The following is a 72,089-nucleotide window of genomic DNA, read 5'->3' on the forward strand; positions in this document are numbered from 1 at the left end:
TGTTGCAAACTTTAAACTACACTTTTTATGGACATCTTTGAGAAATGGCTTTCTTCTTGCCACTCTTCCATAAAGGCCAGATTTGTGCAGTGTACGACTGATTGTTGTCCTATGGACAGACTGTCCCACCTCAGCTGTAGATCTCTGCAGTTCATCCAGAGTGATCATGGGCCTCTTGGCTGTATCTCTGATCTAGACACAAAATTGTTTTAGCACTTAAGGAAAAAATTATGAAAGAATTTTTTTTATATATAAATATAAAATATGTGTATAAAAAGAATAATACCTCAAAAAAGAGGAGGACCCTTGTGCTGACAATTAGATTTTGAGTGGAACCCACTCACATAACACACAAGTACCAACCACCAGAGTTTAAGACCAAAAACCAAGGAATTAAAAGGCAAGGATATAGATTTAAAATTACTTTATTAAAGCTGGTAATAACATATATTCATGTGCACATGTTGGAAAGAATTAAAAACAATAACAGAGATGACAAATATATAAATAACTTAGTCACCAATATATAAAAAATAAATAAGCCTCAGGTGTGCCACATAAGGAAAGATTAATAGCAATGCGCATTGTTTGGAGCCAGGTGACGCCATTTAGGATACAGGTACTGCCATATAATTCGGGACCATTGTATTATTTTGCACTCAGCACTTTATTCAGTTTCGTTCCCTTGCACATTTGCACGTAGCACTATTGCACATATTTACCATCCACGTATTCAGTTGTGGGAATTTTATTCTATTCTTATCGCACTGCCTATTTTATTGATTTTTTATCACGTGTTACACATTAATTCATTGTCCTATATATGAGTCCCGCTATTAATCTTTCCTTATGTGGCACACCTGAGGCTTATTTATTTTTTATATATTGGTGACTAAGTTATTTATATATTTGTCATCTCTGTTATTGTTTTTAATTCTTTCCAACATGTGCACATGAATATATGTTATTACCAGCTTTAATAAAGTAATTTTAAATCTATATCCTTGCCTTTTAATTCCTTGGTTTTTGGTCTTAAACTCTGGTGGTTGGTACTTGTGTGTATCTCTGATCTGTCTTCTCCTTGCTTGAGATGAAAGTTTAGTGACAGCCGGGTCTTGGTAGATTTGCAGTGGTATTAAACTCCTTCCATTTCAATATGATCGCTTGCACAGTGCTCCTTGGGATGTTTAAAGCCGGATTTGGATACAAAATGATTTCCAAAACTTTAAACTTCTCCACTACAGTATCACGGACTCGCTTGTTGTGTTCCTTGGTCTTCATGATGCTCTCTGTGCTTCAAACAGAACCCTGAGACACTCACAGAGCAGGTGCATTTATACGAAGACTTGATTACACACAGGTGGATTATATTTATCATCATTTGGCATTTAGGACAACATTGACTCATTCAGAGATCCACAATGAACTTCTGGATGAGTTTTCTGCACTGAAAGTAAAGAGGCTGAATAATATTGCACGCCCCACTTTTCAGATTTTGAATTTCCACAAAACTTTAAAAACCTTTAAATTTCGTTCAACTTCACAATTGTGTTCCACTTGTTGATTCTTCACCAAAAATTTACATTTGGTAGCTTTATGTTTGAAGCATGATAGGTGGGAAAAGATTGAAGAGTTCCAGGGAGCTGAATACTTTTGCAAGGCATTGTATAAGGATTATAAAAAGGTGGAAGGAGAAGACCATGTAGCTGCCTTACATATCTGGTCGATTGAGACCTCAGGGAGCGCAGAAGGACAAGTGCAGTTCTTTTTCAATGTTTTTCTGATGAGGCCCATGCATACCAGTACAGGGGCCAATCATACCAGGATGCTATTAAAGAAATGAATTCATTGCCCTCCACGCCCATGGGCATGGCATGTAGAGTGTATTTTTTTTCTCTTTAGCAGCAGGCACAGGCTTTAGCAGCAGCAGCCGGCTCCTGCCTCCTGAGACTCGCTGCTCCTCTCCCACCAGGAACATCTATAAAAAAAACAAAAAAAACAAAAAAAAAACGCACCCCCATTTCCCTCCACATTTTTGAAGAGGGGGAAAAAAAATAAAAAATAAAAAAAAAAATTATATACACACACACACAGTCATGGCCAAAAGTATTCACACCCCTGCAATTCTGTCTGATACACAGTTTCTTCCTGAAAGGGATTGCAAACACAAATTCTTTTGTGTTTTTTCATTTAAGACAAATTAAATGAAGATAATACCAAACAGAATGAAGCAGAAAGCAAAACATTGATCATTTCACACAAAACTCCAAAAATGGGCCAGACAAAAGTATTGGCACCCTCAGCCTAATACTTGGTTGCACAACCTTTAGCCAAAATAAACTGCAACCATGAGTTTCTTACAATGCTCTGCTGGAATTTTAGACCATTCTTTGGCAAACTGCTCCAGGTCCCTGATATTTGAAGGGTGCCTTCTCCAAACTGCCATTTTTAGATCTCTCCACAGGTGTTCTATGGGATTCAGGTCTGGATTCATTGCTGGCCACCTTAGAAGTCTCCCATGCTTTCTCTCAAACCATTTTCTAGTGCTCTTTGAAGTGTTTTGGGTCATTGTCCTGCTGGAAGACCCATGACCTCTGAGGGAGACCCAGCTTTCTCACACTGGGCCCTACATTATGCTGCAAAATTTGTTGGTAGTCTTCAGACTTCATAATGCCATGCACATGGTCAAGCAGTCCAGTGCCGGAGGCAGCAAAGCAACCCCAAAACATCAGGGAACCTCCGCCATGTTTGACTGTAGGGACCGTGTTCTTTTCTTTGAATGCCTCTTTTTTTCACCTGTAAACTCTATGTTGATGCCTTTGCCCAAAAAGCTCTACTTTTGTCTCATCTGACCAGAGAACATTCTCCCAAAACGTTTTAGGCTTTTTCAGGTAAGTTTTGGCAAACTCCAGCCTGGCTTTGTCTCGGGGTAAGAAGTGGGGTCTTCCTGGGTTTCCTACCATACAATCCCCTTTCATTCAGACGCCGACGGATAGTACGGGTTGACACTGTTGTACCCTCGGACTGCAGGGCAGCTTGAACTTGTTTGGATGTTAGTCGAGGTTCTTTATCCGACATCTGCACAATCTTGCGTTGAAATTTCTTGTCAATTTTTCTTTTCCATCCACATCTAGGGAGGTTAGCCACAGTGCCATGGGCTTTAAACTTCTTGATGACACTGCGCACGGTAGACACAGGAACATTCAGGTCTTTGGAGATGGACTTGTAGCCTTGAGATTGCTCATGCTTCCTCACAATTTGGTTTCTCAAGTCCTCAGACAGTTCTTTGGTCTTCTTTCTTTTCTCCGTGCTCAATGTGGTACACACAAGGACACAGGACAGAGGTTGAGTCAAGTTTAATCCATGTCAACTGGCTGCAAGTGTGATTTAGTTATTGCCAACACCTGTTAGGTGCCACAGGTAAGTTACAGGTACTGTTAATTACACAAATTAGAGAAGCATCACATGATTTTTTGAACAGTGCCAATACTTTTGTCCACCCCCTTTTTAATGTTTGGTGTGGAATTATATCCAATTTGGCTTTAGGACAATTCTTTTTGTGTTTTTTTCATTTAAGACAAATTAAATGAAGATAATAATACCAAAGAATTTGTCTTTGCAATCATTTTCAGGAGGAAACTGAGTATTATCTGACAGAATTGTAGGGGTGTAAATACTTTTGGCCATGAATATATATATTTTTTTATTTATTTATTAGGAGGAACAGTGGTGGTCAAGATAAGGTCTGGAAAATCAAAGCAAAATTTTAGTGAGCCGTTTGTAGGATTGCTAGAGAGGCAAATCCGAAATGCCGCTTGACTGCACAAGATTTAGATGACTCTTGAGTTGTGGTATACCTAGAAGCTCCCCCTAGAACAAACCATAAACTTTTGCATTGGCCCATTTCCCTTCTTTTGTAATTTTTAAAAATATTTAAGATATTTCCTTTGCAATTTTGGCAAAAGTGTGTCATCTTTAAACTTTAAGAAATTATGGATAGGATATTCAAGATTCCGACAATTCTGCGCTCCTCCAAAATCAGGCAAGGGAATCAATTTCCTTTAGACATACAGTGAGGCTATGTGCACACGCTGCGGGTCCGCAGCAGATTTGACGCTGCAGATCCGCAGCCGTTTTCCATGCGTTGTACAGTACCATGTAAACCTATGGAAAACAAAATCAGCAGTGCACATGCTGCAGAAAAAAAAAAAAACGCACGGAAACGCAGTTTATTTTCCGCAGAATGTCAATTCTTTGTGCGGATTCCGCAGCGGTTTACACCTGCTCCACAATAGAAATCTGCAGGTGTAAAACCGCAGGTGAAATCCACACAAAAAAATGCGGTAAATCCGCAGTTAGGTTTACCTGCGGATTTACCAAAAACAGTGCGAAAAATATGCACACCATTCCGCAGCGTGTGCACATAGCCTAATTCAGACAAATGTTTAAGTGGCTAAAACGTGAAAACAGTCTTCAACTAAAAAACACAATGAAAGATCACTAAAGGAAATAAAACACCAGATCTGATAGAGCTTTTGAGAGACTTTATTAAAAACAAAAATGTAATTAAGTTTACAAATGAGTTATAAACTACAGTAATTGTCACCTTTGTACAAAAGAATGGTTTTAAAATGTTTCCCATATTACACCAGGGTTTAAAAAAAAAATAAAAAAAAATCATAGAACATTACAAAGACATTAGCTTTTATTTATTGCCAGGGTTAGAATTTTAGGCACGGTTTCATACATTCCCAGAGGTTTTAGAAAAGTTAATGGCTTGAAGAATACTGCCCAAAATTGAAAGTAAGCAGCAAAGTAGACTTAAGAATACAGAAAAATTAGCAAAGTACAAGAAAAATAAAAATGACCGAAAAAGGAATACCACTATGAGTAATCAACTATGTACATTTACTGTAATCAGCTCATCTCACAGGAGTCACTAACTTATCTGTAGCAGAATTGTACCCGAACATCTTATTGAGTGATGACCATTGACTTATAATGGACTAAATCCTTGACTTTGTTTCTCAATTTAAATTACAGTACATGAATTCACATAATTCCTATGAAAAGCCATGGCAGCCAATTGCTGAACAAGTCAATCTTTGCTCTTCACCAATGGCAATACTACATGGAAGCCCTATTACATGTGAAGATCCATTGGGTTTTCAGGCAGCACAGCCTATAGAAGAGGACATTATGTGCAGACAAGATGTAGACCCATTTGTTCATCTTTTGAACAGGTTTCAGAAAACTGCAATGACCCTATTAAGGCTCCTCAGGTATTTTTCTGGTTTCAAGTTAGGACATGTTTACTCTGGCCGATGACAGCCTTTAAAGAGACCGCTGATCGGCTGTTTAATAGTTTGTTGAGATAGACCAACAGTTAATAGAATGGTTTTATGCTCACACAATCATCATTGTTCTCGGCAGCACCAAATAGGTTTACACAGGATGATGTGTTGCAAAGAATGAGCATTTTTAATGGAAGCTTTAAAATAGTTTCAAATGTACCCTTAGTCTTTATAAGACCTACCATCACTGGAGCTTGTGGAATAGGAACACAACTAGAAGCCATCTATCCAGCCAGCTTATAATAACTTACCGCTCAATAGTAGATTTACTTCACTGGACACATCCCAATACATTTCCTTTTCGGGGAACCATCTACGTATGAGTAAACAGCACCCATCACCTACATTGCGGCTTGTCCATCGAATAAAATACATTTTCCATTCAAGGTCACACAGGTCATCATGTCCCCCTTGCTCAAGAAATCATGCCCCTCTCCTCCATGTGCCCGATTGGGGACCACAGCACCGATCAATTCATTTTTTTTTTAATATTTTTATTTTATGGATGGGTCTCAAATGTATGTATGTATGTATGTATGTATGTATGTATGTATGTATGTATGTATGTATGTATGTATGTATGTATAAAAAGTTATGGGACTACCTAAGACTAAAGTCTTAGATTAGACTTAAGGAAATAGATGGGAATGGCAAAAACCTGGTGATAGAGCAGCATATTATAGGAGCAGATACAGAGAATCCAATGATGCATCACTTACTGGGCTATGTTCTGCAGTTTTGATAAAACCACGGTTTTCTTTGCTGCAGATCTAACAGCTCTCTGAATGCAGAGCCTGTTTAACTCCTGATCACACCACTGATTGGCAGCTTTCTTTGCACACTGCATAGGCAGAAAGCAGACAATGGTGGAGGCAGATTAACAGCTCATGAATATGGAGGACTACATGGCAGCATATTTAGTAGTTTTCTAGTGTTAATGCACTGCTGGTAAACCAAAGATATCAAAACTACAGCAAGCAGCTGAAAAAGTGACATCACTGGAATCAGGGTAGTAATATGTTGCTCTCAGATTAGGTGGTCAACATCTAGTAACAGATTCAAGTTAATGGTATCGTCCAACAATTAACTTATCACCGATACACAGATGAAAGCTAAGCACTGTATTTCCAACAGACCATGAATGGAGTGGCAATTCACATGTGATTGCCACTTCATTCAAACGTGGCACATTGGGACCCCAGAATTCATGAGTGGGCATCCAAAGCCTTTTCTTCTCCTGAGGATATAGGCTTACCAATGATGTTCCAAGGCTACAACTTCAGGAGTTATTTTCCAAGTTGAGCAGAGTTTGTCTGATCTATTTATACAAATGTAATGGCAGCCAGAGATTTATATTAGCCACTAGAGTTGAGCGAATTTGATTGGGTCTCTGCTTTTTCGGCAAGCGCTTTCCAAGTAAGCTGCAGAGGGAACCCGGGTACATGGAGCGCTCCGCCTGATCAGCTGTTTGGTGCTATGTGTTGTGGCTGTCACAGCAAATTCATGGAGAGCCCAACACACAGGCTCTCCATGCATTTACTGCGACGACACATGCAGCTGTGGAGCTGGACAGCTGATCAGCCGGAGCGCTCCATGTATGTGGGCTCCCCCTGCAGCTTATTTGGCAAGGGCTATATTTTGCCGAATAAGCAGGGACCCAATCTAATTCGCTCAACTTTATTAGCCCCGTCACGGGGGGGGGGGGGCTTGGGCGGAGTGAGGGGTGTACAGTGAGATTGAATAAATTGAACTTTCTGGAAATACATATGGAATTTTCCGGACTCCCATTTAATTGCAGGGTAATTTGATAAACAAAGCCTCTTTGACAGATGTAGAAAGTGGTAATTTACTTACAAGAAATAGTTATATGGAGGTCACAAGTCAATAAAGTAAAGAAAAACACGCCAAGGATCAGATACATTGAAAGAGGGGGCATTTTCTTCAAGACTTAAAAAAATAAAATGTTAAAATAATAGGGTGTGATATACAATAAGTGACAACAACTGACAATAATGCATAGCTTGAAACTAATCCAACTCTGTCTCCTTACATAGTAATCATTCATGGTCTAGCCACATAATGAGATCAGATTAAGGCACAGTCATTGAGAAAACAAGAAAAACTACATACATCTCCTCCAGCAGATGCCTCCAACCTGAACAGAAGCCCCCGTCTCATGAAACCAGACGTCCACGATGGACCAATTTCGTGTCTTACACCAAGACCTCATGAGATCAGCAAACCCCTACCTTAAATATCTCTAGAAGCAGAAGCCCTGTGGAGGGGGAGAAACCACTGTATAAAACTGCTTTGTTTACATGTTTGGATGTGGGTATAGCTTCACAAAAATATGTACATGGATGCCCCTAAAGTACAAGTTCCAAAAAAAAATAAAAAAAATAATGTTATGTACACAAGTCATTTCTTTAACAAAAAAAAAAAAAAAGTAAATAATACCCTCTATACTCCACTAACATTTTGCAAGGGCTCCAGAGCATGAGCAAACGGGATGTGGACATGCACAGAACGTATATACCATCATTGCGCCATTAAAAAAAACATTCAATGTCAAGATTTCTCTGCACATTCAGAGGTATCGCATCCAATTCACTGACAGCGACAATGACCAAGATCCTCCAGTCGGAGAAAGGGAAAAATAAACCTCCACAAGTTCTCTTATTGCAGCACAACCAATAAAAAGAAAGTGAACTGACCAACAAGTTCATTATTCCAGGGTGTTACAGTCCAGGGGATTCATATTGCTTCTGCCTGGACCATGCAATGCCAGCACATCCTAAAGTATGTGTTTAGCCTCCATATTCTATAAACACGCTGTTAGATAGAGGTGTCACATTTTTCATGCAACACACCAAAGACCTAGAGCAAAGGACTTCATTATAGAGAGTGCTTGTGACAACCATATAGCGGCATTATTTCTCCTGCACAATGGGAATGCGACAGTTCATGAAAAGCAAGAGAGTGGAAAAAAAATTATGTATACAGAATCCCAGGAAATGCCTGAAATCTAATGTTAATGACACTAATTGGGAAAGGAACACGTACTAACAAGATAAGGCTATGCAGAGTGACCAGAAAAATTTTGGTCTGAACACTTGTTATAATATATTTGGCATTTTTTTCTTTAAATTCCACATTTTAATATCCTCTATATATAGGTCTTGTTAAAAATGTATTGCTTTGACAATAATTATAAAGGTTAAACGTTTACAGGATGTACCTTAGGTTTCCTCTGTTTCTGAAAATATAAGAAAATAGAAATATTTTATATATATATTTATAATAAAAAAAGGAAGAATAGATAAGTCCTGGCAAACCTCTTCACAATCTTCACCCTAACAGTCAGGGGCTTTACAGTGGCGAGCTCTGGCTCTCCTTTGGGTGGTATTAAGCTCTGCCACAATCAAGGTTTAATAGCAAGAAGTTTTCCATTTATACATATACATGGTTACGTTCCTTCCAAACAGGAAGCCCTGTAGATATCGGTTTTTGTTAATTAATGTGAATGGAGGGGGAAGGAAAAACCCAAGAAAACTGCTACAGAACGTGAGTCTCCCCAAGCGGAGGCTGGGGAGATAAGTTGGCACAACCTTTCAGGTCACAGATGCTTGACACTTTCCATGTTTACGAATTTGGACCCATCATTCTTTCATAGCCCAAAACTCCAATATACATTTGCCAAATTTTTTACAGTCTGGCCTGAACAAGGCCCGTCAGAAGCCATTGCCGCTGAGGTTGATAGACTGCAGGTCTGCCACTTGCATGACGTTTATGCCGCTGCTGGCGAGTCGGGCAATGCCTTCAGGCGATATGGCTTCCATGGCTACCATGTTGGTGGTGATGAGGGCCTGTGGGGTGGGCGTGGAGGCAGCGCTTCCATCAGAGCCTGTCCCCGCTTCCAATGTAACTGTTGTCATGGCTACTGGTCCGGACGGCCCCTTCTTGTTTTGATGTGTTTTTATGTGCTTTGACAAGTGATCGCTTCTCATAAATCGCTTTGGACACTCAGGACACACAAACTTTTTCTCACCTATAGGGCAGATGGAGGAGAACGTTATATTAAACAGTCATTACGTTCAACGTCATATTAAACAGTCATTACGTTCAACGTCATGGAAAACATTACTGGCTTATATTATAGCCAGGTAGGTAAAGTATTAAATTATATTATAGTTTCTTATTTTTGCCCTGTGTCAGCTGGATGTGTTCGGATGCAGAGCTACCCGGGTCTACCAGCTGCATAGTGGCTGATTGGGAATAATGTACATCTGCCCCCTACAGATTCCATTAGGGGGCCATTATGTGCAGCACCCATCCATGGCCCCTATAACTTGTGCTGCTATGCACATGAGCATATCCAGTTGCCACAGACCGCTGCAACATACTGACCAGAAGGGGTCCCAGGTGTCGCACCCCCACGATCTGACACTGATGAGGTCCTATCCTTAGGACCCATCAATATGAATGTCCCAGACAACTTTAAAATTAGTTTTAGATTTTAAATGCATTTATAAAATTAAAAAAGTAAAAAAATAAAAATTTGCATTTCTTCATGGCATTTAACCTCCCTTTACCACCTTCTATGTATAGGTACATCTAAAGTGGCCTCCCAATGTTTGCTGCGGGCTCCAGCGATGAGCTCACAACTTTTCCAACACATGACAGCTGTTCAAATCAGCTGACATGTGCCCAAAATGGTATCAATAAGGGTGCTTTCACACTAGCGTCGTATGACGCACGTCGCAATGCGTCGTTTTGTAGAAAAAACGCATCCTGCAAAATTGCCCGCAGGATGCGTTTTCTCCATACACTTGCATTAGCGACGGATTGCCACACGTTGCATCCTGTGTTGTGGCAGACCGTCGGCACAAAAAAGTTACATACGTTGTGTCCGCTATTTCCGACCGCGCATGTGCGGCCAGAACTCCGCCCCCTCCTCCCCAGACATTACAATGGGGCAGCAGATGCGTTGTAAAACTGCATCCGCTGCCCCCGTTGTGGTTTTTTTTTTTCCCACAGTATGCGTCGGCCCGACGCTAGTGTGAAAGTAGCCTAAAAGCTTCAGCTCGGCACACAAAATAAGCCTGCAGCCAGCCCCAGATCACAAAAAATGGAGACGCTACAGGTCTCAAAATGGTGACTTTTTGGATTTATTTTCACCACTTAAAGAACCTATACACGTTTGGCATCTACAAACTTAGTGACCTGGAGAATCAAAGTGGCAGGTCTGTTTTAGCATTTAGTGAACATAGCAAAAAAGCAAAACAAAAAAACAAAACCACAACTGTGGAATTGCACTTTTTTGCAATTTCACTGCACTTTGAATTTTTAACCCGTTTTCCTGTACATATGGCAAAAACTAGTGGGATCGTGCAAAATTGCACCTCGTCCCGTAAAAAAACAAGCCCTCACATGGCCATATTGATGGAAAACAAAGCTACAGCTTGGGGAAGAAGGGGGAGCAGAAAAACCGGAAACTCAAACAGAAAAATTCAAGGTTGAGAAGGGGTTAAAGAATGAATATAAATTATCCATCTCTCTCCTGCAATGTTCACACTAGCTATTGAGGCTTAGTGGCCTTTGCACAACACTTCTGGACATCCTCATAACAGGGAAAGCTGCATTTACACCAAGATAATCACAAACTAGTGTTAAAACCGCTCAGTGAGTGAAGGGTTCCTTTTCACAGCACTAAAAATCGGTTATTGGTGGAGCATCACTGTAAAACAGGACTCCTACTGCACAGAACCGATCGCTCAGTGCGCATCATACTTTGGTCTGCTTGTATGTTGGTCCATATTAACGGACAAACATTTATACACTGCTGACGACACAGGATCCACAAATTACAATATGGCTTTCACACTTCCGTCTTCCAAATCTGCACAGGATCCATCAAGACTTTGAAATGACGGATCCTGTGCAGATTGTGGAAAACGTGTGCACTGGGCCCGTCTTTCTGACGGACCCGTCGAGGCTATGTGCACCTGTTGTGTATGCGTCTTCGCAGCAGTTTTCCGCTGCAAAAATGCATACACAACACAAACCAGTTTAAAATGTTTTTTTTTTTTAAAAAAAAAAACAAACAAAAAACCGCAATATTCTCACCTACCGACGTCCCGCACAGCATCACCGATGCTCCCGGTAGCTAGCGTTCATAGTAATGCATTGCGAAATCTTGTGAAAAGTCAGTCTCGCGAGACTGACTTCTCGCGACATTTCGCAATGTATTATGAACGCTAGCTGCCGGGAGCATCACTGCGTGGGACTCCGGTAGGAGAGAATATTGCAATTTATTTTTTTTTTTAAATTATTTTTAACATTATATCTTATTACTATTGATGCTGCATAGGCAGCATCAATAGTAAAAAAGAGAAAGAGCGGGCAAGAGAGAATTTCCCTGATGGGAAATTCTTCCACGCATGCTGCTTGAAAAGACAGGACCCGTCGCTGGATTCCTGCTTTTCACAGGCAGCGACGCATCCTGCGCCCATAGGCTTCCATTGTAGCCAGTGACAGGCAGCACAGGATCCGTCGCTGACCGATTTTCCGACATGCAGAAAAAACGTTCCTCTGAACATTCTCTGCCTGACAGACCGTTTTTTTATGCAGGATCCAGCGCACGACAAATGAAACGGATGGCCATCCGTCACTAATACAAGTCTATGAGAAAATGCAGGATCCTGCATTCTCAAAAATCAACGGATTGTGACGGGAGCTGAAAGACGAAGTGTGAAAGAGGCCTAAGTGGCATAGTAACAGTTATTAAAGGGAACCTGTCACCCCCCAGGCGTTAAACTAAAAGAGCCACGTTGTGCAGCAGTAATGCTGCATTCTGACAAGGTGGCTTTTAGTTCTGGGTGCTGTAAACGCAGAAATAATCAGTTTTGTAATTTGTCAGAAAATACCTTTCTTCAGTCCAGGAGGCAGGCCTTTCCCCCCCTGCTGCAGACGCCACACAGCCGTCACTCAAGTCTTCTTGGCGCCGCCTCCTCAGCGTGGTTTTGAAATGAGCCGGCGCCTGCGCTCTTTCCTCCTGCCTCGGGCAGTCGCAGTGAGTGCTGCCCGTCCTCATATGCAGTCTAGCTGACTGCGCCTGTGCAGCCGCCCTGCCTGTGAATCCCAGCCCCGCAATGTGAATAAATCAGAAGACACTGCGGGGCTGGGATTCACAGGCAGGGCGGCCGCACAGGCGCAGTCAGCTAGACAGCATATGAGGACGGGCAGTGCTCACTGCGCCTGCCCAAGGCAGGAGAAAAGAGCGCAGGCGCCGGCTCATTTCAAAACAGCGCTGAGGCGGCGCCAAGAAGACTTGAGTGACGGCTGTGTGGCGTCTGCAGCAGGGGGGGGGGGGGGGGTGATGGGAAGGCCTGCCTCCTTGACTGAAGGTATTTTTTGACAAATTACAAAACGGATTATTTCTGCAGTTACAGCACCCAGAACTAAAAGAGCCACCTTGTCAGAGTGCAGCATCAAGGTGGCTCTTTTAGTTTCAAACGCCTGGGGGGGGGGGGGGGGGGGTGACAGGTTCCCTTTAAGGTTGAAGACTACGTCCATCTAGTTCAAGCCATGGCCTAAGATAACATGCCCCAAGATGTTGATCCAGAGGAAGGCAAAAAAACCCATGTGGTAAAGAGTAAGCTCCACTTTGGGGGAAAAAATTCCTTCCCGAGTCAACATACAGCAATCAGACTAGTTCCCTGGATCAACGCCCTATCAAGGAATCTAGTGTATATACCCTGCAACATTATACTTTTCCAGAAAGGTATCCAGTCCCTCTTAAATTTAATTAATAAATCACTCATTACAACATCATACGGCAGAGAGTTCCATAGTCTCACTGCTCTTACAGAAAAGAATCCGCGTCTGTTATTATGCTTAAACCTTATTTCCTCCAGACAGAGGATGCCCCCTTGTCCCTGTCTCAGGTCTATGATTAAAAAGATCATCAGAAAGGTCTTTGTACTGTCCTCTCATATTTATACATTAAAATAAGATAAGATCACCCCTTAGCCTTCGTTTTTCTAAACTAAATAGCCCCCAAGTGTAATAACATATCTTGGTATTGCAGACCCCCCAGTCCTCTAATAACCTTGGTCGCTCTTCTCTGCACCCGCTCTAGTTCAGCTATGTCTTTCTTATACACCGGAGACCAGAACTGTACACAGTATTCTAAGTGTGGTCGAACTAGTGACTTGTATAGAGGTAAAATTATGTTCTCCTCATGAGCATCTATGCCTCTTTTAATGCATCCCATCATTTTATTTGCCTTTGTAGCAGCTGCCTGACACTGCCCACTGAATAGGAGTTTGTCATCCACCCATACTCCCAGGTCTTTTTCATTGACGGTTTTGCCCAGAGTATTAGAATTAAGCACATAGTTCTTCAACTTATTACTTCTACCCAAGTGCATGACCTTAGATTTATCCCCATTAAAGCTCATTTGCCATTTATCAGCCCAAGCTTCTAGGTTACATAAATCATCCTGTAATATAAAATTGTCCTCCTCTGTATTGATTACCCTGCAGAGTTTAGTGTCATCTGCAAACATTGAAATTCTGCTCTGAATGCCCCCTACAATGTCATTAATAAATATGTTAAAAAGAAGAGGGCCCAATACTGACCCCTGTGGTACCCCACTGCTAACCGCGACCCAGTCCGAGTGTGCTCCATTAATAACCACCCTTTGTTTCCTATCCCTGAGCCAGCTCTAATCCACTTACACATTTTCCCCATACCCATTATTCTCATTTTATGTATCAACCTTTTGTGTGGCACCGTATCAAAAGCTTTTGAAAAGTCCATATACACTACGTCCACTGGGTTCCTTTGGTCCAGTCCGGAGCTTACCTCTTCATGTCAGACTAATCTGATCAATTTCTATGAACGGTCCCTAGTAAACCCGTGCTGATACTGGGTCATGAGGTTATTCCTCTTCAGATACTCCAGTATAGCATCCCTTAGAATGCCCTCCAGGATTTTACCCACAGTAGAGGTTAAGCTTACTTGCCTATAATTACGGAGTTCAGTTTTTGTCCCCTTTTTGAATACTGGCACTACATTTGCTATACGCCAGTCCTGTGGTACAGACCCTGTTATTATGGAGTCTTTAAAGATTAAAAATAATGGTCTATCAATGACTGTACTTAATTCCTGCAGTACTCAGGGGTGTATCCCATCCGGGCCCGGAGATTTGTCAATTTTAGTGATTTTTAGACGTCGCCGTACTTCCTGCTGGGTTAAGCAGGTGACATTTAATGGGGAATTATTATCACTGATCATATTGTCTGCCATGGGATTTTCTTGTGTAAATACTGATGAAAAAAAGTCACTTAGCATATTGGCTTTTTCCTCATCCACCATTTCACCCAGACTATTTTTAAGGGGGCCAACACTCATTTTATAGTTGCTTACTATTTACGTAGTTAAAGAATATTTTGGGATTATTTTTACTCTCTCTGGCAATGAGCCTCTCTGCCTCAATCTTTGCTGCCTTGATTCGCTTTTTGCAGAATTTATTTAATTTTCTGTATCTAATGCCTCCTCACTACCTACTTCCTTTAATTCTCTAAATGCTTTCTTTTTGTCCCTTATTGCGCCCCTTACAGCTCTATTTAGCCATATTGGTTTCCTCCTATTTCTAGTATTTATTCCCATACGGTATATACTGTGCACAGGTCCTATCCAGGATGCTAATAAACGTCTCCCATTTTCTTTGTGTATTTTTATGTCTCAGGATATCGTCCCAGTTAATTGCACCAAGATCCGCTCTTCTCTCATCCGTTGGAAATTTGCCCTCCTGAAGTTTAGTGTCCTTGCAACCCCCCTACTAAACATCTTATTAAAGGATACATGAAAACTTATTATTTTGTGATCACTGTTCCCCAAGTGACCCCCAACCCTTATATTTGCTATGCGGTCTGGCCTGTTGGTTAATATTAGGTCTAGCAGTGCCCTCCTTGTTGGGTCCTGAACCAGTTGTGAAAGGTAATGGTCTCTCATAGTTGTCAAAAACCGATTACCTTTGCTGGAACTGCAGGTTTCTGTTCCCCATTTTATTTCAGGGTAGTTGAAGTCCCCCATAATAATGACTTCTCCTTGAGTCGCTGCTTCATCTATTTGCTTTACGAGGATATTCTCCATTGCTTCCATTATTTTTGGAGATTAATAACAAACCCCCATCAGTAATTTATTATTTTTTCCCCCTCCCCTTATCTCCACCCACAGGAACTCTTACATTTTCATTAGATTCACCTATATTATCACGCAGGATGGGTTTTAAGGATGATTTTACATATAGAGACACCCCTCCCCCTCACCTATCCATTCGGTCATTTCTGAACAGACTATAACCCTGCAAGTTAGGCTATGTTCACACTTTGAGGGTTTTACCGCGGATCCGCAGCGTTTCTGCAGCTGCGGGTCCGCAGCAGTTTCCATTGCGTTTACATTTACATGTAAACCCTATGGAAACCGCAATACGCTGTGCACATGCTGCGGGAAAAACCACGCAGCGGTTTACATTCCGCAGCATGTCACTTCTTTTGTGCAGAATCGCTGCGATTCTGCACACATAGGAATGCATTGATCTGCCAACATCCCGCATGGGGCTGTGCCCACGATGCGGGAAGTAAGCGGATAATGTGCAGATGGTACCCGGGGTGGAGGAGAGGAGACTCTCCTCCAGGCCCTGGGAACCATATTAGTGTAAAAAAGAAAAAAAAAAAAAGAATTAAAATAAAAAAAATGATATACTCACCTCTCAGCCCTGCACGCGGCCGTCCGGTATCCGGGTTGGTGTGTGAGCAGGACCTGCGGCGACGTTGCGGTCACATGACCGTGACGTCACGAAGGTCCTTCTCGCACAGCATCTTTGGAACCGGACCGCCGCGTGCAGCGCCGAGGAGATCGGGACGTCAGAGGGTGAGTATAACCATTTTTTATTATTTTTAACATTACTATTGATGCTGCATATTGCTGCATATGCAGCATCAATAGTGCAGGAGTACCCGCAGCGGAAACTGCAAGACAAACCGCGATAAATCTGCAGGGATAACTGCAGCGGTTTTGCCCTGCAGATTTATCAAATCCGCTGCGGGAGAACCCGCAGAGGACCCCGCAAAGTGTGCACATAGCCTTAACAGCCCAGTCATGGCTCTCATCCAGCCATGTTTCAGATGACGTCACATCTGACCCACTTGCTCTCCTTTCACAAACTTTTGCACAAACTCACTGGATGCTTTAATCCAAAATATAATGTCAGTCTATTGCTGCTAATGTACATGTCGATTCATGCAAGTAGATAAATAAATCCTGCTGCTACTATGGGAATCTCTCCAGACTACTTTTTTTGGCATTAATAGTGTTTAACCCCTTCATGACCCAGCCTATTTTGGCCTTAATGACCTTGCCGTTTTTTGCAATTCTGACCAGTGTCCCTTTATGAGGTAATAACTCAGGAACGCTTCAACGGATCCTAGCGATTCTGAGATTGTTTTTTCGTGACATATTGGGCTTCATGTTAGTGGTAAATTTAGGTCGATAATTTTTGAGTTTATTTGTGAAAAAAACGGAAATGTGGCAAAAAATTTGAAAATTTCGCAATTTTCACATTTTGAATTTTTATTCTGTTAAACCAGAGAGTTATGTGACACAAAATAGTTAATAAATAACGTTTCCCACATGTCTACTTTACATCAGCACAATTTTGGAAACAATTTTTTTTTTTGCTAGGAAGTTATAAGGGTTACAATTTGACCAGTGATTTCTCATTTTTACAACAAAATTTACAAAACCATTTTTTTTTAGGGACCACCTCACATTTGAAGTCATTTTGAGGGTTCTATATGGCTGAAAATACCCAAAAGTGACACCATTCTAAAAACTGCACCCCTCAAGGTGCTCAAAACCACATTCAAGAAGTTTATTAACCCTTCAGGTGTTTCACAGCAGCAGAAGCAACATGGAAGTAAAAAATGAACATTTAACTTTTTAGTCACAAAAATGATCTTTTAGCAACAATTTTTTTATTTTCCCAAGGGTAAAAGGAGAAACTGGACCAGGGACGTTGTTGTCCAATTTGTCCTGAGTACGCTGATACCTCATATGTGGGGGTAAACCACTGTTTGGGCGCACGGCAGGGCTCGGAAGGGAAGGAGCGCCATTTGACTTTTTTAATGAAAAATTGGCTCCAATCTTTAGCGGACACCATGTCGCGTTTGGAGAGCCCCCGTGTGCCTAAACATTGGAGCTCCCCCACAAGTGACCACATTTTGGAAACTAGACCCCCCAAGGAACTTATCTAGAAGCATAGTGAGCACTTTAAACCCCCAGGTGCTTCACAAATTGATCCGTAAAAATGAAAAAGTACTTTTTTTTCACAAAAAAATTATTTTAGCCTCAATTTTTTCATTTTCACATGGGCAACAGGATAAAATGGATCCTAAAATTTGTTGGGCAATTTCTCCTGAGTATGCCGATACCTCATATGTGGGGGTAAACCACTGTTTGGGTGCACGGCAAGGCTCGGAAGGGGAGGCGTGCCATTTGACTTTTTGAATGGAAAATTAGCTCCAATCGTTAGCAGACACCATGTCGCGTTTGGAGAGCCCCTGTGTGCCTAAACATTGGAGCTCCCCTACAAGTGACCCCATTTTGGAAACTAGACCCCCCAAGAAACTTATCTAGATGCATAGTGAGCACTTATAACCCCCAGGTGCTTCACAGAAGTTTATAACGCAGAGCCGTGAAAATAAAAAAATAATTTTTCTTTCCTCAAAAATGATTTTTAGCCCAGAATTTTTTATTTTCCCAAGGGTAATAGAACAAACTGGACAAAAACATTTGGGGTCCAATTTCTCCTGAGTACGATGATACCCCATATGTGGGGGTAAACCACTGTTTGGGCGCACGGCAGGGCTCGGAAGGGAAGGCACGCCATTTGGCTTTTTGAATGGAAAATTAGCTCCAATCATTAGCGGACACCATGTCGCGTTTGGAGAGCCCCTGTGTGCCTAAACATTGGAGCTCCCGCACAAGTGACCCCATTTTGGAAACTAGACCTCCCAAGGAACTAATCTAGATGTGTGGTGAGCACTTTCAACCCCCAAGTGCTTCACAGAAGTTTATAACGCAGAGCCATGAAAATAAAAAATAATTTTTCTTTTCTCAAAAATGATTTTTTAGCCCACAATTTTTTATTTTCCCAAGGGTAACAGGAGAAATTGGACCCCAAAAGTTGTTGTCCAGTTTCTCCTGAGTACGCTGATACCCCATATGTGGGGGTAAACCACTGTTTTGGCACACGTCAGGGTTCGGAAGGGAAGTAGTGACGTTTTGAAATGCAGACTTTGATGGAATGCTCTGCGGGCGTCAGGTTGCGTTTGCAGAGCCCCTGATGTGCCTAAACAGTAGGAACTCCCCACAATTGACTCCATTTTGGAAACTAGACCCCCAAGGGAACTTATCTAGATGTGTAGTGAGCACTTTGAACCCCCAAGTGCTTCACAGAAGTTTATAACGCAGAGCCGTGAAAATAAAAAATGTGTTTCCTTTCCTCAAAAATATTTTTTTAGCCCAGAATTTTTTTATTTTTGCAAGAGTAACAGGAGAAATTGGACCCCAAAAGTTGTTGTCCAGTTTCTCCTGAGTACGCTGATACCCCATATGTGGGGGTAAACCACTGTTTTGGCACACGTCGGGGTTCGGAAGGGAAGTAGTGACGTTTTGAAATGCAGACTTTGATGGAATGCTCTGCGGGCGTCAGGTTGCGTTTGCAGAGCCCCTGATATGCCTTAACAGTAGAAACCCCCCACAAGTGACCCCATTTTGGAAACTAGACCCCCCAAGGAACTTATCTAGATGTGTGGTGAGCACGTTCAACCCCCAAGTGCTTCACAGAAGTTTACAACGCAGAGCCGTGAAAATAAAAAAACATTTTTCTTTCCTCAAAAAAGATGTTTTAGCAAGCAATTTTTTATTTTCACAAGGGTAACAGGAGAATTTGGACCCCAATATTTGTTGCCCAGTTTGTTGTGAGTACGCTGATACCCCATATGTGGGGGTAAACCACTGTTTGGGCACACGTCAGGGCTCGGAAGGGAAGTAGTGACATTTGAAATGCAGACTTTGATGGAATGGTCTGCGGGCGTCACATTGCATTTGCAGAGCCCCTGATGTACCTAAACAGTAGAAACACCCCACAAGTGACCTCATTTTGGAAACTAGACCCCCGAAGGAACTTATCTAGATGTGTGGTGAGCACTTTCAACCCCCAAGTGCTTCACAGAAGTTTATAACGCAGAGCAGTGAAAATAAAAAATAATTGTTCTTTCCTCAAAAATTATGTTTTAGCAAGTAATTTTTTATTTTTGCAAGGGTAACAGGAGAAATTAGACCCCAGCAGTTGTTGCCCAGTTTGTCCTGAGTACGCTGGTACCCCAAATGTGGGGGTAAACCACTGGGCGCACGTCGGGGCTTGGAAGGGCGGGAGCACCATTTGACTTTTTGAACGCAAGATTGGCTGGAATCAATGGTGGCGCCATGTTGCGTTTGGAGACCCCTGATGTGCCTAAACAGTGGAAACCCCTCAATTCTAACTTCAACACTAACCCCAACACACCCCTAACCCTAATCCCAACTGTAGCCATAACCCTAATCACAACCTTAACCCCAACACACCCCTAACCACAACCCTAACCGCAACACACCCGTAACCCTAATTCCAACCCTAATCCTAACCCTAATCCCAACCGTAACCCTAATCCCAACCCTAACCACAACTGTAACCCCAACACACCCCTAACCCTATCCGTAACCCTAACCACAAGCCTAATCTTAACCCTATTTCAAACCCTAGCCCTAATTCCAACCCTAACTCTAATTCCAACCCTAACCCTAAGGCTATGTGCCCACGTTGCGGATTCGTGTGAGATTTTTCCTCATGATTTTTGAAAAATCTGCAGGTAAAAGGCACTGCGTTTTACCTGCGGATTTACAGCAGATTTCCAGTGTTTTTTTGTGCAGATTTCACCTGCGGATTCCTATTGAGGAACAGGTGTAAAACGCTGCGGAATCCGCACAAAGAATTGACATGCTGCGGAAAATACAACGCAGCGTTTCTGCACGGAATTTTCCGCACCATGGGCACAGCGGATTTGGTTTTCCTTAGGTGTACATGGTACTGTAAACCTGATGGAAAACTGCTTCGAATTCGCAGCGGCCAATCCGCTGCGGATCCGCGGCCAATCCGCTGCGGATCCGCGGCCAATCCGCTGCGGATCCGCGGCCAATCCGCTGCCGATCCGCGGCCAATCCGCTGCCGATCCGCGGGCAATCCGCTGCCGATCCGCTGCCGATCCGCGGCCAATCCGCGGCCGATCCGCTGCCGATCCGCTGCCGATCCGCTGCGGATCCGCGGCCGATCCGCTCTGTGTGCACATGCCATAACCCTACCCCTAACCCTACCCGTAACCCTAACCCTACCCCTAACCCTAACCCTAGTTCTAACCCTAGTTCTAACCCTAACCCTAGTGGAAAAAGAAAAAAAATATTTTCTTTATTTTATTATTGTCCCTACCTATGGGGGTGATAAAGGGGGGGGTTTATTTATTATTTTTTTATTTTGATCGCTGTGATAGAACCTACCACAGCGATCAAAATGTACCTCTAATGAATCTGCCGGCCGGCGGGCGCACTGAGCATGCGCCCGCCATTTTGGAAGATGGCGGCGCCCATGATGGAGGCGGACGGGGACCGGGAGCCTCGGTAAGTATAAGGGGGGGGGAGATCGGGGCACGGGGGGGGCGTCGGAGCACGGGGGGGTGACATAGGAGCAGGGGGGGAGCGGGCAGGAGGACGGGGGAGCGGACAGCAGGACGGGGGAGCGGACAGCAGGACGGGGGAGCCGGCAGTCGGACGGAGGGGACCGGACCCTATAACGGAGCACTGGGGGGGCGATCGGTGGGGTGGGGGGGGGATGGGTCACATTAGTGTTTCCAGCCATGGCCGATGATATTGCAGCATCGGCCATGGCTGGATTGTAATATTTCACCAGTTTTTTAGGTGAAATATTACAAATCGCTCTGATTGGCAGTTTCACTTTCAACAGCCAATCAGAGCGATCGTAGCCACGGGGGGGTGAAGCCACCCCCCCTGGGCTGAAGTACCACTCCCCCTCTCCCTGCAGATCGGGTAAAATAGGAGTTAACCCCTTCACCCGATCTGCAGGGACGCGATCATTCCATGACGCCACATAGGCGTCATGGGTCGGATTGGCACGGGTTTTCATGACGCCTATGTGGTGTCATGGGTCGGGAAGGGGTTAAAGGGTGTGGCCTGGACAGCATGTGAAGAAGAAGAGTTTTACACAGCTCCTGCTTTCCATCCTGAAAGATCCTCTTTAGACTCCTGCAGCCCAGAACTGACCAGTGTGTCTCCTCTAACTGCCGGCTGTGCTCCAGGGACATCGCTGAGGAGATAAATCATGACAGGCAGCAGGGAAGTGGGAGACAAGGAGACCAGGCTGAGGGAAGATGAATCCTCCAACATAAGGTACTCCAGCCCCAGACAGAGCAGCAGATGCTGCAAGACTAGAACATTTTGCAAGAGTGTGACCTTGAGGCACAATCGGGCCTGGAGAATGCTCACAATAGCACAGAGTGGGGATGGAAAAAAAAAAAAAAAAAAAAAGTGTCACATGGTGCAGACACACTCCGACCATGTGAGGAAAGATCACCACTGCAGACCAAAGGCAGCAGGTCTGTGCTATGTGCCCCCTCACAGGATGATGTCCCTGAACCAACTATGAGAGATGTATTTGCAGCAGCCACCTTGTCTAACAGTACTATAGCAATGATTGGTGAACAAATGGGCAGTATGAAGGAGGATATTCACTGTATTAAACAGGACCTCCACACAGTAAATGAAAGCACAGGGGAGCAGGTTGGATGTATGGAGGAGAACAATCTGAATTTTAAGAAAACTGCAGAACATCTCCCTACTGTTGGATAAAACAGACGATTTAGAAAACAGGATGCGCAGAAATCGTATAAGGCTGGTTAGGGTCTTTGAAAAATTGGAAATGATCCTGTGGGATTTTTTGAAAAGTGGCTATATAACACCATAGGAAAGGAGGTGCTCATTAGTTTTTTCAATTGAACGAGCGCCAGGGTGCCCAGCATACCCCTCCAACCAGGTGCTCCCCCATGTACAGTCATTATCCGCGTGGAAATAAAAAAAAAAAAAAAAAAGCCAGGAAACTTGTAGAGCTCTTTATTAATGAATTTAAAACTTCCATTTACCTGAACTTTTCTGCAGAAATACAAAAGAGCAAGCACATTTTTTTTATATTAAAAAAGGCAGCTTTGTCATGCCTTCCAGACATTAAGACTACTAAGCTGTATATCACTACAACATATGAGGGGCCTTATTTCCTCCATTTACAGGATATTACCCTTATATCTACATAAGCATCCAATGTTGATCAGGTCAAAATGGGAAGAGGATGTTGGCCCCATATCTGAAGAACAATGGAATGAAATACTAGAAAATTCCTATACTCTGAGTCGCAAATTTTCCATATCCACAGGGTATATTAAATAATATGTTGTTTAAAACTGGGACTCGGACTGAAGACTGTCTGAGATGCGGTATGAATGGGGCCCATCTGATGCATAAGCTATGGGAATGTGTTGATATAGGCCATTACTGGGTGGGGGTGACCTTCCTGATTAAGCGAGTATTCGGCATAGACATACAACTTGATCCTAGGGCGTGCATACTGGGCCTTCTAGGGGTGGGGGTAGATTTAAGATCCCCTGTGACGACCACCATTCTGAAAATTCTGGCCAGGAAATTGTTGACATTGCACTGGTTAGACCGGAACCCCCAGCATTGGAGGAATTTAAAAGCTAAAATTAATACCATATGCCAGAGAGGTACTTAAATTAAATAAGAACTCCATAAAAAAAAACGGTAATTAGTCTTACCGATAATTGTATTTCCAGGAATCCATCCTGACAGCACCATGGAGGACGTCCTTCTCATCCGCAGTGGGACAGGAAACCACGAGAGTTCAAAAGGACCCTCCCACCTCCACCCTTCAGTGATTTTTCAAAGTAACACGTCTGGATGGATGCAAACAAAACAAATTTATTTTGAACATAACAAGATTAGTACAAATGTTACTTCACATAAGTATAACAGATATTAGGGAGGGAACTATCCGTGCTGTCAGGATGGATTCCTGGAAATACAATTATCGGTAAGACTAATTACCGTTTTCCAGGTCACCACCTGACAGCACCATGGAGAAGTACCAAAGGAAACTTCCTGATCTAGGGTGGGACTACCGCTTGAAGCACCTTCCTGCCAAACGCTAATTGAGAAGAAACTACATCTAATTTGTAGTGTTTTGAAAAGGTGCTAATGTTAGCCCAAGATGCTGCTCTGCAAATCTGATCAATTGAAGCCCCACCTTTTTCTGCCCAGGAAGCGGCCATAGCCCTAGAAGAGTGAGCTTTCAGGACCTCTGGGGGGTTCTTTCCCTGCGCCTGATAGGCAACGCTAATGGCGGATCTAATCCATCTGGCTATGGTGGATTTTGAGGCCTTCTTCCCTTTATTAGGACCCCCGTAAAGGACGAATAGATTATTATCCTGCCTCCAGGCCCTAGTCATATCTAGATATTTTAGTACTGTTTCCCTGACATCTAGGTTATGAAAAAAGGACTCTTTCTGGTTCCTAGGAAACTGGCAGAAAGATGGAAGTACTACCTCCTGGTTTATATTGGAAACTGAGGCAACCTTGGGAAGGAACCCTGGGTCAAGTCTTAAAACTAGCCTATCCTCGAATACCTGAAGATAAGGGTTCTGGATGGACAGGGCTTGGAGTTCCCCTAATCTTTTGGCCGAAGTAACGGCTACCAAGAAAACAGTTTTAAGGGAGAGATTAGCAATATTAATGTCTTTCTTAATATCAAAAGGCTCCCTACATAACTCATTAAGGACTAGGTTAAGGTCCCAAGGAGGGACGGTGTTTCTGATTGGGGGCCTTAACCTTGTAACCGCCTTGGAAAACCGCGTGATCCAAGGATGAGCGGCCAGGGAAGTATCATAGAATACACTGAGGGCTGATATCTGGACTCTTAAGGTACTTGGTTTAAGACCTTTCCTGAATCCCTGCTGTAAAAAGTCCAGAATTTTAGGAATGTTAGGGCAATCAACATCGATTGTTGCATCTCCACAAAAGCTGCAGAATTTCTTCCAAATCTTAAGGTAAATTTTTGAGGTCACTGGTTTCCTACTTGCTAGTAGAATGGAAATTACTTCCTCAGATAGGCCTCTTGTTCTTAGGATCTGCCGCTCAGGATCCAAGCCGCTAACTGAAGATTTCCCGGGTTTTGGTGAAGAACCGGACCCTGAGAAAGTAAGTTCTTTAATTCTGGGAGATGGTACGGATCGTCTATTGCAAGTTTCCTTAGGAGAGGGAACCAGCTTCTCCCGGGCCAGAAGGGAACCACCACGATCACCAGAGCTTTGTCTTCGAATATCTTTCTGAGGACCCTCGGTACCAGAGCTAGAGGGGGAAAGGCATAAAGCAGACTCCTGCTCCATGACTGGGAGAGAGCATCCACTCCTGTCGGGTTTTCCTGAGGGTTCAGGGAATAGAAAGCATTTACCTTCGCATTCCTTCTGGTCGCAAAGAGATCCACTGTCGGAGTCCCCCAGCGTCGACATAGGGTATCGAAGACTCTGTTGTTCAATTCCCACTCTGTGGGTGACAGCTCTTCTCTGCTCAGGTAATCCGCAACCTGGTTTCTTGAGCCTTCTAAGTGAACCGCTGAGACCGAAAGTACTGACTTTTCTGCCCAGGTAAAAATTTGATCGGCCAGATGTTGTAGCTTCGGATGCCTTGGCCCCCCTTGGTGACGAAGAAAGGACACCGTCGTCATGTTGTCCGAAAAGATCTTCAGGTGCTTGTTTTTTAGCAACGATCGGGCTGAACTCAACACCTTCCAAACCGCATGTAGCTCTCTGTGGTTTGAGGAATTGCTGCCGTCTTCCAGATTCCATTGGCCCTGGAAGAATCTTCCGAGAACCTGGCCGCCCCAGCCTTGCTGACTTGCATCCGTTGTTACCGTGACTGCCGGGGCCTGGATCCAAGGGACACCCTTCCGGAGATTTTCTGACACCGTCCACCAGCGAAGGGACTGTTTGACCCGGTAAGACAGGAGAAACTTCCTGTCCAAAGAAGACTGTCTTCTGTCCCATGATGACAGAACCGCCTTTTGCAACTGGCGAGAGTGGAATTGACTCCAGCTGACACAAGGGATACAGGATGTCATGATGCCCAAGATCTTCATAGCATCTCTTATTGTCCCTCGATTTTTTGCAAACTGTCGAACCTTTTTTATCAGGTCGGACCGTTTTATGTCCGGAAGGAATGATTTTCTCAACTTCGAGTCCAGCACTATTCCTAGGAACTGTCTTCTTGATCTTGGCGTTAGGTGCGACTTTTCCCAGTTCAGGACCCATCCTAACTTCTGCAGTGTGGAGATCACCAACTGAGAATCGATCTTGAGTTGCTCTACCGAGTCTGCTACCAACAGGAAATCGTCGAGATATGGTACTATCGTGATATCTCGTTTCCTGAGGTAAGACACGATCTCTACGATGAGTTTTGTGAAAACTCTTGGAGCCGACGCTAGTCCAAATGGAAGGCAACGAAACTGATAATGGAATGTTTCTCCTTCCCTCTCTATTGCGAATCTCAGGTATCTCTGATGATGCGAATATATTGGTACGTGGTAATATGCACTTTTTAAGTCTAAAGTGCACATTACCACGTCTTTCCCTAGAAGGGGAATTGTGGAGCGGATGGATTCCATCTTGAACCTCTTGTATTTTAGCCATCTGTTTAGAGGCCTGAGATTTATGATGGTGCGAGATTCTCCTGAGGGTTTTTTTATAGAAAAAAGACCCGAGTAATGACCCGTTCCTATCTGGTGAGGAGGGACAGGAGATATCGCCCCCATCCGGAGGAGGTCCTGTACGTCCGACCACACTGGAGAGACTGAAGAGAGACGGGTGTTGGAAACAAAATATCTTTCTCGGGGAAGGGAGTTGAACTCTATCCTGTACCCCTGAGATATAACCTGAAGGACCCATGGGCTTGATGTAATTTTCTCCCACTCCTCTAGGTAGTTTAGCAACCGTCCCCCTATCCTGGTGGCGTCATTTTCTCCTGAACTCTGATCTAGGGTTTGAGGGACCCGGATCTCTGTTTCGGTTCCTATTCTCTCCTCCTTTCTGGTAGCTCCACCTACCTTGCTTCCCCTTACCCCTATAGTCTGATCTCTGACTGTAAAAGGGCCTACGAAAGGGCTGGTATTTTTTCTTTTTCTCCTCTGGAAACCCTTTCTTATCATCAGAAGCTTTTTCCAGTATGTCATCTAATATGGGACCAAAGACTCTGCCCCCTGAAAAGGGAATAGAACATAATTTGTTCTTCGAATGAACATCCCCCGACCAATTTTTTAACCAAATAGCCCTACGGGCAGCATTTGATAGGGACTGGCCTCTGGCAGTGAATCTCACAGATTCTGCCGTGGCGTCCGCGAGAAAACCTGTTGCAAGTTTTAACAAAGGGATAGCTTTAATAATAGATTCCCTCGAGGTCTTTGCCGACAACTGGTCCTTCAAGTCGTCGACCCATAAATGCAATGATCTCGCCACAGATGTCGCCGCGATATTTGTGCGGATCACTGCGGCAGAACTCTCCCACGCTCTTTTGAGGAGACCATCTGCCTTTCTGTCCATAGGCTCCTTCAAGTTTGAGGAGTCCTCAAATGGTATGGCAGTCCGCTTTGATACTTTTGCCAGTGGGATGTCAATCTTTGGTACATCCTCCCAATCTTTGACCTCTTCATGATCAAACGGGAGACGCAGTCTAAAGTCTTTTGGAATGGAGATTCTTTTTTCCGCCTCTTCCCATTCTTCCAAAATCATTGAACTGTGGGAATAGGTGATGAAGAGGTTAATGGCTGTTTACCGAGACAAGATTAGAGACTAGCCGGCTCGGACTCACCGAATATGGGCATTAACCGGGAAGACCATTGATGTTTGTGAACGTAAGCCCCCGAACATCTCGTCCTGGACGGATTTAGAGGTTGAGGGTTCCTCAACCTGCATGGTCTGTCTCACAGCTCCTAGTAGTTCTTCTATGTCATTAGAAGAGAACAAATATTTCTTTCCCCTCTGAGGAGGGTCTCTGCATACTTCCTCTTCCTCCATCTCAGAGTTTGAGGGACTGTCTTCAGATGACAGGTCAGACTCCCTCTGCCTTTTCCTGGACCTAGGAAGATCCTGGTAATCAGACTGGGACATCAGGGGAGTGGAAAGGCTAGATATAGAGGCCTGCACCTCTTCTCTAACCATAGTTCTCATGTTCGTTATTAAGGAGGCCTGCTCCTCCCCCACAATACGGGCAGTGCAGGGCTCACAGAGGGGTTTCAGCCAGGAGGCGCCAAGCTTTGAGGCACATAAGGGACATTTCTTATTTCTTCTTTTTTCTCCTGAAGACTGTCCCTAAAATAAACAAGAATCTCGCTACTGGATATTCTAACTGATGTAGAAACAACCCTCACCACTGGGTGCACTCACATGAGCCTGGGAAGCCGGCGCTTCAGCGCTCGCCGCAGCTATAGGATCTGGATTCTCCATAACCGACGCCGCGCCGCCGCTGCGCTATCTTACCTTATATACTTCTAGTCCCCTCCTCAACAGGAGCAACGAGGATGCCGCCATTGCTCCCGGCCGTGACCCGGAAGTGATGCACGGCGCGGTGAACCGGAAGTTACTCCGCCACGCTCTCAGCGTCCTAAGCACAGCGTACCGCCCGGCTTCGGATCGCATGCAGAGGGTGCGCCTCGCAGGAGCGATCAGGTACATCTGTGGTGGCATCCTCCGAGGTCGAGAGCCCCCGCCAGGGGGAAGCGACCTCTTACCAGGAGCAGCGCTGCACTGGTACAAGCTGAGGGACCCGATCACTTGGGTGTCAGCTAACAGAGTTCCCAGCGGGAAGGAAGAGGCCGAGCCCCCCCGATCCACACTCTCTGTAGGGACTAGGCGATCTCTCGTCGTTCCCATCCACAGTGGGACAGGAAAAAACACTGAAGGGTGGAGGTGGGAGGGTCCTTTTGAACTCTCGTGGTTTCCTGTCCCACTGCGGATGAGAAGGACGTCCTCCATGGTGCTGTCAGGTGGTGACCTGGAAAAAAAGTTTATAAATATATGGGAATGGTGGCTGGTCACCCCTGAGGTGGCATCTGTGGACCTACTCAGAATAACTACTAGCTCGGTAGGCCATTTCGGCTTTTTAACTATTGTATGTTGAGGACATATAGATACCAATTATTTTCTGTTCGTAAACTTACAACCAATACTACGTCTTGGTATAATCCCTGTATTTATTAACATGTCACCAGTCTGGGAAAATCTTGGACAAAATTGATAACTTTGGTGTGGAGTGCCCTGGCAGGTATAGGACTATATAAACTAAGGGTTTAACTAGTTTATTAAGTTTATAATATGATTTATGTAATGGTTTATAAAAATCACAATCAAAAATTATCTGACTTAAAAAGTGAACTTTAACAAATCCCTTTGTCTAACATTAGCATGACGGAAGCTGAGAACAAGGTGTGCCATGCCGTTCCCCTGCAACCCCCCGTACAGAGAAAATGCAGCAGTACAGAGTTCTCAATGAAATCATTGAATTCTCTAAATAATGTAGTACTGTCCAGTGACCTCTAGATGCTGGTAGGTATGGCGATGAGAACCCACAGTGGAAAAAAAAAAAAAAAAAATGCAATAGGCATTTACCAAAAACTGTATTGCAAAGATTCTTCTAAACGCCAACATACCTTATGGAAGCTTTAGATCTTAAGCTCCACTACACATTGCAAGTGCAGATTTTTCCCCCTCTTTAGCACAATTATTTAGCACCAGAATTAGGCAGCAAAGACTGCATAAGACAGAAGAAAGCATGCATTACTCACCAGTGTGGGTACGCTTGTGCCTCTGCAGTTCGTCACTTCGTGTAAAACGCTTTCCACAGAACACCCACGTGCAAACAAAAGGTCTTTCTCCTGTATGCCAACGCAAGTGAGCTCTCAGGTGTGAAGTCTTTCCATATACTTTGCCACAGCCCGGGATGTGACAGATGTGCTGTTTTTTCTTCCCTGGATCACTTGAACTCCTGAGAAGAGAGTTTGTTTGAAAATGAGAACTCCATGTTGTAGAATAAGCAATCGGGGGGGGGGGGGGGGTAGGATGATGATATTCACACAAGTCACATTAAAGATGCAAGGAATCTGTCAGTAGGTGAACAGCACTTCATGAGATTCAAGCTGCGATGTCATCCTTCACCATGACCAGAGTCTGCAGCTTCTACCTCACTCACAGGGAGAGAAATCAAATTTGTCAGAAAAACATGTCAAGACATCAAACAATGAACTGTGTCCCCCCCCCCCCCCCACACTTCACTACTATAGGTTACATACTTGTCGCAGACATATGTACCTAAAATGCCTCAAATAAAAAAGAAAACAAAAGAAAACCAACCACACAACATAAAAAAAAACGCCTTTTTAAGATGTGTCGCTCCCCCAAAGAGTTGTGGGGGAAAAAAAAAATAGATGTGCATTCACCAGACAACCTAGTGATTTCAAAGCATAACATTTCTCCTTTGCGAAAAAACAAAACAAACCAACAGGTCCATGTCAGGACTGCCACCCAGAACAGCATTCTCTGGATTATACAACCTCAATGTTTACATGGTGGTACCAGATAATTAAACATTCACAAGACGCATCACACTGTTCGTGGTGACCCTTACCTTCCCTCACTGTCTTTACAGTAAGGACAAGTACAAGCCTCTCTGCGCATTCTCCGTCCAGGTTGGGGTTGGGGATCTGGGCTAGTTTCACCCTCTTCCATGGCAGAATGATCCTCGTGTAACCCGTCAGCACCAGCAGCATGAATGCTTAAGTGGCCAGTTCCATCTCCTGTTTTGGGAAGAGGAAGGGTGGGAAATTATAACATTGTCCACTGCCTACTGGTTTGCACCTGAAATAAGCTTCAGTTTACAAAGATCTAGTTTGCTACATGACCCTGTCATAAGGAAACAATGATATCAAGAATATTAAGCTGAAAGCTTCAATGCAAACTGTCTATATGTATATCAAAAGAGCGGATGGATTGAGGGCGGACAGGCAGCAGTAAAGACTAATCTACAAGATCCTGGGATGACATCCTTGCAGCACAGTGCCCCCTGTGGTGGAGAATATAGAGCTGTAGGTACAGAGCTGTGCTCCAGCAGAAGCCCCCCATACAGAGAATACAATGGATCATATTTGTTGTGAATTCTTAACGAATAAAGACAAATAAATCTGTGCACACTCGTAGGCTTAATGTCAATACCGTAAGGCACCAAACACTACAAAGAAAGCCCAATTACAACCCCTGGCAAACATTATGGAATCACCGACCTTGGAGGATGTTCATTGAGTTTAATTTTGTAGAGGGGGGGAAAAAAAAAAAATAATAAAAAAAAAAAATAAAAGATCACAGACATGGCACAAAACTAAAGTCATTTCAAATGGCAACTTTCTGGCTTTAAGGAACACTAAAAGAAATAAAGAACAAAAAATGTTGTAGTCAGTAATGGTTACTTTTTAACCAAGCATAGGGGGAAAAATTATGGAATCACTCAATTGCGGAAAAAAAAATAAAAAATTATGGAATCACCCTGTGAATTTCCATACCCCAAAAACAGCACCTGCATCATTAGTCTGCAACTAAAAAGGAGTGATCACACCTTGGAGAGTTGTTGCACCAAATGGACTGACATGAATCATGGCTCCAACATGAAAGATGTCAATTGAAACCAAGGAAAGGATTATCAAACTCTTTAAAGAGGGAAAATCATCACACAATGTTGCAAAAGATCTTGGTGGTTCACAGTCAACTGTCTAAAATCTGGAGCAAATACAAACAACATGGGAAGGTTGTTAAAGGCAAACATACTGGTAGACCAAGGAAGACATCAAAGCGTCAAGACCGCAAACTTAAAGTAATATGTCTCCAAAACAGGAAATGCACAACAAAACAATTGAGGAACGGATGGGTGGAAACTGGAGTCAGTCTGACCGAACTGTAAGAAACCGCCTAAAGGAAATGGGATTTACATACAGAAAAGCTAAATGAAAGCCATCATTAACACCTAAACAGAAAAAAAAAAAACAAGGTTACGATGGGCTAAGGAAAAGCAATCGTGGACTGTGGATGAAAGTCATGTTCAGTGATGAATCACGAATCTGCATTGGGCAAGGTGATGATGCTGGAACTTTTGTTTGGTGCTGCTCCAATGAGATTTATAAAAGATGACTGCCTGAAGAGAACATGCAAATTTCCACAGTCAATGAGGATATGGGGCTGCATGTCAGGTAAAGACACTGAGGAGATGGCCGTCATTACATCTTCAATAAATGCACAAGTTTATGTTGATATTTTGGACACTTTTCTTACCCCATCAATTGAAAGGATGTTTGGGGATGATGAAGATGATAATTCATCCTGCCATAGAGCAAAAACTGTGCAAACATTCCTTGAAAAAAAAGACACAAGGTCAATGTCATGGCCTGAAAATAGTCCGGATCTCAATAAAATTGAAAATCTTTGGTGGAACTTGAAGAAAATGGTCCATGACAAGGCTCCAACCTGCAAAGCTGATCTGGCAACAGCAATCAGAGAAAGTTGAAGCCAGATTGATGAAGAGTACTGTTTGACACTCATTAAGTCCATGCCTCAGAGACTGCAAGCTGTTATAAAAGCCAGAGGTAGTGCAACAAAATACTAGTGATGTTTTGGAGTGTTTTTTTTTGTTTGAAAAAATTATGGAATCATGAAAAACAACCACCATCAGCCTCTGTCTTGCTCTCAACACTGATAAGTTACCCTCATGGTGTACAGACAACTTAGCTATAAGGGTCCTGACTACATAAAGATAAAATGTAACTTAACCTTTTAAAATTGGATCCGGACCATCCACATTCATGACACAAAATACCAAAATAAAAACAAACAAAGTGCTCGTGTTTAACAGTGCTCAAAAAAATGGTTTGGTCTCATCACATCTCTTCGTCCCGTATTGAATCCACCATGGACAGGAGCATATATAGCAATTTATGTTAGGGAAAGGGAAAATATCTAGTCTTCCCTGTCGTGCCCATGCATTGCTCCTGCCCTGACAAGGACAGTCCCCAAATGTTTCTATTTTATGGGGTACCCACCGTCACCTAAAATGTATGCAATCCCTACACGTTTCCTCCCCGATGCAAGGAATTCATCAGGGGAATCCAATCTAATATCAGGTATCCAAGAAAGTGGGAATTCTACCGTATGTATAAGATATATTCATAGGGGACTGCAGTGGCAAGTCTCTCCTATCCCGGCATGACCATTTGTGTCACCGGCCCTATTGCAAATGTGGCATAGCCAATATTAGATTGGATTCTAATATTATATATTTAGTAGATAGATAGATATTTTTATACTAGCTGAAGAGCCCGGCGTTGCCTGGGCATAGTAAATATCTGTGGTTAGTTATAGCACCTCACTTCTCTTATTTTCCCATCACGCCTCTCATTTTCCCCCTCATCTCATTTTCTCTCTTACACCTCTCGTTTTCCCTCACTCCTCTCATTCCCCCCCTAACACCTGTCATTTCGACCTCACATCTGTCATTTTCCGATCACTCCACTATTTTCCCTCACACCCCTCATTTTCACCTCACACCTCATTTTCCCCTCAGTATATACATGTTTGTCATCTCCCTTATATATAGTATACACCTGTATGTCATCTCCTGTATATAGTATATACCGGTATGTCATCTCCCCTGTAAATATATACCTGCTGCATGTCATCTCCTCCTGTATATTGTATATACACCTGTATGTCATCTCTTCTGTATATACTATATACCTGTATGTCATCTCCTGTATATACTATATACCTGTATGTCATCTCCTGTATATAGTATATACCTGTATGTCATCTCCCCTGTATATAGTATATACCTGCTGTATGTCATCTCCTCCTCTATATACCTATGTGTCATCTCCTCTTTTATATAGTATATACCTGTATGTCATCTCCTCCTGTTTATAGTATATACATGTGTGTCATCTCCTCCTGTGTATAGTATATACCTGTGTCATCTGCTCCTGTATATACCCGTGTCATCTGCTCCTGTATATAGTATATACCCGTGTCATCTGCTCCTGTATATAGTATGCATGTGTGTCATCTCCTTCTGTATATAGTATATACTTGTGTCATCTTCCGTGTATATAGTATATACCTGTGTGTCATCTCCCCTGTATTAGACCTCGTTCACACGTTATTTGCTCAGTATTTTTACCTCAGTATTTGTAAGCTAAATTGGCAGCCTGATAAAACCCCAGCCAACAGGAAGCCCTCCCCCCTGGCAGTATATATTAGCTCACACATACACATAATAGACAGGTCATGTGACTGACAGCTGCCGTATTTCCTATATGGTACATTTGTTGCTCTTGTAGTTTGTCTGCTTATTAATCAGATTTTTATTTTTGAAGGATAATACCAGACTTGTGTCTTAGGGCGAGTTTCATGTGTCAAGTTGTGCGTGTTGAGTTGCATGTGGCGACATGCATGTAGCGTCTTGTGAGTTGAGTTGTGTGGCGACATGCGTGTAGCAACTTTGTGTGTCGAGTTGCATGTGATAGGTTAGTGTAGCAAGTTTTGCGCGTGGTGCGTTTTGAGTATGTGCAAGTTGTGTGTGAGGCGACTTTTGCACGTGGCGAGGTTGGTGTATGTGTGCTGAGGGTGATGTGTTCAAGCACGTGGTAGCGTGTGGCGCATTTTGTGTGTGTTCATATCCCCGTGTGTGGCGAGTATCCCATGTCGGGGCCCCACCTTAGCAACTGTACAGTATATACTCTTTGGCGCCATCGCTCTCACTCTAAGTCCCCCTTGTTCACATCTGGCAGCTGTCAATTTGCCTCCAACACTTTTCCTTTCAATTTTTCCCCCCCATTATGTAGATAGGGGCAAAATTGTTTGGTGAATTGGAACGCACGGGGTTAAAATTTCTCCTCACAACATAGCCTGTGACGCACTCGGGGTCCATACGTGTGACTGTGCAAAATTTTGTGGCTGTAGCTGCGACGGTGCAGATGCCAATCCCGGACATACACACACACATTCAGCTTTATATATTAGATTGGATTCCCCTCATGAATCCCTTGCATCGGGGAGGAAACACGTAGGGATTGCATAAATTTTTTTAATGGACGGTGGGTACCCCATAAAATAGAAATATTTGGGGACTGTCCTTGTCAGGACAGGAGCAATGCATGGGCACGACAGGGAAGACTAGATATTTTCCCTTTCACTAACAAATTACTATATATGCTCCTGTCCATGGTGGATTCAATATGGAACGATGAGATGTGGTGAGACCAAACCATTATTATTATTTTTTTTTTTTTTTTTAGCACTGTTAACCCCTTATCGACCGCCGATACACCTTTTAATGGCGGCAGTTAAGGGTACTTAAGCCACAGCACCGTTAATTAACAGCGCTGTTGAAAAGTGAATAGCGCCCCCCAGAGTCGGATTTTCTCTGGGGTCTTGGTTACCAGGGGTAGCCGAGAGCCCAGAGAACATGATTCGGGGTTTATTTTTGTGATCACTGGTAATTAACTGTTTAACAGCGACCGCAAAAAAAAAAAAAAGCGATGTGTAATTCTGTCCTCTGATGTGATCGCACATCAGAGGACAGAAATAGGGGGATTCGGGGACCCTGTTATACTTACCGGTGTCCCTGGGTCCTCCTGTGTCCCCTCCTGGCCGCCGGCTTCTTCCTCCGGTAAGAAAATGGCGTGCGCATGCGCAGTGTGCCCGCCATGATCTGCCGGCCGGCAGCTAGAGGAGTTGGGGCTAAATTTAGGGTTAGGGTTGCGGCTAAAGTTAGGACTAGGGTTGGGATTAGGGTTAGGGTTTGGATTAGGGTTGGCATTAGGGTTAGGTTTGGGATTAGGGTTAAGGTTAGGAGTGTATTGGGATTAGGGTTAGGTTTGAGATTAGGATTAGGGGTGTGTTGGATTTAGGGTTATGGATGTTTTGGGGTTAGGGATGTGATTAGGATTATGGATCGGGGTTAGAATTGGGGGGGGGGGGTTTCCACTGTTTAGGTACATCAGGGGGTCTAAACGCCACAGCCAATTTTCCGCTTAAAGTCAAATGGTGCTCCCTCCCTTCTGAGCTCTGCCGTGCGCCCAAACAGTGGTTTACCCCCACATATGGGGCATCAGCGTACTCGGGATAAATTGGACAACAACTTTTGGGGTCCAATTTCTCCTGTTACCCTTGTGAAAATAATAACTTGGGGGCTAAAAAAAAATTGTGGAAAATTTTTTATTTTCACGACTCTGCATTATAAACTTCTGTGAAGCACTTGGGCATTCAAAGTTCTCACTACACATCTAGAGAAGTTCCTTGGGGGGTCTAGTTTCCAAAATTGGGTCACTTGTGGGAGGGGGGGGGGCGGGGTTCTACTGTTTAGGTACATCAGGAGCTCTGCAAACGCAACATAACGCCCGCAGACCATTCTATCAGTCTGCATTCCAAAACGGCGCTCCTTCCCTTCCGAGCTCTGCCATGCACCCAAACAGTGGTTTACCCCCACATATGGGGTATTAGCCTACTCAGCATAAATTGCACAATAAATTTTGGGATCCAATTTCTCCTGTTACCCTTGTGAAAGTAAAAATTTGGGGATGGAAAGATCATTTTTGTGGAAAAAAAAAAATGATTTTTTATTTTCATGGCTCTACATTATAAACTTCTGTGAAGCAGTTGGGGGTTCATAGTGCTCACCACACATCTAGATAAGCTCTTTGGGGGGGGGGTCTAGTTTCCAAAATGGAGTCACTTGTGGGGGGGTTTCTACTGTTTAGGTACATCAGGAGCTCTGCAAATGCAACATGACGCCCGCAGACCATCCCATCAAAGTGCGTTCCAAGCGGCGCCCCTTCCCTTCCGAGCCCTGATGGGTGCCCAAACAGTGCCCCCCCCCACATATGGGGTATCAGTGTACTCAGGACAAACTGGTCAGATTTTGAGGTCCAATGTCTCCTTTTACTCTTGAGAAAATAAAAAATTGCAGGCTAAAAAAATCATTTGAGGGAAAAAAAAAAAAAAAAAAAAAAGGATTTTTTATTTTCACAGCTCTACGTTATAAATTTCTGTGAAGCACTTGGGGGATTAAAGTGCTCACCACACATCTAGATAAGTTCTTTAAGGGGTCTAGTTTCCAAAATGGTGTCACTTGTGGAGCGTTTCCACTGTTTAGGCACATCAGGGGCTCTCTAAACGTGAGATGGCATCCGATCTCAATTCCAGCCAATTCTACATTGAATAAGTCAAACGGCGCTCCTTCTCTTCCAAGCTCTGCGGTGCGCCCAAACAGTGGTTTACCCCACACATATTGGGTATCGGCGTATTCAGGAGAAATTGCACAACAAAATTTATGGTTAAATTTCTGTTTTTACACTTGTGAAAAAAAAAAAATGGTTCTGAAGTAAAGTGTTTGCAAAAATGTTAAATGTTCATTTTTTCCTTCCACATTGTTTCAGTTTCTGTTAAGCACGTAAAGGGTTAATAAACTTCTTGAATGTGGTTTTGAGCACCTTGAGGGGGTGCAGTTTTTAGAATGGTGTCACACTTGGGTATTTTCTATCATATAGACCCCTCAAAATGACTTCAAATGTGATGTGGTCCCTAGAAAAAAAAAAAAAAAAAGGGTGTTGTAAAAATGAGAAATTGCTGGTCAACTTTTAACCCTTATAACTCCCTAACAAAAAAAAAAATGTTGTTTCCAAAATTGTGCTGATGTAAAGTAGACATGTGGGAAATTTTATTTATTAACTATTTTTTGTGACATCTCTCTCTAATTTAAGGGCATAAAAATACAAAGTTTGTAAATTGCAAAATGTTTAAAATTTTCACCATATTTCCGTTTTTTTTTCATAAATCATATCGAAGAAATGTTACCACTAAAATGAAGTACAATATGTCACGAAAAAAAAATCTCAGAATTAGTAGGATCTGTTAAAGCGTTCCAGAGTTATAGCCTCATAAAGTGACAGTGGTCAGAATTGTAAAAATTGGCTCGGTCATGAAGTACCAAATTGGCTCTGTCACTAAGGGGTTAAACACGAGCACTTTGTTTTTCTTTTGGTATTTTGTGTCATGAATGTGGATGGTCCGGATCCAATTTTAAAAGGTTATTAGCCAAGTTGTCCATAATTTTTCCCTCAGAATTGAGTGATTCCATTGTTTTTTCCCTATGCTTGGTTAAAAAAAAAATAACCATTACTGACTACCACATTTTTTTGTTCTTGATTTCTTTTAGTGTTTCTTAAAGCCAAAAAGTTGCCATTTGAAATGACTTTAGTTTTGTGCCATGTCTGATCTGCTTTTTTTCTACAAAATTAAACAACTGAATGAACATCCTCCAAGGCCGGTGCTTCCATAATTTTTGCCAGGGGATGTATAGCTGCATACAAAATTTAGTACCAATGTATCCCCTGTGTATGGAGACTCATTTAATTAAAAGCATCTAGGTTATCTCACAAGATGCACAACACATTTAATGCTGTTTTTTTGGTGGAGATCGTGAAGCGAAAGTAGGATAGTTACCAGAATGAACATACAAAACCCACACCAGTACATATGTTTTATACTGGTAGATAATGCCGTTATTTTATCAGCGATATGAGAGACTGGTACCTGCAAGCTCAACTTGTAAAACCAGTGTCGCTTACCAGAGATCAGTCACCGAGAGCAAGGAAACATATCGGCTGCGTCACTGCACCCGGGACAAGTCACTGGAAAGGAGGCTTATTGGGACTACTGGGGACACGCAGTCACAATCTACTTGTAAGTCCAGATCACATCTCATTCATATACACATTTTATTATTCTACACATACATTTTCAATTTTTTTTTTTAATGTTTTCCTTTTCTATTTTTTTAAATCAATTTGTAGTTTTGAAATAGAAAAAAAAATAAATATATAATTAGAAATCTTAAGCAATTTATTTTAACGATCCCCCTCCCCTCTATAAACATATGAGCCCATCGATGATGCATGCCTATGTGGCATACATTTGCAAAATCAGTATTGAAACCATCCTGAGATAGACCCCCAACATACACATTCTTCATGTTCTGTTAATTGTAGAGTTGTAAGGAGCTGCAAGATATCTTTGTGCTAAAAATGACTTAATGTGGCCTTTAGGACTTGTCAAGACCAGTTCCAGAAATGGTATCTTACTGTTAGGGTTGGGAAAGTCTCTGACTGCCCTGGCTACCTACCCATCAATAGCATTTCTATCAGCATTATACAAACATTTAATGTAAAGTCGAGGGCAACGTGTGACAGACTTACCAGTTGCACTAGTTATTGTCAGGGGAACCCCTTGAAGCTGGTGTACTTGTATGCCGGAGGCTCCTAAGGCACCGAGGTTAATGGTCTGAAGGCCAGGCATTGACGAGAGTTGAGCAGCATTCAAGGTAATTGTGCCTGGCATGGAGGCAGTAGCACTGCCCGTCTGCCCCAGAGATACACCTTGCATAGGGGCAAGAGTGATTGTCTGAGCTTGAGGATTTTGCACCTGTAGGTTTTGCAACTGGATGGTTTGCCAAGTAACCTGCCCATTTGGACCCACTGTGGGAGTACGGATTATGATGGGACTACTGCTGGGCAGAGTTTGAATCTGAAGATTTTGCAGGGCATCTTGGGAGATGGCTTGTGCACTGAAGGTTTGGCCGGAAAGCTGAGCGGCTTGTAAAGTCTGGATAGCCTGTCCACCTTGTACAATCTGTGGCTGAATGAGGATCTGTTGCTGCTGAGATTGTTCACAGTCTTTCTGTTGGCCCTGCTGCATAGATGCATTGGTCTGCTGGACAGAGTCAGTAACCAAACTGAGCTGGCCGCTGGATCTCTGAATCTGGACGTTGGTCCCAGGAGTGCCGCTGCTGCAGTTCAGGAGGTTCATGCCGCTAGTGGTGGTGGTGGAGAGACTATTGGCATTTGTAAAAAATGTGTTGGCCTGAGAGGTGACCAGTTGCGAGGTACTTACACATGAAGTAACAGGCTGGGAGTTATCCTGAGTGGCACTGCTCAGGGTTACCGCCTGAGATGTGGGGGTCAGAGAAGCCGCATTCACAGGGAGAAGGGTGATATTGCCATTAAGAGCAACAGGAACATTGGCCAAATACTGGGTCTGCCCTGAAAGGACATTGTTCGCTAGACCCATCCCCGGAATAGGGACAGCTTGCTGAAGAAGGTTTGGCATGGCAGCAAGTATGTTTCCTGCACCGGTGCGATTGGTAGTAATTATCTGCTGATTGCTAGCTGGGATAATCTGCAGCTGTCCAGACGCATCCTGCTGGACATTGACCTGAGGGGCAGTGCTAAACTGGAGCTGCTGCCCATCCATTGTCTGGAACTGGGGTATAACTTGATACTGAATGTTAGGCATGACACCCTGAAGACTGGCCAGGACCTGCTGATTCTGCACGTTCGGGGCAGCAGCCACCACAAACTGATGTCCAGGGGCTATTGGACGATTCTTTGAAGAGCCATCTCCTCCAACGTGGTCCTTGGATGTAGCAGCTGTAGATATAATTTGCCAGCCATTGGCTGTCTGTGCTATTTGGGCAGTGCTTAAATCCAGTTCTGTTGCACCCTGCTGTTGGCCAGCACCATTTCCGTTTTCAGGAGGCTCGATTCTACTACACGTAGCAGCCAATAAAGCCAGTGGGGAAGGTTGCGAGTCCTAGCAAGAGAAAAATAGAAGTAAAATATTAATGAAAAAGTCAGCCAAGTGTAGAGCAAAGTATTCTGGTGTGAAATCCACAACGTCAGTGGGGCTTCTGAAAGCAGGACACCTGGTCCTAGTGTCATTATTTCATATGAAAAGGCAATCAAATCAAACCCAAACATTTTGGAACTAGCAAACAGTTACGAGTCGGATGGACTTTCTTCAATTTGACAAATGCCTAACAGGTATCCAGAGGGTTAAGCACCGCACAGGGTGAGAACAATGCTAAAGAATTACAATATAACAGCAACAAGTGGAAAGAAACTACTGAAACCAGTCACTGGGTTCACATCAGCCAAGGGATCTGCAGGATCTAGAAATGATCAAGCTCATCATGTAATGTGTCATCAGAAAGTTAGTGTGATTATAAATCTTTTTTAATGTTAAACCTGTGTAAATACAGGAATTTTTTAGGCACTCTGCCCACGCATCTAATAAGCTGACACTTCCTGTTCTGTAGCAATCACTACTCAGTTGTCATCTCATCATTACAAGGCAGGAATATAATGAAAGGTAACGCCTATATACAATAGAGAGCACAGGATCTACCATTCACAACAAGTGATGTCACAACTCACCTCCTTCCCCTCCCTGCACCGACTGCTTAGAGCGCTCTCCTATAGACAACATCTTCAGACTAAACTATACCAAACAGATGATGAAATGACTACAGCAATCTAATCGAGCATCTCATTCATAAAGCGCGATTATACGGCATAAGCTCACACCAATGCATTACTAGGTTCAATTACTTGAAAAGGTTTTAGGTATGAACGGTTAAGTGACCAAAAGGATTCACAGGATCCTGGACCAACAGCCATGGCAGTAGCATGTAACCATCGGATCAGAGCACAGAGAACCTCCGACTGGCTGACTTGCCTGATGCCTACATTGGTTAGTAGGCCAGGTGCGTGCGGCATCTTGGGTGCATAATGCCAGAAGGTGCCAGGTAGGAGGGAGCTTGCAAAGCTCTGGTCTGGTGGCAGTGGCTACAGTACCAGGGTTCTTCAAATCTTTTTGCTCAACTCTAGTGAACGCTGGTATATTGAAAAGCAGGATGAGGGTTGTTATACACTAATTTTGACGACTTATTCGATACAGATCTAATCACCTTTTCTCAGTGCCGGAGCTCAAAATTCCACCACACAGATGACAGACCTGTGCTGTTCAGCTCAGTATCTGATAACATCCAGCTGCAACCAACACGGAGAACTGAACATGGGGATGCCAGATATCAGAGCCGCACCAATCTGATATTGATGACCAATCCAAAGGACATAGGTCATCGATTATATAAGTAGTAGAACAACCCTTAATGCAATTTCTGATGCATGTGTGCAATTGAGAGGATGATCGTGAAGGGGTTTCAGGAACTTCGCTTCTCCCACACATGTGGAAGACATCAGCCATTTAATACAGCCGCTCTGTCCAACAGCAGTAGCAGTGATCTCCAGCCGCAGATATTACCCATTTAAAAGCTGCTGTCAATCCAACAGAGACATTGAAATGGAATGTGCAAAGCTGCACGCGTATCACCTGCCATCGGCATTCTGTGACACGATCATGGGGTGCCAGGAAGTTACTATGGAAGCCAGGAGCCAGCTAAAGGCCCTCCCGTCACCGCCATATTGGAACTTCTCTGATGCTCAAGATAGTATGAGATACTTTGTCAAATGCTATCCTTAAGGTACCGTCACATTAAGCGACGCTGCAGCGATATCGACAACGATGCCGATCGCTGCAGCGTCGCTGTGTGGTCGCTGGAGAGCTGTCACACAGACAGCTCTCCAGCGACCAACGATGCCGAAGTCCCCGGGTAACCAGGGTAAACATCGGGTCACTAAGCGCAGGGCCGCACTTAGTAACCCGATGTTTACCCTGGTTACCAGTGTAAATGTAAAAAAACCCAAACACTACATACTTACATCGCCTTCAGCTTCCCTGCACTGTGTAAGCGCCGGCCCTAAAGCACAGCGGTGACGTCACCGCTGTGCTTTGCTTTACGGCCGGCACTGACACATTCAGTGCAGGAAGCTCTGAGCAGCAGCGCGAACGCCGGGGGACGTGACAGACATCAGAGGGTGAGTATGTAGTGTTTTTTTCACTTTTACAATGGTAACCAGGGTAAATATCGGGTTACTAAGCACGGCCCTGCGCTTAGTAACCCGATATTTACCCTGGTTACCATTGTAAAACATTGCTGGCATCGTTGCTTTTGCTGTCAAACACGACGATACACGCCGATCTGACGACCAAATAAAGTTCTGGACTTTCAGCAACGACCAGTGATATCACAGCAGGATCCAGATCGCTGCTGCGTGTCAAACACAACGATATCGCTATCCAGGACGCTGCAACGTCACGGATCGTTGTCGTTCTCGTTGCAAAGTCGTTTAGTGTGAAGGTACCTTTATTGAAAAGATTACCACGTTTGGTATTAATAAGGATAAGGTTAAGTGGATTCATAAATGGCTCAGTGATCGTATTCAAAGAGTGGTAATAAATGGCTGCAAATCCAATTGGAAGAATGTTTCAAGTGGGATACCACAAGGCTGTCCTGGCCACAGTGTTCATTTTTATAAATGATTAAGATAAGGGAACTGAAGCAAATCAAATTTGCAGACAATGCAAAGCTAGGAGGGATAGCTAATAGTGATGAGTGAGTACTCGTTGCTCGGGTGACCTCCGAGTATTTGTTATTGCTCGGAGATGAAAACTATCACCTCAGTTGCATGATTTACAGCTTCCAGATACGCTGAATACATGTGAGGAATGCCTGCCTGTTAGGGAATTTCCACATGTATTCATCGTATCTGGAAGCCATAAATCATGCAACTGAGGTGATAAAAACTATATCTCCGAGCAATAACAAATACTCGGATGTCACCCGGGCATGCTCGGGAAAACCCGAGCAACGAGTACACTTGCTCATCACTAATAGGTCACGCTGGAGAAGAGAAATGGTTCATAAGTATCTAGATAAGCTTGAATACTGGGCAGCAACTAATAGAATTAGTATTTAACAGGGAGAAATGAAAGATTCTACATATGGGCAAGAAAAACAAAAATTACATCTACAGAATGGGAGGAATAGAACCAAGCAACAGCACGTGTGAAAAAGACTTGGCTATACTAATAGATCACAGACTGCACATGAGTCAGTGTGAAGTAGCAGCAAAAAAGGCAAAGGGTTCTGGGATGTATTAAGAAAAACAGTCTAGATTGCGTTAAGTAATTATCCCCCTCTACTCCTCCTTGGTCAGACCTCACCTGAAATACTGTGTCCAGTTCTGGGCACATTTTAAAAATATATGTCAAACCCTTTCTGCCTTCTCTATGTTGAGGTCAGGTAAGTTTCACAGCTGTATCCCAGCTCTAGCACCATCTTGTGCAGTGATGTTTCAGAATGTCACTGCAGACTAGAATGCAATTTCTCAAGAGTACGCAGATACACCATATGTGGGTGAAACCCACTGTTTTGGGCGCACGGCAGGGCTTGGAGGGGGAAGGAGCACCGTTTGACTTATGGAAAACAAAATTGACTGGAATCGAGAGCGGACGCCATATCGCATTTGGAAATCCCCCACAAATGACCCCATTTTGGAAACCATACCCCTCAAGGAGTTTATCCTGGGGTATAGTAAATATTTTGAACCCACAGTTAAGACAGAATTTGATAACGTTTGGTCATCATATTGAAAATGTCATCAGTGTTGAACGCAAGTGCTTGCAACTCCAGTTTGCATCAGGTGCCCGGGTATGTACCAAATATTGTCGGTGCTGGAGTGACACTCGAGCCACTTCAACACCACATTTCGTGGCTGTTACACCCCCCCCAAAAAATTTTTTTTTTAAAAAAAGAGCGGGGATCTGCACTACTCCGTGCGTACCTGAGCACCCGATGCAAACTCGAGTAGCAAGCACTTGCGCTCAAAACTAGCTGTCATAGCGCATTTAAAAAAAAACAAAAAAAACACAACAATTCTAACCCCAAAGAATGGAGAAAAAAAAAAAATGTCATATGTTTTTCTAACTGGGAGAAGAGGGGGTGACACGGGAATTTGATTTACTATTTTTTATCAATTTGATGGGACTATCAGTTATCAAAAGGAACCCCCCAAAAAAAGGGAGAAAAAAAAAAAAAAAGAAAGGTACAGGCCAGCAGATCTCAGCGAGTGCACTGCGCTCGTCATTTTTTTCCAAGGAAAATGACATGGAGACAGATCAGGAGGGGCCAGGGGACCCCATTTCTCACTTCTGAGATGCTAGATCATAGAGGGAAGAAATTCATTTTACATCTGACTTTGTGCGAGATCGCTGTTATTTGGTGAACAGCAGCGATCATGTTACAGGGGAGTGTAAAAACCAGCCCTGATCATGTTCTACAGGCTCTCAGCTATCCCCGGTAGCAGAGACCCTTTAGATTTTCCGACGGTGGGAGGGGGCTGTATCCTTATTTCTCAGCACCGTTCAAAAGTGGTGATGAGGAATAAGTACCCTTAACTGCCGATAACTCTTAACAACAGCAGTTAAGGCTACTTTCACACTAGCGTCGGGCTCGGCCCGTCGCGGTGCGTCGGGCCGAGGTTCCCGACACTAGCGTTGTCTCTGCCGCACAACGGGGGCAGCGGATGCATTTTTCCAGCGCATCTGCTGCCCCATTATGAGGTGCGGGGAAGTGCGGGGAGGTGGGGGCGGAGTTTGGAAAAAGCGGACCGTCGTGAGCAAAAAACGTTACATGTAGCGTTTTTTTGGTCCCGATGGTCCGCCACAACACGGCGCAACCGTCGCACGACGGTTGCGACGTGTGTCAATCCGTCGCTTAATGTTAGTTTATGGGGAAAAAACGCATCCTGCAAGCACTTTTGCAGGATGCGTTTTTTTGGCAAAACGACGCATTGTGGCGGATTGCAGTTAACGCTAGTGTGAAAGTAGCCTAAGGGGTTAGAGGCTTCAGCGACAACAGCTGAAGACAAGGCAGTCTAACATCCAAGGCAATTTCTGTCTGACAGCCAATACAAAAACCTGCAGTGGGCAGTAATGGCATCTGACAGGGTAACCGCTCATATGCAGGTTTATGGGAATTGAAAAAGGAAAGTTCGTAAATCCTGACAGGACTCAGACTTTCACACTTACCTCGCCCACACTGACAGGTTACCCTGTAAACACCAATATGGGCATTGCTGTCAGTCACTGAGCACAGGCAGGGATGGCAGGTGCCATCTCATGATTTTACTTGTACCCTTAAGCCTTGCACATATTATGTGTTACAGTACTGGTGAGCATTTCACTTGGCAAGTAGAAGCAATGCCATCATTGCATTATTGCCTACACAATTATTTAACTCTACATGTGCCAGATCACCGTTTTGTGCATGCATTTACATTCTCAGTATGACCATCACAAAAAGTGATTCACTCACCAGTGAACAATACACTGAGCATGTACACTTGTCAGAAAGTCAAAGATTATAACACTAAGGGTACCGTCACACATTGAAATTTCCATCGCTACGACGTTACGATTCATGACGTTCTAGCGATATCGTTACGATATCGCAGTGTCTGACACGCTACTGCGATCAGACACCCTGCTGAGAATCGTACGTCGTAGGAGATCGTTTGGAACTTTCTTTCGTCGCTTCATCACCCGCTGACATCGCTGGATCGTTGTGTGTGACAGCGATCCAGCGATGTCTTCGCTTGTAACCAGGGTAAACATCGGGTAACTAAGCGCAGGGCCGCGCTTAGTAACCCGATGTTTACCCTGGTTACCAGCGTAAACGTAAAAAAACAAACCGTACATACTCACCCGTCGGTGTCCTTCAGGTCCCTTGCCGTCTGCTTCCTGCTCTGAGTGCCGGCCGGAAAGTGAGAGCAGAGCGCAGCGGTGCTGCGCTCTGCTCTCACTGTACGGCTGCACTCAGATCAGGAAGCAGACGGCAAGGGACCTGAAGGACACCGACAGGTGAGTATGTGCTGTTGGTTTTTTTACGTTTACGCTGGTAACCAGGGTAAACATCGGGTTACTAAGCGCGGCCCTGCGCTTAGTTACCCGATGTTTACCCTGGTTACCCGGGGACTTCGGCATCGCTCCAGCGCCGTGATTGCAACGTGTGACTGCAGTCTACGACGCTGGAGCGATGATTATACGACGCTGCGACGTCACGAATCGTGCCGTCGCAGCGATGAAAATTTCAATGTGTGACGGTACCCTAAAGCTACACACAAAACTGACTGCACAATGCCTAAACTATACATTAAATCAAGAGTATTCCTTCAGGGGAAAAAAAAAAACAAAAACCAAAGTGTTTAATCAAGGAAGTAGTCGCAAACAAGGTGGACAAAAACCCTTTAAAAAAAAAAAAAAAGTGTAAACCAAGTCATAGCACATTGCTATAATATGCCATCACTTTATGATTGACGGTCCCAGAGGTCAGTTCCAGAGTGTAAAGGGGGCGCTGTGCTTGATTAGCTGTTCACAATAGTTGACCCCATTCAGGAGGACAGCCAGCTGCAGTTCCTTGCACAACCATTCCAGTGAGAGGGACACTTTCCATGATGAGAAAGGATTGTCCAGGCTTAGGAGGAAAGTTCGTAGTCACTATGATTGCTGAATCTTGATAATGTGCAATGCACACACTGTCACGATTCCAGTGTTACCAAAGTAGGTGGGCAGTCATGTGACCCCATGTATGTGACATGCATATTTCCCAAGCATGTGCCGATTTGACCTGTGCGTGTCCCTCAATTCTCTTCTACCAAGACAAGCTGAAAGACTTGTTGCTACGTGACCCCCAAATACGTAATAACATACATGCTGTCACGTGAGACTACCACACCAGGAATACAGGGAAATGAGTGCACATTGCACACGGTCGCAATTTGGTAGTCTGCAGTCACAAACAGTGACTGCAGATTCTCTTCCAAGACAAGAAAACCCTTTTAAAAATGGGTAAAGTCCATCTCCACACAGCAGATGAGAAAACTTTACACACACCATCATCTGCGAGTGCTCAGAACAGTGCTCCTGCCCTAATGTCACCTGCTCCGCTCACCTATGAAATGAGTGGAGTCAAATTCCCCCTTCAATACAGAACTCGCCAATAAATAACACTGCATCTATTTCATGGTCAACCCCCAACCACCATTAAATGGGTTTTTGGTGCTATTCAGGGCATCACACTCCTCCAGCATCAGGTATTGAGCAGGTGACCTGTTCAATAGACAGAGGGCAAAAAGCGCAATACCTCTTGATCGTGCACGCATCTCAGCAATCTTGTGGACTCATTTCTACTGTCTCCAAGAAGGCCCCACCAGTGGCACGGGGAGCTCCTCCCCTGGTGTCCCTATCCTACAACAAAGTTACTCCACCTGCAACTGAGGCGGTTATAATGGAAGCAGGAAGAACAGATAGCCAATATAAAGACAGGACGCAGCAGGGGAAAACCAATAGGGCACCAAGGCAACCACCCATGGATAGCCCCATATTGGTGCTAGGGTGGAGTGTCGCATTAAGCTAAGGCAAATTACACACTAGAGCAGTGTTCCCCAACTCCAGTCCTCAAGAGCCACCAACAGTTCATGTTTTCAGGATTTCCTTAGTATTGCACAGGTAATTGCATCACCTGGACAGGCAAGAATTCAATCTGTACAATCCAAAGGAAATCCTGAAAACATGACCTGTTGGTGGCTCTTGAGGACCGGAGTTGGGGCAACACTGCTCTAGAGATAGCCAGTACGTCTCACTTCACTAATAGGAGGAAAGAAGCGCTGCTTACATGGTGTCAACAGCCCCTTGACAGGTCTCGTGCACATGTCCAATTATAATTACTGGGGCAAAAAGCGTGCACAATATCTGCTAGATGTGTACCAGACTTACAAATAGAAAGGGTTCATCCATGTCAGTATTACCACTCATGTAAAGCAAAAGAAGAGCTAGATAACCACATATTAGAGTGTAGAGTGACAGGACGTGCTGGTACATCACATGTCTACCCCAAGGATAATGTGGACCGAGGAACAGAGCCTGCATCTTTGTGGCAGATGGCTGTATGGAGGATGCCTGCTAAACAGGCCTACTTCACAACCCTTGTATCTTCCCTATCCTACAACCCCAAACAGTTATTCCAAACCTTTACCTCCCTCATCTCTGCTGAGGACTTTGCCACACACACTTTAAAAATAAGATCGACCAAACGAGGCAAATCTTCATTGTTCAACCACTACAACCCCCCTATCCAACATCACTGAAGGGGAGCTTAGGCTACGTTCACATTTGCGGTGTGCGCCGCAGCGTCGGGCGCCGCAGCATGAGTCATGCGCCCCTATATTTAACATGGGGGCGCATGGACATGCGTCACACTTGCGTTTTGCGCCGCATGCGTCCCTGCGGCGCCCGGGCGCAGAGGACGCAGCAAGTTGCATTTTTGCTGCGTCCAAAATCAATGAAAAAAAGGACGCATGCGGCGCAAAACGCAGCGTTGGGCATGCGTTTTGCTGCGTTTGTTTGCGTTGTGCGCTGCGGCGCCGACGCTGCGGCGCACAACGCAAATGTGAACGTAGCCTTAATTGTCTCCTCTCCAAATCGCACCTCAGCTCCTGTGCGCTCGACGCATCCCTAACCCACCTCTTCAACCTATCACTAACTTCTGGCACCTTCCCTTCTGCTTTCAAACATGCCACAATCACGCCTATCCTTAAAAAGCCAACCCTAGACCCAACCACTACGATCAGCTATCGCCCAATATCGCTGCTCCCTTTCGCTTCCAAACTCCTGGAGCAGCACATCCACGCTGAACTTTCCTCCCACCTCTCATCTAACTTGCTCTTTGACAATCTACAATCTGGTTTCTGCCCCCACCACTCAACTGAGACAGCCCTGACCAAAATTACTAATGACCTACTTACAGCCAAAGCTAACGGGCAATACTCTGTACTCCTAGACCTGTCCTCTGCTTTTGACACAGTTGACCACTGCCTCCTACTACAGATCCTCTCCTCCTTTGGCATCAAAGACCTCGCCCCATCTTGGATCTCCTCATACCTTTCCAACCACACATTCAGCATCTCCCACACTACCTCCTCATCCCACCCTCTCTCTGTTGGAGTCATTCAAGGCTCTGTTCTGGGATCCTTACTCTTCTCAATCTATACACTCGGCCTGGGACAACTCAAAGTCCCATGGATTCCAGTACCACCTTTATGCTGATGACACTCAGATCTACCTCTCTGGCCCAGATGTCACCTCTCTGTTGTCCAGAATCCACAGAGTGTCTATCAGCCATATCCTCCTTCTCTCGATCCTCAAACTCAATGTGGACAAATCTTAACTCATCATCTTTCCTCCATCTCATAGATCTTCCTCACCTGACCTATATCGCAATTAACAACATCACGCTTTCCCCCATACCAGAAGTCCACTGCCTCGGGAGTAACCCTAGACTCTGCCCTGTCCTTCAAACTGCACATCCAGCTCTTTCCACCTCCTGTCGCCTCCAGCTCAAAAATATCTCCAGAATCCGTCCTTTCCTCAACCGGCAATCTACTAAAATGCTAGTACATGCCCTCATCTCCCGCCTTGACTACTGCAACATCCTTTTCTGTGGCCTCCCTGCCAACAACCTTGCACCTCTCCAGTCCATTCTTAACTATGCTGCCCAATTCATCTCTCTCCTCCACTTCCCACACTCTGCAAATTTCTTCACTGGCTCCCATTCCCTCAGTGTATCCAGTTCAAATTACTAATACTAACTTCAAAAAACTGAACATCACATCCAAACAGACTAAGTGTGAACAGGTGCTGAACCTAGAGTCACCAACTCGTATACAGTCAAATAAATAAGGCAGCACACTGGCGCCAAAACCTGCAAACATGAAAATTGAATTACATTACTGCACTAGAAATATGAAAAATTGAGAAAGTTTAGCGCATAAATTGGCCAATTTATGTGTACCTTGTAGCCACGTTAAGGCATTTCTTGTATACAAGGTCCTAGAAATGCCTTTCCTCTGAGAATAAAGTCTTCACCTGACTGGGAAACTAAAAGTTGGTGACTAGGTTCAGCCCCTGTTCACCCTTAGTCTATGTTTGGATGTGACGGTCAGTTTTTTGAAGTTTGTATTCATTAGCCTTCTGACTGAGCACTCCTTTTAGCCACAGGTGTTTTTATCACAGTAGGTCCACTACCCCTCCACAGAGATTTTTAGTCAAAGAGGACTCCCTTTTAGGTTCCTATTCAGATGAAGACTTTATTCTCAGAGGAAAGGCATTGCTAGGACCTTGCATACGAGAAATGCCTTAACGTGGCTACAAGGTACACATAAATTGGCCAATTTGTGTGCTAAACTCTCAATTTTTCATATGTCTAGTGCAGTAAAGCACTTCAATTTTCATGTTTGCAGGTTTTGGCGCCACAGTGTGCAAAATAGTCCAGCAAAAAAAAAACAAAAAAAAAACCTTTCAAACTTTCCTAGCTGAATTCCTGTTTTTTGCCTCCAGTACCATTTCCATAGTAATATGAACAAAACAGACACTAAATGTGACACTTGAGCCTGACTGCAGTGTTTATCACAAGGAGTCTTCACACACGAGAATGTAAAGTCTGAAATCAGTAATTAACATTTCACTATTTGTCACTCTTATAACATAGCTACCGTAATCGGAAGAAAAAGAACCTAAACAAAAACCACTGGAAAAAGAAAGTCCCATTAGGTGGACAACTGCTTAAAACTAATGACATAGGCAGATCATGAGGCACTGCAGGGGCTAAGAGCACATCATCCGGACGTTCCATATAGAACATACATGTCAAAAACTGTCCCCAACGATTTTCCCCACGATGCCGGACTGGTCTTCCAAGTAAATTCGGATCCCTTCCTCATAATTGTACTTTCATAACAGAAAAAAAGAAAAAACGGCTAAAAAAGCCGTAGCCAGCTCACCAACCAGACCGTCAAGGAAAGAGCACGGAAATTCGTCCTGACCGGGACGCTGAGCAGCAGCAAATGTGAAAGACGTAGATATTCCAGCTCCAATAAAACGGCATAAATCTTTATTCATCTAAGAATTCTTAAAAAAGGGACAATCCTTACAAATAGTGGACAGTACATGTGATTGCAGATGGAATAACGGCAACGCGTTTCGATCACTAGATCTTACTCATGCCAGACATGAGTAAGATCTAGTGATCGAAACGCGTTGCCGTTATTCCTTCTGCAATCACATGTACCGTCCACTATTTGTAAGGATTGTCCCTTTTTTAAGAATTCTTAGATGAATAAAGATTTATGCCGTTTTATTGGAGCTGGAATATCTACGTCTTTCACATTTGCAATTGTACTTTCACCCACCGTTGTACTTTCAAATATAACAGCATCCTAGGTGTCGATACAGTTAAATGCAATGATTGAGGGAGAGTCAGCAGTCGCTCCTTCTCCCATTACTCCCCCTCTGCGCCTGAAGTCATTACAACGCACCCCCTGTACTGAAATGTGCAAAAGATCTGAACACACCATGAAGAGCAGCAGAGAAATGGGCAGAGGCAAGTATATTTTTTTAATGTGGGGACTATTATACTGTGTGGAAGGCAAAGCAGGGCCCCGTTATACTGTATGAAAGACTGTGGGGATTACAGTTTGCGAATCATGCTGTGATTGGGTCACCATGCTCTGTGGGGGGGGTACAGTAGGGGCGTCATATCATGCGTGGAGGAATTCACTGTGGTGACACTTTTTTGCATCATACTTTCTGTATGCAAGGGTTTTTATCCTTTAGAACATACCATATTTATAGTTAGGCCATATGCTTTTTAGAGCTCTGGCATAACATTACATTTATTCCAGCATTTTATTCTTAGATTTCTTAATGAGAATGTACTTTGTTCGTGAGACAACCCCTTTAAGTTGGTTTCCATCTGAAACAGTTCAGCGTTATATTTGATAAGGAAGAACTTCCTCAGTTGCAGACTTTTTATTAACACATTAAGGTTTGCACGTGACTGTCCAAGCTTTTAATTTTGTCCCATGGTATTTGTGTTTAACATCCCTGATCTAGAATGTTAGGACAGAACAGACTGCACAGCAAGGAGAGAAAGTGGGCACAGCATAGTACACTTAGGGGGTGCTACATCAACCCTGCAAAAACTGATCAAATTGGTATAAGAAAGGTAGGAAGGAAAAAAAATATATATGTGCAAACCCAATATCAAGGCTGATAAATGTTATTGAATACATTAAAGGCAACACAAACGGTTTGAAAACATGTTAAAGATTGTGCGATGGGTGTTGGGACTTGTAAGTACAGATACCTCTAACCGCTCAATATTCTTACCTGTATGCTTTATGGGTGTACTTTCATCTTATGGTCACCATATCCTGTGTGCACTCCGACATCCCTCTCCTATATACAATTTTAAGTGTTTTTTACACCGTTTGTTGTCTGCTTTGCTGTTAATATGTTCAATAAGATGCATTGTCGCCCTTTATATTTGCGGCGCACACCTCTTCGGCTTTGCTACCGTTCTTATAGTACTGTGGACAGAACTGACCGGTCCCGTGACCCCGCAGGGCCATAGATCAGCAGCCGGTAGCTGCACAGGACAACGTCTGCCACCACATCACTATAGGAAGGGATCACCCCACACTGATCCATCAGCTGCCAGTGCTGTTAACCCTCTCTGGGACAGCCCTCCCATCCAATTGTGCCCGCATGTAAACAAACCAGCGTGTGAAGAGCATCCCAGAGCAGGAGGGCCTGGGCTGGAGGACGGGTCTCCGGAGCCAGCCCCCTGTGGGCAGTCAGACGTGGTGTGGGTGGGCAGTCAGACGTGGGGTGGGTGGGCTGGCAGCCGGGCTACAGAGCAGAGGCTGACAACTCCTCGCCGTGTGAGGCGGAGGGGGGGTGGGCTGCCGTGTGGGTGGGCGCACATACCTGCCCCTTCTGGCCGTAGCCTCCTCCTCCCGCCCGGCTCTCCGACTTTCCGGCGGCGATGTCCTCGGTGCTGGGCTCCTGATCTGCGGGTCAGAGAAGCGGCCGCGTTATCACAGTGCACGCGATCACACAACATGGCGGCAGGACGGGCAGGCCGCCACTTCCGGGACACGGGCCCAGAGGGAGAGGCCGGCACCCGGGGGACGCGTGGGGACATACCCGCAGCCCACACAGCCGGAGCGCGGGGTCGTCAAGGAAGAGGGGGCAATTGTACAGTTCTACCCCACCCACCCAGGGGGCAGCGAAAAGGGCGGGAGAGGTGGAGAGACGGGCGGGAGGGAACCTCGCCACCACCTCCGAGTGTGGGGCAGGAAAAAGGGGCGAGGTAGTGCGGGGACGGCGGGGTGAGGGCGGATATCACAGGCCGCACAGCCCCCTCCGGTAACACCGACCTCCGCTGCACGACACTGCACTCCCCGGCGCTGACCCCGCCAGTCCTCACCCCGCCCCTCCCTCTGCTCAGTCGGGGAGGTCCCCAGCACGGGCCGCCATTGCTTACCACTCATGTCGTCTCGGGGCGCAGGCACTTCACACTAATCTCGGCGGACGATAGCAACGTAACCTGCCTGCCGCGCGGCGGAGACGGGGAGCGGGCGTGGCCACGGGCGGAGATCGACAGCCTGCCTAACCACTCCCGCTGAGGGGCGGCTCCACCCGCCCAATGGGGTGTCATGGTGGGCGGGAAGAGGCGTGTAGCTGACAGGAGGAATCACCCAATCACAGATCTTGGCGCTCCGCCCCCCGCCACGGAGTGACGAACTTGGACGACTGGGGGAGGGGGGAAAAGGAATGCGACATGGGCGGGAACAAGGGCGTCGCTCTCTTCCTCTTCTCCTGCAGAGGCCAAACATATGACTGACGTGCCGTGTGACCAATCACAGCGCGAGTTAGGAGAGCGACCCCGCTGGAGGGAGCCAATGAGCTCAGAGGCACAAAGTGGCAGCAGTGAGCAGTAGCAGTTACCGTGATCCTTGTCTTGGTGGGTGGTTGATATTGCACAAGATTAGGCGCCATTTTGTTAATTTCAAAGTTGTTTTTTTTAAGGTAATAGATACAAGTGACCTTACTAAAAGGCGAAGGCAGGGCCTGACCTCTGGTGGTGGAAGACCATGGAGGAGATCTGCTTCACTTAAAGGGGATGTCTGGCCACACAAATGTGGGCATTAAACCTCTCAGGCTATGTGCACACGTTGTGGATTCGTGGGCTGATTTTTCCACACTGTTTTTGCAAAATCTGCAGGTAAAATGCACTGTTTTGCAAGCAGATTTCCTGCTGTTTTTTTGCGGATTCCACCTGCAGTTTTACACCTGCGGATTCCTATTGAGGAGTAGATGTAAACCGCTGCGGAATCTGCACGGAGAACTGACATGCTGCGGAAAATACAACACTACATTTCCGCGCGGTATTTTCCGCACCATGTGCACTGCGGATTTCAGTTTCCATACGTTTACATGGTACTGTACACTGCATGGAAAACTGCTGCAGATCCACAACGTGTGCACACAGCCTCAGAGTTCAGTGACCTAATCCAAGCCTGACCCCTTACCAGCTCTCCTGTCCCAGCACTGCTGCTTCCTCCACTGCTCCCCAAGCTTGCTGTTTGGGCCCAAAAACCATGCTGCTTTTATCACCGCTGTGGCCTGTGATTGGCTGCAGAAGTCACATGTCCGTTCGGTATGGTGACTAGTGGGGTGGGATCCTGGGCCGGGCAGCAGGGGGTGGGCACGGAGCGGATCACCGCAGTCGTCGGTCCGTTTTGCTATTTCATTATTTTACAGTAATTTGTGGGGGTTTTAAAACCTTGAGCAAGTAGCCCACCCTTTATCGAAGGAATATTCACTTCTGCATGGAAAGGTGAGGAGGGACGTCACAGATACCTGCCGAGGAGGCGGTAGAGATTGGCAGATACCAGCATATGTCCTATCCAGGTATCATACACGTGACATCACCAGCCCCGCTCCCCTGCCGTCAAATTACCTGTTATTATTATAGGTTATCAGTATCAAATTGATGGGGGTCCGATACCTGGCACCTTCACCTCATTAAGGCCGGGGTCACACTTGAGAGTGCAATGGCACTCTGGACCGGAGTATGCAGCCACACACTCCGGTCCCGACTGCCGGCGACAGTGCCCGGTATTGAGGCGAGAGACTTGCGCAAGTTTCTCGCATTGCACTTGCAAGTGTTGACCCCAGCCTAACTGTGAAGCTGATCTTCAGCACTCGGCAGCGGCTGCTACACACAAAGCGGCTGTACGCTACAGCTCCTTTTAGTGTTTACACACGGCCGCTGCCAGAGCTGCTACCATCTGAGTGGGTGACAGGTATTGGACATGTCCTCGCTTAATTGTAAAGTGCTGCAGAATATGTTGGCGCTATATAAATAAAAATTATTATTATTATTATTGGACCCCCACCAATCAGATATTGATGACCTATGCTAGGGATCAGTCATCAATAGTAGCTGTCCAGACCATCCCTTTAAGCCTGCATGTGAGTGCATTACCTGATAAAACCTATATTCCCACGATGAGTTTTTGGTGAGTTTTTTTATGCTGTGTATTTTCTAAAAACGGCAAGTAACTTTTTTTTACTTAATGGATGCACAAAATCTGCAACATCAAATACTCATGGTGGGAACGTAGCCTTATTACTGTGTACGCTGCAGAAATTATGGTTCTTTTGAAGTTACAAAAGACGGAACTTGTGCACAGCAAGTCGTTTTTCAGACCGTTTCCAGGCAGAATGCACCTGAAAAAGACGTCATGTGAACATACACTTATAGGGCTGTGTCCTTCCCCCGGATAGCACTGAGGTGAAGTAACCTTGGTAGCCATGTTGACACGACAAAAGGGTTCTAGCTCTTGGTCACGCTGTGTTGGAGATGTCTTGAACCTTGCTGCATTGCGTTTCTTGCGTGGAGGATGAGGGTGGACTATGCCTAGCGGTGGGGTCTGATTTGGTGGATTCACACAATCCATGTGTGGACTGCAATGTCTGGACTGTCCGCGGGTCTCCAGACCTGAGCCTAAAAGCCTGATACATGACTTTGAGTTGGAGCTTTCGTTATGTCCCGTTGTGGCCCCCAGGCCATTATTTTATATAAATGGTCAGGCTGAAGGGCCCTCCTATGCCCTGATGGAAACAAAGCAAACTTTAGTTTTTTTTTAAACTAAGCTTTGTGTCGGTGATCGTCTAGTTCCCTGCCCTAACTTCTATATTACCGACCCTCCACCATAGGGCTCCTTCTCACTTGCGAGAAATACGACCGAGTCTCGCAGGTTAAAACCCTCCTCTGGCGCCGGCACTCCAGAGCGGAGCATGCGGCTGCATAGCAATACATGGAGCCGCATGCTCCGCTCTGGAGTGTTGGCACCAAAGCTTGGTTTTAACCTGCGAGACTCGCACATATTTCTCGCAAGTGAGAAGGAGCCCATATAGTAAGTTTTGCATTCCCTCAAATATGCTCCTGTAAAAATATAACTGCACACTGGCAACTCATCTACATGTGTTAAGTTAAGCCTATGTTCACATACAGCTTTTTTTGGAGCTTTTTTTTTTTTACACACATTAAGGGTATGTGTCCACGTTCAGGAAACGCTGTGTTTTTGACGCACCCACATAGACCCTCGTGTCTCCACATTGGCTTTATTCACACATCAGTAATTTCATCAGTATTTGTGTGCCAAAGCCAGAAGTGTCTCAAAAACACAGAACAGATATCAGTCATTCAACCATAGTTATTCTTTGTAAATTCCACTCCTGGTTTTGGTTTACAAACAGTGATGCAAAATACTGACAAAATACTGATGTGTGAATAAGGCCATATTCAAATACTGCTTGATAGGGCCATGTACTTATCAGATATGTGGGGTGTGAATAAAACATTGGGCGTGGCCTGCTACACACTTCACTTTTTGCTCTTCATGTTTTTGTGATTCTTTGTTATGTAGTGTTTTTCTTGGGATTTCTCATAAGCTTCTCTGTATAATAATGTAAACACATAAGAAAAACAATACCTGACTTAAAGGACTCCTTTCATTAAAGCTTCTATCTAAATATATTGCAGTTTCGTTTTACTGTATACAGCACTGTGTACTTACAATTGCTCATTTTGTCTTTCTACCCAGTAAATTCTTAGCTTTTCTCTGTTCTTTGTAGAAACAGGAAGTCTCTTTCCTGCATAAATCATCCTCCTATTCAACTCCTGACCCACTGCTCCCTCTCCCCCTGCCAGATACTTTTGCAGTGATGACTCATGCAGGGAAAATTGACTTCCTATTTCTACATAGAGCTTAAAAGGATTCAGCTAGTCTGTTTTTAATCACATGATTTCACAGACCTAATGAAAAAGAGAAGAATTAGCTGGTTAGAAAGCCAAAATGAGCAATTGTAAGTACACAGTGCTATGTGATAAGATTGCAATATATTAAGAGGACAAAGAAGCACTCCCATCTAAATTTTATCCCCTTTACAACCAATCACGGACATAGCATATCATAAGCTAGTGTCAGTTCCCACACCATGACAAGCTATGCCCGTCATGACATTGAACTGTCACTGCGTGTGAACACGCAGTGACTGTTTAGTGCCGACAGCTGTCACAGACAGCGGAGCGCACGGAAGAGGTGCGGGGACCCATGCCGTCAGTCCCCATACTCAGATCACAGTGATCTTGACCGATCTCAGCATGATAGCACAGGAGGTGCCGAAATATCAGCACCTCCCGCCCGATCACAGCAGGAGCTCAATGCTGCTAGTGGCAAAGCTCCTGCACTAAGCCTGGTTTCAGACTTGTGGATGGCAGCGTACTTCCTCCTTGCTTCCTCGTGAAGCTCCACCTACTGCTGGTTGTGTCCAGCGTTTCTGTGCGTACCTATCTTTAACATTGGGTACGCAGGGACATGCGTTGTATGTGGGTGTGTCCGCATGCGGAGATTTGAGGTGTGCGGCGCCCGCACAGAAACGCAAAATTTATCTAATATCTACAGAAATATATCTGTGTGTGACAGCAGCAAGACATAAAAAAACAGATATAAATCTGGTATCACTAATTGCACTGACCCAAATGATAAAGTCGCCCAATCACTTATATCCGACAAGGAACAACGTGAAAACTAAATAAAAACAATTTTTCACCTGCTGATCATTTGTTCATTCTGCCTCCCAAAGATTGCAGTAAGGCTCAGCTCAGATTTATCCTGCGCTCTATGCTGAGCACTTACATCGGGGTTTCCATGTAAATCTTTGAAATACGTGATTCAGATGGAACCCCGGTAGAAGATTACCTAAAATGAGGCATATGGAGACACTTTGGAAATTGTCTGGCCTATGATCCGGCGGTAGCTGTCTTTTTAGGCGTGAATAAAAGTGCGGTCCTCCACAGTTTTGTGCACTTCTGAAAAGAAGGACACAGCTGAACAGAGGCCAGACGGAATCCAGAGTAACTCTGCTGCCTCATTATAGTGAATGGATCCCTCTGGGGCTTCATTTGAATCACTTCACTCTGAGATTTATGTGACACCCCGATGTAAGTGCTCAGCATAGATCATGGGATAAATGTGATCCCAAACAATATGTAAAATGTTCCCAATAAAAACTTCAACTCAACCCACAAAAAAGCAGGTCTCCACTCATGTCTGTTATCTGTTAACGGAAATATAGGGGGCTTCCATGTTACTGGTAGTACAACGTCTTTGGAAAAGCGCTATAGCTCCTTGCACCACAAAAGAAATCCAATGAATTCTGCGCTCCCAAGTCGAAAAGCCTCCTCCCTACTGAACCCCATAGTGTGCCTAAACAACATTTAGCGTCCACATGTGTGTCAGGAGTATAATTTCCAAAATGTGGTCACTTGAGGGGTGTATTCTGCTCTTCTAGCACTTAGAGGCTGTGTATATAGAGTGTGCAAACTATTCAAGGAAAATCTCACCAGGAGGCAAACAGCTCTCTGTCCCTCCCAAGTCTCACCGTGTGGATAAGAAGTACTGTACAGCCACATATGGGGTATTTCAACATTCAGCAGAAATTGTGGGACAAATTTTGTACCATTTCACCATGTAATATCTGGGGCTAAAATAACAATTTTGTGGTAAAAATGTAATTATTATTTTTTCACTGCCCAATGGTTTAAAACTCTGTGACACACCTGTGCTGTCAATATGATCACTGCACCCTTAGACTAACTTATTGAGAGGTGTAGTTTGTAAAATAGGGTCACTTATGGGGGCTTCTGTTCCGATACCTCAAGGACTCTTCCAGTGGGTCATAGTATCCGCAAACCAGAACAGTAAGGCCGGCGTCACACTCGGCGTAAGACAATACGGTCCGTATTTTACGGCCGTAATACGGCCGAAATACGGTGAAATGTTCCCAAAATAGTGATCCGTAGTCAGGGTGTGTCAGCGTATTTTGCGCATGGCATCCTCCGTATGTAATCCGTATGGCATCCGTACTGCGAGATTTTCGCGCAGGCTTGCAAAACCGACATCTAATGGATTTATGTGCTCAAATGTTCGGGAAAACATATATACAGTATATATATATATATATGTCATTGAGACACATATATATATATATTCTGTATTTAGATTTCATTCAGCGCGATATGTGTTAAAAGCCGGTAATTCAATTGCCGGCTTCTCATTTCTCCTGCACAAACCCGACAGGATATGAGACATGGTTTACATACAGTAAACCATCTCATATCCCCATTTTTTTTGCATATTCCACACTACTAATGTTAGTAGTGTGTATGTGCAAAATTTCAGCGCTGTAGCTGCTGAAATAAAGGGTTAAATGGCGGAAAAAATTGGCGTGGGCTCCCGCGCAATTTTCTCCGCCAGAATGGTAAAGCCAGTGACTGAGGGCAGATATTAATAGCCAGGAGAGGGTCCATGGTTATTGGCCCCCCCGTGGCTAAAAACATCTGCCCCCAGCCACCCCAGAAAAGGCACATCTGGAAGATGCGCCTATTCTGGCACTTGGCCACTCTCTTCCCACTCCCTGTAGCGGTGGGATATGGGGTAATGAAGGGTTAATGCCACCTTGCTATTGTAAGGTGACATTAAGCCAGATTAATAAAGGAGAGGCGTCAATTATGACACCTATCCATTATTAATCCAATTGTAGGAAAGGGTTAAAAAACACACACACACATGATTTAAAAGTATTTTAATGAAAAAAACACAGCGGTTGTTGTAATAATTTATTGTACTCTCAGTCCATCAGGAACACCCTCGCTTGGAAAAATAATAAACGCACAAGATACATACCTTCTGCTGTCAGATCAGGTCCCACGAAGTAATCCATCTGAAGGGGTTAACTAATATTACAGGCAGAGCTGCGATAAACCGCTCGCTCGTACCTGTAATCCCCGGGTGCTGAAAGGAAAGCAGTGATCTATACTTACATTCAGTTGCGGTGATGCGCCCCTGCTGGATGTTCTCATGAACTGCAGCCTGGGAACTTTTTCCCACGCTACAGGTCATATGAGGACATCCACCAGGGGGCGCATCACCGCGACTGAAGGAAATGTAGGTCATTGACCTACATTTCCTTCAGTCGCGGTGATGCGCCCCCTGGTGGATGTCCTCATATGACCTGTAGCGTGGGAAAAAGTTCCCAGGCTGCAGTTCATGAGAACATCCAGCAGGGGCGCATCACCGCAACTGAATGTAAGTATAGATCACTGCTTTCCTTTCAGCACCCGGGGATTACAGGCAGAGCGAGTGGATTATCGCAGCTCTGCCTGTAATATTAGTTAACCCCTTCAGATGGATTACTTCGTGGGACCTGATCTGACAGCAGAAGGTATGTATCTTGTGCGTTTATTATTTTTCCAAGCGAGGGTGTTCCTGATGGACTGAGAGTACAATAAATTATTACAACAACCGCTGTGTTTTTTTCATTAAAATACTTTTAAATCATGTGTGTGTGTGTTTTTTAACCCTTTCCTACAATTGGATTAATAATGGATAGGTGTCATAATTGACGCCTCTCCATTATTAATCTGGCTTAATGTCACCTTCCAATAGCAAGGTGGCATTAACCCTTCATTACCCCATAGCCCACCGCTACAGGGAGTGGGAAGAGAGTGGCCAAGTGCCAGAATTGGCGCATCTTCCAGATGTGCCTTTTCTGGGGTGGCTGGGGGCAGATGTTTTTAGCCACGGGGGGGGGCCAATAACCATGGACCCTCTCCTGGCTATTAATATCTGCCCTCAGTCACTGGCTTTACCATTCTGGCGGAGAAAATTGCGCGGGAGCCCACGCCAATTTTTTCCGCCATTTAACCCTTTATTTCAGCAGCTACAGCGCTGAAATTTTGCACATACACACTACTAACATTAGTAGTGTGGAATATGCAAAAAAAATGGGGATATGAGATGGTTTACTGTATGTAAACCATGTCTCATATCCTGTCGGGTTTGTGCAGGAGAAATTAAAAGCCGGCAATTGAATTACCGACTTTTCACTAACACCGCTGCGTATTTCTCGCAAGTCACACTGCTGGTCAGTGTGGAATCCGTATTTTTCACGCCCCCATAGACTTTCATTGGCGATTTTTTTGCGCAGTACGCTGACAAACGCAGCATGCTGCGATTTTGTACGGCCGTAGAAAGCCGTATAATACTGAACCGTAATATACGGCTAATAGGAGCAGCCCCATTGAGAATAATTGTGCCGTATGTTATGCGAGTTTTACGGACGTAGTTTCTGCGCTCTTACGTCCGTAAAACTCGCCAGTGTGACGCCGGCCTAAGATCTGTACTATAATCTGGCACTCCTTCCCTTCTGAGTTTTGCACTGTGCCTCAAAAGTAGTTCACAATTACATGCAGGGTATTGGAGCAATCAGGAGAAATTGCACAACAGACTGTGTTTCTTCACCCCCCAATGGTATAAATTTCTGTGAGGCACATGTAGTGTCAACATGCTCACTGCACCCATAGATGAATTCATTGAAAGGTGTAGTTTGTAAAATGATGTCACTTATAGGGGTTGCAGTTGTTCTGGCACCTCAGGAGCTCTGCCAATGTGACATGGGACCCTTAGGCCGGCCTCACACTAGCGAGTTTTACGGACGTAAGAGCGCAGAAATTACGTCCGTAAAACTCGCAAAATAAACGGCACAATTATTCTCAATGGGGCTGCTCCTATTAGCCGTATATTACGGTTCAGTATTATACGGCTTTCTACGGCCGTACAAAATCGCAGCATGCTGCGTTTGTCAGCGTATTGCGCAAAAAAATCGCTAATGAAAGTCTATGGGGGCGAGAAAAATACGGATTCCACACGGACCAGCAGTGTGACTTGCGAGAAATACGCAGCGGTGTTAGTGAAAAGTCGGTAATTCAATTGCCGGCTTTTCATTTCTCCTGCACAAACCCGACAGGATATGAGACATGGTTTACATACAGTAAACCATCTCATAGCCCCTTTTTATTCCACACTACTAATGTTAGTAGTGTGTATGTGCAAAATTTCAGCGCTGTAGCTGCTGAAATAAAGGGTTAAATGGCGGAAAAAATTGGCTCCCGCGCAATTTTCTCCGCCAGAGTGGTAAAGCCAGTGACTGAGGGCAGATATTAATAGCCAGGAGAGGGTCCATGGTTATTGGCCCCCCCGTGGCTAAAAACATCTGCCCCCAGCCACCCCAGAAAAGGCACATCTGGAAGATGCGCCTATTCTGGCACTTGGCCACTCTCTTCCCACTCCCTGTAGCGGTGGGATATGGGGTAATGAAGGGTTAATGTCACCTTGCTATTGGAAGGTGACATTAAGCCAGATTAATAATGGAGAGGCGTCAATATTACTAATAATATTGTAATATTAACTAATATTACAGGCACGAGCTGCAATAAACCACTCGCTCGTACCTGTAATCCCCGGGTGCTGAAAGGAAAGCAGGATCTATACTTACATTGAGTCGCGGTGAGGCGCCCTCTGGTGGATGTTCTCATGAACTGCAGCCTGGGAACTTTTTCCCACGCTCCAGGTCATATGAGGACATCCACCAGGGGGCGCATCACCGCGACTGAAGGAAATGTAGGTCAATGACCTACATTTCATTCATTCGCCGGGGAATTACAAGCATGAGCACCGCTGCATTTAGCAGGGCTCCTGCCTGTAATATTAGTTAACCCCTTCAGATGAATTACTTCGTGGGACGAGACGGTTCACCAGAAGGTATGTATCTTGTGCGTTTATTATTTTGCCAAGCGAGGGTGTTCCTGATGGATTGAGAGAACAATAAATTATTACAACAACCGCTGTGTTTATTTCATTAAACTACTTTTAAATCATGTGTGTGTGTGTTTTTTTAACCCTTTCAGACAATTGGATTAATAATGGATAGGTGTCATAATTGACGCCTCTCCATTATTAATCTGGCTTAATGTCACCTTCCAATAGCAAGGTGGCATTAACCCTTCATTACCCCATATCCCACCGCTACAGGGAGTGGGAAGAGAGTGGCCAAGTGCCAGAATAGGCGCATCTTCCAGATGTGCCTTTTCTGGGGTGGCTGGGGGCAGATGTTTGTAGCCAGGGGGGCCAATAACCATGGACCCTCTCCTGGCTATTAATATCTGCCGTCAGTCACTGGCTTTACCATTCTGGCGGAGAAAATTGCGCGGGAGCCCACGCCAATTTTTTCCGCCATTTAACCCTTTATTTCAGCAGCTACAGCGCTGAAATGTTGCACATACACACTACTAACATTAGTAGTGTGGAATATGCAAAAAAAAAAGGGGATATGAGATGGTTTACTGTATGAAAACCATGTGTCATATCCTGTCGGGTTTGTGCAGGAGAAATGAAAAGCCGGCAATTGAATTACCGGCTGTTCACAGATATCGCGCTGAATTAAATCTAAATACAGAATATATATATATGTGTCTCAATGACATATATATATATATATATATATATATATATACTGTATATATGTTTTCCCGAACATTTGAGCACATAAATCCATTAGATGTCGGTTTTGCAAGCCTGCGCGAAAATCTCGCAGTACGGATGCCATACGGATTACATACGGAGGATGCCATGCGCAAAATACGCTGACACACCCTGACTACGGATCACTATTTTGGGAACATTTCTCCGTATTACGGCCGTAGTACGGACGTATAATACGTGGCGTATTGTCTTACGCCAAGTGTGAGGCCGGCCTTAAACCAATCCAGCAAAATCTGAACTCCAATATGGTGCCTCTTCCCTTCTGAGCGTTGCACTGTGCCTCAAAAGTAGTTTTCGTCCACGTATGTGGTATCAGTGTACTTAGAAGAAATTGCACAACAAATTTTGTGGTCTATTTTCTCCTGTTACCCTTGTAAAAATAAACAATATGGGGCTAAAAGAAAATTTTTGTGTAATTTTTCTTTTTTATTTTCACGGCTCTACGTTTTAAACTTCTGTGAAGCATCTGGAAGTTGGATGGATCTAGTTTCCAAAATGGGATCAGTTGTGGGGAATTTCCACTGTTTAGACACATCAGGCGCTCTCCAGACGCAACATGGCGTCCACTCTCGATTCCAGCCATTTTTGTGTTTAAAAAGTCAAACGGTGTTTCTTCCCTTCGTAGCCCTGCCACGCACCCAAACAGTACTTTTAAACAACATACGGGGTATCTGCTTACTTAGGAGAAATTGCACAACAAATTTTGAGTTGACCCCAATCCATGGGCTTCACACGATGTATGATAATAACCGACTGGAAGAACTGGGAAGTTTTATCCTTGACAGGGCACCTTTATCGCCATTTTAAAATGGAGCTGCAGGTGGGATGTCTGACCGCAGCTCCAATAATTCTTTTTGGGGCTTCCACAAAGAAACAAGCTCAGCACTCACAGCCTGTGAGGAAATAAATGGATCAGTGGTCAAGTCACACATGTCGCTCCAGTTTAATGGATATAAAAGCTCCACAATCTGCCAATTGGTGTGAGTCACAGCAGTCAGACCCCCACCAATCAATAAGTTATCACTTATCCTGTGGAGAGGTGATTATTTGTTTTCACCGGAAAACTCCTGTAAGTGCATCTTGTTCAAGTATTTAATCACTAATAGAAATACAGAATCTTCTCCAAATTAATATCAGAGAGAACAATTGACCCCCATACACATAGTAACAGTTTTTAAGGTTGAAGGAAGACTTTAAGTCCATCTAGTTCAACCCATAGCCTAACCTAAGATGCCCTAACATGTTAATCCAGAGGAAGCCAAAAAAAAACCCATGTGTCAAACAGTAAGCTCCACATTGGGGGAAAAAATTCCTTCCCAACTCCACATACGGCAATCAGACTAGTTCCCTGGATCTACGCCCTATCAAGGAATCTAGTGTCTATAACCTTTAGTATTCTTCTTTTCAAGAAAGGTATCCAGTCCCTTCTTAAATTTTGGTAGTGAATCACTCATTACAACCTCATACGGCAGAGTTCCATAGTCTCACTGCTCTTAGGCTACTTTCACACTAGTCCGTCGGTACGGGCCGTCGCAAACCGTCGGCCCGACGTACCGACGGACAGTGTGTTAATGTAGCACAACGTGGGCAGCGGATGCAGTTTTTCAACGTATCCGCTGCCCCATTGTAATGTCCGGGGAGGAGGGGGCGGAGTTCCGGCCACGCATGCGCGGTCGGAAATGGCGGACACGACGCACAAAAAAAGTTACATGTAACGTTTTTTTGTGCCGACGGTCCGCCAAAACACGGCGGATCCGTCGCACAACGGATGCGACGTGTGGCCATACGTCGCAATGCGTCGCTAATGCAAGTCTATGGAGAAAAAACGCATCCTGCGGGCAACTTTGCAGGATGCGTTTTTTCTCCAAAACGACACATTGCGACGTACAGCAAGCGACGCTAGTGTGAAAGAAGCCTTACAGTAAAGAACCCGCGTCTGTTATTATGCTTAAACCTTCTTTCCTCCAGACGTAAAGGATGCCCCCTTGTCCCCACCTCAGGTCTACGAGTAAAAAGATCATCAGAAAGGTCTTTGTACTGTCCCCTCATGTATTTATACATTGTAATAAGATCACCCCTTAGCCTTCGTTTTTCCAAACTAAATAGCCCCAGGTGTAATAACCTATCTTGGTATTGCAGACCCCCCAGTCCTCTAATAACCTTGGTCGCTCTTCTCTGCACCCGCTCTAGTACAGCTATGTCTTTCTTATACACCGGAGACCAGAACTGTACACAGAATTCTAAGTGTGGTCGAACTAGTGACTTGTATAGAGGTAAAATTATGTTCTCCTCATGAGCATCTATGCCTCTTTTAATGCATCCCATTATTTTATTTGCCTTTGTAGCAGCTGCCTGACACTGGCCACTGAATAGGAGTTTGTCATCCACCCATACTCCCAGGTCTTTTTCATTGACAGTTTTGCCCAGTGTTTTACAATTAAGTACATAATTGTACGTCTTATTTCTTCTGCCCAAGTGCATGACCTTACATTTATCCCCATTAAAGCTCATTTGCCATTTATCAGCCCAAGTTTCTAGTTTACATAAATCATCCCGTAATATAAAATTGTCCTCCTCTGTATTTATTACTCTGCAGAGTTTAGTGTCATCTGCAAATATTGAAATTCCACTCTGAATGCCCCCTACAAGGTCATTAATAAATATGTTAAAAAGAAGTGGGCCTAATACTGACCCTTTTGGTACCCCACTGCTAACTGCGACCCAGTCCAAGTGTGTTCCATTAAAGGGAATCTGTCACCCCCCAAATCGACGGTGAGCTAAGCCCACCGGCATCAGGGGCGTATCTACAGCATTCTGTAATGCTGTAGATAAGCCCCCGATGTATACTGAAAGATGAGAAAAAGAGGTTATATTATACTCACCTGGGCGGGCGGTCCGATGGGCGTCGCGGTCCAGTCCAGGGCCTCCCATCTTCATAGGATGACGTCCTCTTCTTGTATTCACGCTGTGGCTCCGGCGCAGGCGTACTTTGCCCTGTTGAGAGCAGAGCAAAGTACTGCAGTGCGCAGGCGCCGGGAAAGGTCAGAGAGGCTCGACGCCTGCGCACAACAGTACTTTGCTCTGCCCTCAACAGGGCAAAGTACGCCTGCGCCAGAGCCACAGCGTGAAGACAAGAAGAGGACGTCATCTGATGAATATAGGAGGCGCCAGACCCGGACCGCGACACCCATCGAACCAGACCGGGACCGCCCCTGGGTGAGTATAATATAACCTCTTTTTCTCATCTTTTAGGATACATCGGGGGCTTATCTAGAGCATTCCAGAATGCTGTAGATAAGCCCCTGATGCTGGTGGGCTTAGCTCACCCTCGATTTTGGGGGTGACAGGTTCCCTTTAATAACCACCCTTTGTTTCCTATCCCTGAGCCAGCTCTTAACCCACTTACACATATTTTCCCCTATCCCCATTGTTCTCATTTTATGTATCAATACTCAGAGACCACCCGAGCGTGCTCATGGAAAACCCGAGCAACGAGTATACTCGCTCATCACTACCAGTCACGTTATGCAATGGAAATTTACTTTTTATATCGAAACAAGAAAATGTACAATTACACAATACCCATAAGACTTATCTTCGTTCATTTGTGTTATGATAATATTAGTGTCCTATAGGTTGCGTTCACACAACTGTATTTTCAGTATGAGTGTTATCTGTAGATAAAATTAACCTTATATGGACAGCACTCGGACCAAAGTTATTAATTTGGGCTCCTTTATCCTGCATTCTCAGAGTTTGTATACATAGAGTGATCTGCGGCACAAGACGACCATTAAGGTTGAGTCACACATAACGATATCGTTAACGATATCGTTGCAACGTCACGCTTTTGGTGACGTAGCAACGATCCCGCTAACGATCTCGTTATGTGTGACAGCGACCAACTATCAGGCCCCTGCTGGGAGATCGTTGGTCGTTGGGGAATGATCAGGACCTTTTTTTGGTCGCTGATCACCCGCTGTCATCGCTGGATCGGCGTGTGTGACGCCGATCCAGCGATGTGTTCACTTGTAACCAGGGTAAATATCGGATTACTAAGTGCAGGGCCGCGCTTAGTAACCGATATTTACCCTGGTTACCAGTGTAAAAGTTTAAAAAAAAACAGTACATACTCGCATTCTGATGTCTGTCACGTCCCCCGGCGTCCACAAGGTTAAAACTGCTTTCGGCAGGAGCGCTGCTAATGCACACGCTCCGGCCGAGAGCTTCCCTGCACTGACTGTCACCGCTGTTACTGCCGGCGCTGACACATTCAGTGCAGGGAAGCTCTCGGCAGCAGCGCTCTTGCCGAAAGCAGTTTTAACCCTGTGGACGCCGGCGGGGGACGTGACAGACATCAGAATGTGAGTATGTAGTGTTTTTTTTTTTGACTTTTACAATGGTAACCAGGGTAAATATCAGGTTACTAAGCGCGGCCCTGCACTTAGTAACCCGATGTTTACCCTGCTTACCCGGGTGCTGCTGAAGACAGTTTCAACGATGCCGAAGTCGTTCCCCTGATCGTTGGTCGCTGGAGAGAGCTGTCTGTGTGACAGCTCCCCAGCGACCACACAACGACTTACCAACGATCACGGCCAGGTCATATCGCTGGTCGTGATCGTTGGTAAGTCGTTTAGTGTAACTCCAGCTTTAGTCAGTAAACTCTTACCAAAGAAAACGATGCACACTGAGCAATCCATACTATATCATTCAGCGCACATTGGCTGCCATAGTTCTCAGCAGTGTGAGCCCTATGTACACCGAACAATGCACTGCTGAGATTGATTATATCTTTTATGCCGTCTGTTTACTCCGCAAGATAATTGTGAAACAAGCGTTTTTAACAATGCTCATTCACGATTATCTTGCAGTGTAATCGACCCTTAAGATTCATTTGACCATTTCAGAGATAATACATTTTAACTGTTTTGGTACAATGAAATCTGAGAAAGAGCAAAGTGGTTATGGATGATAATTTCCAGTTCAGGTTACATTACAGCTTGTACAGGTTCAATAGGTTATGGTGGACAATCAAGCTGATCTCCAACAGCCTGGGAGAAGCATCTGCATTTCCCACCATAAACTGACTGTAAAAGCATCAGAAAAGTGCTAAAATGGTACATAAAAGGGAATAAAGATAAATAAAAGCCAGTGGCTACTTCATTGGATCAATTCTCAGTCTTGATCCAAGAAACCATTGATCAGTCACCTCACCAGCCCTGTACACCTAACATAGAAGTCCAATATAGAATGGCTGGTATTTGATTTGAATATCCAGTTCTTACAATGGTATGTTCACAGGGTGGCATAAGGCTATGTTCACATGTCCAGTAGTGATCAGTTAAAACAGATCCCGTAGTAATCCAATGAAAGAAAAACAGATGGCTAATTAACGGACCCATTTTCCATAGACTTCAATGTTAAAAAAACAAACAGCAGAGATCAGTTATTTAAAAACGCACTAAAAAGTTGTGTCTGCATAACTTTTTGCCAACTGATTGCTGCAGCATCTGTTCTAACAGATCACTACATTACATGTGAACATAGCCTGAGCTGCACATTCCTCCGGTATTCACATACAATGGAAACGGATAAAATAGTTAAGCCCATCCAGCTTTTAGGGTATGTACACACAACATCTTTTTTAGGCGGACCTTCTCCAAAACCTCCTTCCAAAAAATGCTAAAAAATATGAACATATGCATTTCTACAGTGGCATATAAAAGTTTGTGCACCCCTGGTCAAAAATTACTGTTATTGTGAACAGTTAAGCAAGTTGAAGGCCTAAAGGTAAGGATGACACATTTCCTTTGTTTTTTTAGGCGATAACAAAATATACCGTATATACTCATGTATAAGCAGAGATTTTTAGCACAATTTTTTTGTGCTGAAAACCCCCCCCTTGGTTTATACATGAGTCATTGTCCATAAAGCCGGCGGGGGAGGGGGAGCGGCGGAGCAGCGGCAGGAGCCGGCTAACAGAAGACATCATACACACCCTCCTCACGCCATCGCTGCATCTCCGTCCTGGCGCTGGCGGCTCTTCCTGTGCAGAGCGATCACGTGGTACCGCTCATTAAGGTTATGAATATGCATGCGCCTCCACTCCCATAGGCGTGGAGCGCATATTCATTACCTTAATGAGCAGTACCACGTGACCGCTCAGCACAGGAAGAGCTGCCACGCCGGGACAACGGAGTTGCAGCGATGCCGCGAGGAGGGTGAGTAGGACGGGGAGCCACAGGGGGGAGCCATGCATAGCAGGACAGAGATGAGGGGATAATGCATACCCGGCTTATACTCGAGTCAATAAGCTTACCCAGTTTTCCGTGGCAAAATTAGGTGCCTCGGCTTATACTCAAGTCGGATTATACTCGAGTATATACAGTATATTGTGATTTTTTACATTTTAAAAATTACAAAATGGAAAATGGGCTGATGGAAAAGTTTGAGCACCCTTGGAGATTTGTGTGCTCAGATAACTTTGACCAAGGTTTCAGACTTTAATTAGCCTGTTATGGTTATGGCTTGTTCACTATCATCATTAGAAAAGGCTGGGTGATGTAAATTTCCCAGCTTTATAAAGACCCAGCCGCCTCTAACCTTGTGCCAAAAAACAGCAGCCATGATTCTTCTAAGCAGCTGCCTAGCACTCTGAAAATGAAAATGGTGGAGACCCACAAAATAGAAGAAGACTATAAGAAGATAGCAAAGCGTTTTCAAGTTGCCCTTTCCTCAGTTCAAAATGTAATTAAGAAATGGCACAGGAACAGTGTGGGTGGAGATAAAGTCTGGAAGACCAAGCAAAATTTCAGTGAGAGCTGCTCATAGGATTACTAGAAAGGCAAATTAGAACCCCTGCTTGACTGCATAAGACCATCAGAAAGATTTAGCAGACTCTTGAGTCACGACTCATTGTTTTACTGTTCAACTCAAGTGTACAAATATGGCCTTCATGGAAGAGTCATCAGGAGAAAACCTCTCCTGCGTCCTCACCATAAAATTCAGAGTCAAATGTATGCAAAAAAAAAACATCTAAACAAGCCTGATGCATTTTGGAGACAAGTCCTGTGGACCAATGAGGTTACAATAGAACTCTTTGGCCACAATGATCAAAGGTATGTGTGGGGAAAAAAGGGCAGAGAATTTCAGGAAAAGAACATCTTGCCTCTCGCCAAGCATTAAGCATGGGGGTGGATCAATCATGTTTTGGGGTTGTATTGCAGCCAACAGCACAGGAAACTTCACCGGTAGAGGGAAGAATAGATTCAGTGAAATGTCAACAAATTCTTGATGCAAATATAACATCATATGTAAAAGCTGAAGATGAAAAGAGAATGGCTTCTACAAATGGATAATGATCCTAACCACATGTCAAAATCCATAATAGACTACCTCAAAAAGCACAAGCTGAAAGTTTTACAATGGCCCTCACAGTCCCCTGATCTGGACATCAATGAAAACCTGTGGCTAGACCTCAAAATAGCAGAGCATGCAAGACGACCCAGTAATCTCACAGAACTGGAAGAATTTCGAAGGAAAAATGGATGAATATCCCTCAAACAAGAATTGAAAGGCTCTTGGCTTGCTACAAAAAGTGTTTACGAACTGTGATACTTGTTAAATGGGGTGCTACTACTAACCATGCAGGGTGCCCAAACTTTTGCATCGGCCCATTTGCCTTTCTGTAATTTTGAAAATGTAAAATATGAAAAAATATATATATTTTTTGCCTAAAATACAAAAGAAATGTGCCA

General features: G+C 44.4%; 1 protein-coding gene across 1 annotated transcript; it reads right to left on the reverse strand.

The window, feature by feature from the left end:
* Window positions 1–4,529: 4,529 nt before the first annotated feature.
* On the reverse strand, window positions 4,530–54,004 carry SP1 (Sp1 transcription factor). Its single transcript, XM_077297992.1, has 6 exons — window positions 53,862–54,004; window positions 53,303–53,385; window positions 38,935–40,327; window positions 30,270–30,438; window positions 29,431–29,630; window positions 4,530–9,402 (listed from the first exon to the last, which is right to left on the reverse strand). The coding sequence occupies exons 1-6, from the start codon at window positions 53,866–53,868 to the stop codon at window positions 9,086–9,088; spliced, it is 2,169 nt and encodes a 722-aa protein (XP_077154107.1). The 5' UTR covers window positions 53,869–54,004; the 3' UTR covers window positions 4,530–9,085.
* Window positions 54,005–72,089: the final 18,085 nt, after the last annotated feature.

This window comes from Ranitomeya variabilis, chromosome 3 (assembly GCF_051348905.1).
Source record: "Ranitomeya variabilis isolate aRanVar5 chromosome 3, aRanVar5.hap1, whole genome shotgun sequence".
Taxonomy (NCBI): Eukaryota; Metazoa; Chordata; class Amphibia; order Anura; family Dendrobatidae; genus Ranitomeya; species Ranitomeya variabilis.

Excerpts from the sequence above, each read along its gene's own strand:
- SP1 (XM_077297992.1), bottom strand. Across the intron at positions 40,328-53,302 it reads GCTACGGCCAGAAGGGGCAG|GACTCGCAACCTTCCCCACT; the intron begins GTATGTGCGCCC and ends TTCTCTTGCTAG. Across the intron at positions 30,439-38,934 it reads GACAATAACTAGTGCAACTG|GAGATGGAACTGGCCACTTA; the intron begins GTAAGTCTGTCA and ends TTCCCAAAACAG.